The following is a 51,171-nucleotide window of genomic DNA, read 5'->3' as shown; positions in this document are numbered from 1 at the left end:
TATAAAATAATAAAGTAACATAAAAATAATAAAATAATATATATATTTTTAATGTAAATATATAAAATAAAACAAAATTAATAAAATATAAATATATAATTAATTGATTTGATATTTATGACAAAAAGTGATTGGCACAAATTCCAAGCAATCAACACCCCCTACTAAGGGGGTGTCATTAGCACTCCCCGAAATAAAATAGAAACGTTTTTACTTGGCATTTCCATTCTCTTTAACAATCCACCGTCTATCAACTTGAGTTCTTGAATTCCTTCCTCTGTACCTGCTCCTTGGCCCTGACCTTCTATGGTTACTGCTATTCGACGAAACACCAGCGTTTGTTTTAGATTCGCTTGCCTGTTCTCCGGTGGCGGATTCTTTGTCTGAGCTAGTGGCATTGGCGGCAATGGTGGTGGTGGGACGGGGAAGAAACATACCGGGCATTAAAACTTCGGTCTTTTTTGGTTCAATCAAGCCATTGTTCTCCTGCTGTAGCTTCAGGATGGCCTCGAACTTCTGCCGCCTTGTGTTTTCTGAATCCAAGCGAAGAAGCATTTCGTTTTCTATACCTTCGGTGTTGTCAAGATTCTGAAAAAGTCAAATGTATGATACAAACGCTTATATTCATAATTCTCCAGCTTTCTTCTATCAAAACATAGGGAAAAAGGATAAGTTGGAACTATTTAGGTATACAGGCTAAAAACCAAACAAGCTCAGTATTTCTCAGGGGTTGTTCGGTTGGTTTTTCATTAAGTCGATGTGTATGTATAAAGCTGACTGTACGGATTAATGTCTATATAGATTGGGAGGGTTTTCTCATAGATGGAAGGAGCATGTTTTTTAATTGGAAGGGACATGATTAGAAAAAACTTGGCTTTCTGCATAAATCCCCCTAGAAGCTATAACCAAATAAGCCACTTTATGTATCATTAAGCCAATGCCAAACAGTCTATATAGCTGACCAAATAACTCGTGACTTGTGAGTCTCATTAAGCTGGTAACAAATGGGGTGGGAATGTGGGATGTATAAAGACATGTCCACTACCTTGGATGGTAGAGCGGTTGTTTACACATGAAGACCCCACCCAAGCTTGCAAAAAGTGTGCAAAAAAGAAAGTTTGCCCAACAAGCGTCTAGGTCTAACTCTAAGCCAATTGTTATGTTATCCCAAGATCATAAATGCACATGTGAATAAGCAATGAATAAGCATGATCCGATACTATATTAGGTCTCTTTTTCAACTCAACCAATTGGCAAGAGACGGAGTAAGACAAGATCATATATACCCATCAAATAAGGTTGTCTTTGGACGGGTTTTCACGGATACTATGTTATGTTTGACTTTCTTCACCATCATGCTTGGTTTTTTCATTGCAAACAAATCTCGTTCTAGTTAAAATATAAAAAGAGCACTAAACCTTTCAAGAATGAGCGTTTTTGAACAAAGAAGTACCAAGATGGTCTTTTTACATTTAAACCGGCAAAGGCTAGGCCTTGAGGATCCTCCCCATAAGTCAACAGTTTGAGCGTCCTCGGGGCCAATCGGGATTTTCCTCGCTGATATCCTCAGGCCCCATGCATTAGTAGAGGTGAGTGCAAGATGAGCTGAACACCCCCCCCCCCCCCCCGGGGGGGAAAGAAATAACTTGTCCAAAACCGCTCAATGTGAAAAACTATTGTGTTATTTATCATTTGGCAATTGTTAGCTAACAACAAGAAAACGAGTATGCTGGTTTGAAAAGTCAATCACTCAGTTTGCTTATCAACCTAACAAAAGTACAAGTATATGCTTAGAAGTGCAAAAGAAAACGAGATGATATCCACATCATAGACGGTATAATTATGCTAGGTAAACACCAAAGTAATGAAATTTTGACAAAATTCAAGATTATAATAGCAGTGATTCTGCTAATAATAAATAAATTATAATTAAAAAAAGTAAATTCTGACGTACCAACTGAGAATATGCCCCCACCAAGTCGAGCACATGTTCGATGTCCTTGGCATGGAACACCTTACGGCATACTGGGCAAAATCCGATGCCATCTTCCATGTTTTTATGCATGCCTGTTCAATGAACGTGCAAGCTATTAACAAGAACTAGTTTTGTACCCATGCAATGCAGTGGGATTTAAAGTTCTATTGTAAACCGAGAATGAAAAACTAATGCAATTCCTCATTAAAAAAAAATCCGAAATTAATGGAGTATTCTGCCTCATGAATAGTATTCAAGCTTGACCCGTATTTGAATGTGTTATGTGTTCATTAGTTAATTTGGAGGTTTAAGAAGTTGTACATATGCACTGATAAATTGTGAACTTGAATTTCAAGAGATTATGCATTAATAAGTAGTACGTAATGCTTAATGAGTTGTTTTAAGAGTTTTTACTAAATGCATTATAGTATAGTATAGTATAGATAGCGCTAAGTTCCGATACTACAAACATTAGCTTCCTTTTAAACCTTAACCTTGTATGTCAATGGATACACAACCACGCAAGCGATTTTGGATGACAAGTTTTTGCTTTTATCATATTTGTCAAATGGTATAAAGAATGGTTTAAATGCCCGAGGAAAAGAAGCATCAAGAAACCCAAGAGAATGACTAAACTTAAAGAGTACAAGAGTCACGGTTTAGGGTTTAGGGTTCATGTTTTAAGGTTTACGGAATAACAACTCAACTCAACGAAATCTTTCTCCAGCAACAAGGATTGGCTACACCAAATCTTTAATCAAATGGTCATGTATGACTTTATATCAAACTACATGCAATTATCTTTCTTAACTACAGTCAGCCACGTCGGATGGCACTGACCCTGTGCCTCTAGCTTTGACTTTCACTTCTTCCATCCAAAAATAAATATAATGTTCGACTTGCCACATTGTTCAATGAAAATGTTTAATCATTAGTTAAATATTTATATACTTCCGTTAATGACAAGATAGAGAATTCTTGTGGAGCAAAATAAATCAATTTATCTTTGTTATTACACATGGGTAAAGTTTTGCTATGGTCTAGAAAACAATATTCTCACGGCCCTTGTACAGTTAAATACAATACTTCTAGACAATTTACTACTAGATTCAGTTATTTGGTATCCACTCTCTCCGATAGTAGCCAGATTTGCTTATATCATACCCCCACCTTTGGGTGGGATATACTAGGCTCGTTTGTTTTGGTTTGGTTTGGTTTGGTTTGGTTTGGTTTGGCTTTATTCACTTATTTGGTGTTCGTATTTGTACCTCATGTTCTAATCACCTTTTCCACACTTGTTCATGACCCATTTGTCCTTAATGAGCATTAACAGAACTGTTAGTTGCACATTCTTTCTTAATGAGTATTATCATGCATTATTTTAACAGGTTAAGCCACTCCTATATATTGGTTGGGAAGTAGGATCATTAGGCAAAACATGATCCGAACATGAGCTACTGGCCAAATAAATAATTCCATAGTACAGTTTCAACTTCTGTATGTGTTTGGTACGCGACGGGACTGAACATGACTAGACGGACGAGAGTGAGGTAGGTGGGCAATGTTTTAGGGTTTTACTTTGCCATGGGTAGTTTAGTAATTTACCAATCTTGTCCCATCTCCCTGGATTTTTGTTCCACCTAATTCTTTGTTTCACTCGGGGGCTATTTGGTTGGTTTTTCATCAAGTCCTGAATAAATAAAGTTGGTCTGTTTAGATTAGTCTGTCTGTATAGATTGGAAGGTTTTTGTTTGCAAGGGTTTTTTCATAGATGGAGGGGCATGTTTTTTAATTAGGAGGGGCAGGTTTGGAAAAAACGTGGCTTTCTGCATAAAGCTCCCCCTAGGAACTTACTGAATAAGCTACTAGTTATATCATTAAGCCACTACAATGTCTAGTTGACCGAATAAGCTGTAGGTCCTATTAAGCTCATTAAGTTGCTAACAAACAGGGCCTCAGTCATGTCCTGTCTCGGTCTAAATGTCGCACGAAACATGGGACAACAAATTTTTGTTTTGTCTTGTTTTGTCTTGTTTCGTCATGTCCTAAATACCAAATGCACCCTACATGTTGCTTCTAAAATTAAGTGGAGATCTTCCACATGTGCAAAGAGATAAAGACTTCTTGAATAGTTGAATTGATGATATCACCTGGCTGAGTTTTAATCTGTTGTGGATGTGCAGTTGGACCAGATGAACTAGCATGATCGACTTCTTTATGGGTCTGGAGCCAATTCCACCACCTTATAATGCATGCACTGCATTGGTGTCAACGATGAATTAAAAAAAAAGATATAATTCACAACCAACACATAAGAACGGACACAAATTCTTTCACAAGACTTGAAGCAAGAGATTTACCAATGGAAACAATGGAAACACGACATTAATTTCATAAATGGTGAAGCATTATCGGACGCACCCTCTTCAACCAAAGGAGATAAACACAACGGACAATCTCCATCAGGGTGATTCATGCTAGTGAGCTTCTCCATTGCTTCCTAGTAAAATTTTGAGTAGATCAATATTTCGAGAAGTGCTGTAACGTCGCAGAAGATGACCGGATATGCTTCAGTAAGTTCACAAAGACAAATTACAACTATTTTGGTTGTTTGGGTGCGTTTGATACACAGGACAAGACGAAACAGAACAAGAACTTGCTGTCCCAATTTTAGTGTGACACTAGACTGGAACAATACATGACCGAGTGGGACAGAAGTTCATTTTTTTCGTCCCGCCAAAATAGGTTGAACAAAAATAAGGGAGATGGGACAAGATTGGTAAACTACTAAACTACCCATGTTATACAGTTTCACCAGCCTACCTCACTCTTGCCCATCCCATTCAGTCCTGTTCAGTCTTGTAAACATATTAAACGCACCCCAAGAGTTATCAAAATACCTCGCAAAGAGCAATAAGCATTGAGTTTGAAGAGAGTTCACAAGCCTTGTTATGGACACTGGTTATAAGATGTTTTTGTCTTTGGTCATCAAGACCCTTGGAATCTATAATCACAATGGCTGGTGGTTCATCCGGATACTGCAGTAAAAACAGATACCGGTTATTGTAACAACTCTTGTACAATTTTACAAATTTAGACCAATCCAAACGTTATAATCTAAAACTGATAGTGTCTACATGTAATTCAAACAAAAGAAAGATACATTGTAATACATACAATAATTCATGTAAAAGGCAAGAAGTATATGCTCAACTACATGCAATAGTAGAATCCAACATACATCACATTTTTGCTTAAAGAATCGGTATTAACCAGACATTTTTCCTTGCAGCTCAACATATACAAAATCCAGTTTCTACTTCTTTTAAGCGGTGTTTGGTTTGACAGAATGTTCTTTTTGAGGGATTTGGATTGCGTTGAAGGATTTGGAATCGGAAGGATTTCGAATTGGAAGGATTTGAAATCTTTGGTATGTTTGGTTTGTAGGAATTGAAATGGAATTGAATTCCATTCTTTATAAATAATTAATAAAAATTATAAATTACCTTTTTGTTAATTGATTATTCCAAAAAGAGTGTTTTTAACATATTTTAAACCATTACTACAAACAAATCCTATGGAATCTCACAAAATACCAACTACCCCTTGAGAGTTCCAAATCCCATGTTTGAGGGATCTCAATGAATCCCAGGATTTCAAATCCAAGCACTCCTTCGAACCAAACATAGGATTGGAATGGAATTCAATTCCAAATCCTGTCAAATTCCGGAAACCAAACAGGACCTTAGTATTCCAGAGCCTTAACTTCTGAAAATGATGCATGTTGACCAGTTTAACCTAAAGGACACAACTACTGAGGCTTGTTAGAAGCAAACATGTCAGCAATGTTAGTTTTGGGGGAGAATAAGGACTATTGATCAAAACAAGAGGTAAAACAACCAAATAAGCAAGTTTAGTACTAAAGTCAGCAAAAAAATATGACTCGATGGTTCAAGGGCCAAATGAATATTGTGCGGAAAGTAGGACTATATATTGGACACAGAGTGGTATGCTTCAGAAGGCCTAGTTCAATCTGAGAGGTTTCCCATGCTCTCGCTCCTTAGACAGATTAGGTGATAGGATAAGCTGAGGAGGCTGAACCAAGCTCTTCTACCACCGCTCTCTTGTTCTCTTTTCGACAAGGATAGGCGCACATGGAAAGATTGGCAAGAGGTATAGCAACCAGATAAATAAGTTTAGTACCAAAATAACCAAAAATCATTTTATTCGATATTACATGACTGATTGGCCAAACAAGTATTTTTCCCAATTTACTGAATTAGGAATTAAGAGTTCATTGTCACATGTTCCACTTGCAGGAGATATGGTAAAGTAAAGGAAAAAAGCGATTACATGCATAAAACGTACAACACGTGTGATTTAAGTTATAACTTATAAGGTATCACGTTTCAAACATCTTATGATCATCTAATTTGGTGTTCATAAGACAAACAATTAAGCACTATCTTGACATTTTCATCTCATAGTTGCAAATAGCATCACCATGTATAGATGCCTTAAATACCTTGGAATTTGCTTGTATCCCTATAACTGCTTCCACAAACTGCAAACATAAAAAAACATGAATACTTGAGATTTTATCACTGTCGAGACAGATTGATTAATACATTCATGTATAAGATGTCACATAATCTTAACTGAATGTTAAAAGATAACAACCAAAGAAAACCCATCTATCCGAACATGCAATTCATTGGAAGGTGGTAAGAAACACTCTTCAGAGAAGACAAACAACTTCTGAGAACCCAAGCAACATGAAAAATGTAATTTTAAGGTTTTTGCTATGTTTAATTGAAGCTTGTTACGATTTGTTAATTATGGGTCATGGTTGTCTATTTGTCTTTAATTTGGATAGCATTGAAGTTCCATTTGGATAAACCTCATGTAACTCAAGAAAATGAAGAAAAAAAATGTACATCTTTGGAATCAAGACATATCCAATGATGCAATTACCAACTATCTGCTATCAACCAACATACATCAGCAATCTAATCACAAATTCACCATCAAAGGCCAGCATTGTCGTAATTAAGAAAGAAACAGTTGGACACAACTCACAAGCAAAGGTTGTTACAGGAGTTAGTCGAAAGCAGTTGAAGTTGGTTAAATTGAAATCTCACGTAGTTGTTGAGCAGTTGTTGATGTTCTTTTCCGTCATTGTAAGAGGTATAAATAGCTATTTGAAACTTTTGTGTTCTTTGCTCCAAGGATTTGATGTGCTCTTCCATGACTACTCCTGCAGGTGCCGATTCTGGAAATCAATCGACATTGCTCAAGAAGGAGCTCTAATACCAATGCAACAATAAGCTAATTGGCTTAGAGAAATAATTCAGAAGATGATGCCGATAGAAGAATAAGGGAGAGGAGGAGAACATAGGTTAGGGATAGAGAGGGAATGAGATTTGGGTTTTCTTGTTTCTTGAATGAATACAACATTACAAAAGAGTTATTTATACCTCTTACAATGACCAAACAGAACTATCAATAGCCCTTCAACTATTGCAAGTCTCTAACCAACTCCGTGGGACTTCAACTAACCAACTTCAGGTACTCTCAACTATAACTCCTGTAACATTCCTCTCTCCACCAAAGGTGATTGGCCCAACGGTACCTGGGTTGTGGTCATGGTTTTAATAATCGTTTGAGGCATACCGCCTTAAGGCGCGCCTCAAGGCGAGGAGGCCCGAAACCGCACCTGAGGCGGAACCTCTTGAACCCTGGACGAGGCTTACGCCTTGGTTCAGTGAGGCGGTTCAATGAGGCAAGAGACGTGAGGCAGTGTCAAGGCGTACGCCTCAGATGATCTGCTTTAGTAATGTTTTTTTAGGTTTTTGTATAAGCTTTATAGCAGTTGTAGTACTTTTATAGTATAAGTGTCTTTTTTTTAATTTTAAAAAACTAAAAGTTAAAGCCCGAAGTCCCCAATGTGTACTTTTAATATTTTAAAACCCAAAAAGCTAGTACTTTCTTCTCTCAATCAAAAAGTGTGGTTTGACCTTCTTCTTCCTCCAAGCAACCAATTTTTCCACACCCTCTCAGCCTATCTCGGGTTTTCACTCTTTACTCTGTCAAAAGCACTGAACCAGCACCCTTAGTAATTTTATATTATAGATATAGATATAGATATTGAATATAAATGTATATATATTTGTGTGTAATGTATATTTCCGCCTCAGGGCTTACGCCTCGGAGAGGCTTACATCTTGCTTCGTTGAGGGAAAACGCCTCGAGGCCCGATTCCGCGTTTTAAAACCTTGGTTATGGTCGAGCCCAACTTCCCACGAAGTCAAGAGTTCAAAACCTCACCAAAGGTGAAGAGTGTGCATGAGTATCTTCCGTATATAAATATTTACTCCATTGCAAAACTTCAAGTAAAGGGTACTTGACGAGTTGCCTCTAGCCAACCACTCAATTAAACTTGTATAACTTTCAAGCTTACTCGAAACAACAGAGGCGCGTCAAATCAGCACTGAAGTATCTAATAATCAAAATTCGAACAAGCTAAATAGCTAATGAAACCCAATTCCATATATCTCACCCAACTCAAACAGCTGCCAACCTATACTCATCCACAGTTCGTTATTGTCATTCACACCCTCTTCATGTGCCTCATTCATTTACTAACCCTAAGGGCTTTGAGCAATATTCATTCAGCAGAGATTTTTCCTAATACAACAAAATACAGATCATAACTCCTGGTCTTCAATCTAAGTTACACAAAATCATCACACAAATCAATAAGCAATAATATATGCAACCATTATTACAACAGTTTAAACAAAATTAACACCACCCACTATGTAAATAAATATCAATTCTTCCGAAAGAAAAACAAAAGGCAAATTCAGCAGGTAATTACGACCTTGTGCAATAGCTTTTCCCATATGAGAACAAAAATTACAGCTTCTTTGAATGATGAATCGACTATATAAACAAGTAGATGGAAGGAAGTTCGGAGATCTTAAAAGGAAACCTGTTGAGAGGAAACTTCAGCAGTTCGAGGCTTGATTAGAAGATGGAGATGAGGAGGGTATTTTTCAAGAACGATGCAATCGTCACCATAAACGGATTCAGCAGCTTCGACTTCGATCAATACCTCCTCTTCTGCCATTATCGACTGATTTTGTTGGGATTTTCACCCCCAAAAAAACATTCAGGCCTCCCCCCTGCCACTTGGGTCGGTGTCTATATATACTTCTTTCTGCTCTGCTCGTGGCCGGTCATCAAGAACAAAGGAGTTCCATAAATGGTCCCTCAACTTTCTCATATTCAATTTTTCCCACTTCTACTTTTAAACTTTTGTCAATTTTTTCAAAATAAATTATTTGACTATTTTGTCCCTTGAATATGAATCTCCTTGTGGCCATGGAGGTTCAAATGCAGTGACTTCGAGTTACCTGTAAAACAGGTGGTCGTCTTGGGATTAGTCAGCTTGCATAGCGGGTTGGACATCCAGGTTAATAAAAAAACGTGAACGTGTCATGTATAGAGATGACATCTGTAATTGGTTGGCACTTGTCGATTCGCACTTAGTTATATAATTCTCCAAAAGGATTGCTTACCGGTTAAAGTAATATTACTTAAAAAAGATTAAGAAGGGTAGCATTTTTGGAATTGCATATGCATATGATACAATCTTAATACCTGAAAGTTATCTGAATATTTAAACTGTTGTGCATATTCAAATATCTGATAACTCTTTTCGTTTGTTTTTACATGAAGATGTTCTCGACTTATTGAATAAATATTGAATATTAGATGCTATAAGCTTGTTCGATTCCATACAGTCTACGTATCATGCCAATCAATTCGTTTAAACTTGACAACCAACGATTGAAATTGTTAATTGTTGATAATATTGTTGTAAAAAATAGTTAGTATTAAAATATGTTTAATGGGTTGGTTAAGAGCATTACAGAGGGGTCTGTTGAGGCTTTTGGAGAATATGACTCGGACCGATCAGAGAACCATCCAATCAACCGGTTTCCCAATCTATAGGCTTGTATGATATAAGGTGGTGGTGCATGTTAGATAAGTATTTGATGTAGTCTTAAATGGTCCAGCCGTCCAGTTGTAACAGAAAAAAAAAAGTTTCATCCTTAAGTCCTATAACCGATCCTTGCTCCAAAATTTAGCATGGTCTTGGTAGGCTAAATAAGTCAAGCATGGGTTTTTTATATTATTCTGGCATCAGTTTGGTATATATATATATATATATATATATAGAGAGAGAGAGAGAGAGAGAGAGAGCGCGCTTGCAAATCAAATGAAAATCGTAAATATATGTTCAAATTTGGCCTCTGGTGTGTAGCTCGGTTGGCAAAAGGGGTGGGGGCAACTTTGCCCAAATACATAACAAGTCCTGGGTTCGATCCCAGGCCCTCCGCCCCTCTGCCCTCCCACTAACTTTAGCCGCTGACTGAGCCAAAAGAATTCCCCCTTGTATTGGTGTCCTTGGAGGCGGGTTCCGTGTAAGGCCAGTTGGGTGGTGGTAATCAAATTTTTGGCCATATATGTTCAGATCTATGAACAAATTTTTATATCTTGTTTCATATATGAAACATACAAAACCACTTTACGTCCGGAAAAGAAACAAGAAAACACGTTTCATATGTGAAATACATACACAATAACAGAACATGTGAAATAATATGAACCATAACTTAAAAATTAAATTCATTGAATGATTTGGATTGATTTTCACTAATATGTGACATATTTGCGTTTTTTGTTTAACTTTCACTCTATACGTACGTTAACTATAAATTTATTAGTATCGTAATAGTAAATAAATGTTTTAGAGTAAATATGAAACGATACCTCTAACAACTTAATGATTTGATTTGATCGTTATAAATAGCGTAAATACTTTTGCTACAAACAACTTGTAATCAATATAATGTGTTACACAATTACCCTTGAAACGAAAAATAAATTGTAAATAATACAAATACTGTAATTATAATTCTAAAAAGTTAAATCAGATATTTTGAAGTTCGGTTAATAATGGTTAATGTCATTGAATACTTACCGACTCTGGTTTGTTCATTCCTGAACATATTTTGATTGTTTGGGTATATCCACTGCTCTAAAAAGCTTGCCACGGCTGTCGTTGTGACTCAAAACTCGTATCTAACGCCACGTTAAATCTATGACATGTCATAATCCAATGTGTGGGTTCTTTAACGCAAAAATATATTTTTCTTACCTTTTAGCAGGGTCATGCCGAAGGTTATACCAATGTACGATTTCGAACAGGACCCCTATAATTTTTGGGGTCCCATTATATATGTTTTGATTTTTAGTGTGATCTTTTTCGGCCTTCTCCCTCTTAGTTTAGCCATGTGGGCAATTATAATGTTTTAACAATTTTGCCCAATACCCACAGGTTCTTCTATGTTCTACCAGATTTTGCAAAGTGTCAATTCTCTAATACGACTGCAAATTAGCAATCCATATCCTTAGGTCTCTAATTAGACAACTGAACTCTCCAAATCGACTAATTCCATTCATCTTAATTTTCGTAATAGCTAAAACCAAGCACGACAACCATAAGGGTGGTGTCTGATTGGTTTGAGCTTGGCTCCAAAGGTCAAAAGTACCAGGAGGTTCTAGGTTCAAATCCAAGGAGGAATAAAAATCCTCTTGTGGCCACGAAGGTTCAAAAGCGGTGACTCCGGGCTATTTACAAAGCAGGTAGTCACCCTGGGATTAGTCGACTCACATAGCGGGTTGGATATCCAGGTTAATTAAAAAAAAAAACCAAGCACGACCCTGCTTAATTGATGGACAACCTCACTTGTAATTTGTCTAAAATTTTGTTCATTCTGTTATTGATCGTTTTGTCCATAGCACTAAAGTCATTTGAAAAAACACACAAAAAAGTTGATAGTTGAGGAGAATTCGACCCTAAAATCGATCTAAGGTTTCTTGAGAACTTTAGGTAAATAACAATTGGTAAACTTACGTATGTTGATATTTCAATTTGATGGCTTATTGGAGAAAGTTGAATACGATGAACCGATTAAAAAGTTAGGTTTGAATAACATCAGAAAATTGATTTTACTTAATTGAATCTATTTATTACTTCGGCATTTTAGACTGTTAGGATCCAAGCGCCTACTACTATGCCAAAAGAAATTGCTAGTGGAGAAGGCATAACTGTGTAACAGTCAGCATCACGTTTCGATTTAGGAAGATGTTGGTTAATGACCCAACAATCCCCCACCCCCAAGCATCTGTCAACGCTAACAAGATATTCGCTATAAGACAATGGCTACACAACATGTCTTTGGCATTATTATGCATCTCATGGGATTCGAACCCGTAACATGCTTTGATATCACATGTTAGGATCCAAACGCTTACAACTACGCCAAAAGCAATTGTTGGTGGAGAAGACGCAACTTATTTTCTTATAGCGCAGTAGTCAGCACCACTTTTCGATTTAGGAAGATCCTGGTCAATGATATAACGTAGGCATTTTTTATTTTAGTTTATAGTGTTTTTAATATAATAAATAATGTGAACTTTATATCTTGTTTTCATTCGTTACTCACCCAAATACATTTACTATTGTCACATTTTAGTTTTTAATATATACTCTAATTTAAATTGTTTAATATCATTGACTCATTGATTCATAGTAGAAAACATATGTTTATATATATATATATATATATATATATATATGTGTGTGTGTGAACTAATATTAGCTTTTAATTTTTACAATCTATGGATAAAATTAATCATGGTATTTTTGTAATAAATTAAAAAAATATGCTAAATAACCTAAAAACAAAACTGTTAATGATGAATTTTTAACTTTTTATAACAAAAAATTATCAATATATGCAAGTTAACCGCTAAGGAAATATATTTCATCTTAATTTGGTCAATGATTTCTATATATATATATATATATATATATATATATATATATATATATATATATATATTTGATTTGTGATTTTAAAATCTTGAATTGTAGTTTTCTTTTGTGTGATAACCAGTCTAATTGTTAGAAAGTTCAAAGGGTTGTTTTAAGACTTTTTAAAAGTTAAAGAATGTGTTCTGAAAATTCCTTTAAAATATCTGAGTTTGCAACCGCCTTTATCTATACTATATTATAAAGCATTTGACAAAAACTCTTAAAGATAATATTTTATGCATGAAGTACTGTATATTGATGCATATTACTTAAAATTCAAGATTACAAGTAAATTATACATAAATACAATTTATTAAAGCTCCATGTTTGAATTCATGTAACTAATTGCGGATAAACATAATCAAATAGAGGATAAACATATCATTTTTAAATATAAAAAATCTAAAATATAATTAGGATAATTATCGAGTTCTAACAAAATAATTAATTATTATCTTTATAAAAAATTATGTTATTAAACCAAATATAAATTATTTCGTTATTAAACCTAAATTAAAATTATAAAAAAATTGAATTAAAAAATTACACAAAAAATAGGAATTTTAAATAGTTAATTTGATACTAATACCGATATATTTTTGTCAAAATTTTATGACTCTTCAAATTTATATTTTATTCCAAAATAAAAATATCATCGTTTTTTTCAAAATCAAATAAGATCATATTATAACATCGACTAAGATAAATAATAAAAGGAAATAAAATCAAGATGTATCTCGCTGCATTGCGCGAGTACCATTCTAGTATCTAAAAATATGCATAGGTATTATTCATTTTTCCTACTTAACTTTTTACTTGAGTTAAGTTATAAAATTGGAAAGAAAAGTTGGTGTGTTAATTTTGGCTTCTGAGTTTGAACAAAACAAAAGAGAGGAAGAAGTTTGATAAGTGATTTTATCTGAAATTCGTTGTTGTTCATACTTGTAATAAGGGTGACATAATCAGGAGCTGAGTATACTGGGATAAAGGTGACATAATCAATTTATGGAAATGATGATCTTTTGATCATGAGATATAATTATCGCATATTTCTAATGCGATGTGATTGATTTTTATCGCATATGTGTGATGTGATGGAATTGGGATTAGAATTGAAGTCTTATTTTATTGCATCCTTGTGATGCGACATGATGAGTCTATTGCACCAGTGTGGTGTGAGAAGTTGTATTTATCGCATCCAATATGATGCGACAAATGGTGGTTGTCGCATCCTTATGATGCAACGAGATTGGGTTATCGCATCAATGAGATGCGAGGAAAATGATTATCACATCATTGAGAATGCGACAAGGGGGTTATCACATGTGTATGTTGCGATAAAATTGTATTTCATGTTATATGAAATATGTGAATTTTATGCAAATATGGATTTGGGGTGTTACATTTTGGTCATCCAACATTGGAGAACATATTTGATTATATAAAAAGGATGATAACGTCTTTGAAATTTATAAATGTGAATTGGCTAAAAGAATTTAAAAAATGAGGTGGTTTTATATAAAGTGAAATAGCAGTTCTTATTAGATTAATATCTAATACGTAAATGTTTTTCAGAAAAATACTATATCTAATACATAGAAGATTAGACCAATTAACTTGCTTCAAAAATAATTCGAAAAAAGTTTATCCCTACCATGCAACGCACGTAGGGGTGGAAATGAGTCAGGTTGAGTTGAGTTCGGGTTCAACTCATTTATTAAACATGTTGAAATTTTCAACCCAACCCAACCCAACCTGTTACCTAAATGGGTTGACATGTTTACGATTTTCTTAACCCAGTTTGTTAAATAAATGGGTTGAACCTGAGTTGACCTATTTAATTTTAAAATTTTCAATAAAAAACGAATAGACTATCTAATTTTTTCGAATAAAACACAACATAACTACAAATAGAAATAAATTGTTTAAAGTTTGAATAAAACACAACCACAACAAATATATTGTTCAAAATAAATTGGAAAATTTTAAATTCTAAGTAACTCGACTTCCACTTTCACCAACTCTAAGTTCACTCATTTTCCTCTTGATCCTCTATCTTCGTTTGAAGAGTTGGATTACTTTGAAGCGATAATAGAGTAATGGATTAAAGGGTTTTCTTAGGGTTTCATGACGATTAGGAGTAATGGAGGCGATTGGAATTTGGACTTTCATCTCGCGACGGTAGGATTTTTTATTAACAATAAAACAAAATAAAAAATTAGAATACTAGATATAATATTAAGAATAAAATAAAATTATATAATATTTTAAATAAGTTGAAAACGGGTCGAAAAATTCAACTCAACCCATTTATTTAAATGAGTTAGGCTGGTTGACCCATTTATGTAAATGGATTGAAAATCTTAACCCAACCTGCTAATTTTGGGTTGGGTTGGGGTTGAGTCATTTCTTGCTACCCCTAAACGCACGGTGCACAACACTAGTTATACATATTTACAGATAATACCATGTAACAATCATAATTACGTTTCAATACATATTTTCATAATTATCCTCCAAGAATAATTATATTCACAATCAACTTGATTTAATCTAGGTTTTTACAAATGAAAGCAAACGTATTATTTGTGTACGACCCTATAAGTTTACATATTCTCCAACAATATCCATGTGTGACACGTATCGTGAGCATATGATAACTTACAAAAATAAATTATAAATTATTGTTAATTATTGTAACTTCTTATTATTCATATTAATTGTTTTTAGAGTAAATTACATTCTCGGTCCCCATGGTATATATGTTTTAACACTTTGTGTTCCTATTTTAAATATATATATATATATATATATATATATATATATATAGAGAGAGAGAGAGAGAGAGAGAGAGCTTGGTTCAAATGTTAACCAAGATTATTGTGTTAACTTTGTTAACCAAGCTCAATAAATGGAAATCAATATTTTCTTTAGGTTCACATACATCTCATAGGTAATGACAAGGGTAATTAAGTAATTTTACCATTTTGTGTAACTCCCATATCATTAATTGGGAGTTACAAAATTTAAAAATCTCATAATTGATGATGATTTTAATATTGATCTTGTTTTTCAATTTGTGATTGTTTTTGAAATTTGATTTATCTATCTATAGTGTTGTTGAATTTGTAATTGTTAAAGGATTTTCGATAGTAAAGTTTTCGATATCGTCCAAGCTAATATGGATAAACCCATTGGAAAAAAGATCGACAACAATGGGAATGAGAAGGTTAAAATGGTTTACGAAGACAATCGGACTTCGAGTTCCGGAAGTGAAGACAATGATCAAAGCGTTTGTATTGGTAATGGATTAATATGATATTTCATTCGTTTTAATCGACAGTTCTCACATTTGACAATTCTCACTTATATTGCAAAAAAGGTGACTGCAGCTGACCTGTTGAACAACTTCTGTATATTCAGGAGCTAGCTCTGTTGAGAGATTCAATCAGTTTACAGGTGAAGACATATGAAGTTAACACACAGTGCGTTAGATGTTCATATGAAGACATAGGGACACACATAGACATATGAAGACATATGAACACATCATAAATCACACAACCTTAGATGCCGTGATTCATAATTGTTCATGTCTATTCAAGTCACTAAATGTTCATATGAATCCATATAGACACACGCATAACATGTGAAGACATGTGAGCACGTATGAAAACACACAACCATAGATGCCTTGGTTCATACGTGTTCATGTACATACAACAGAGTTGGCTCCTGAATATACAGAAGATGTTCATACGGTTCACATGTTGTTCATATGTCTATATATATATATATGTGTGTGTGTGTGTGTGTGTTCATATGGTTCTTACATTAACAAAAAGAATGAGATTTTTTTATTTTGTAACTCCCAATTAATGATACGGGAGTTACATAAAAAAGAAAATTACGTAAATACCCTTTTCCTCTTTGTTCACATATGTTTTTTGAAATTGTAAATTTAAAAAATTAATTTTTTATCATGATTAATCACAACCGTTTATTGTAAAAATCAATGGCCAAGATTGGTTAACAAAGTTAACACAATAATCTTGGTTAACATTTGAACCAACCCCTATATATATATATATATATATATATATGTGTGTGTGTGTGTGTGTGTGTGGATTACATCCTTGTGGTTTGCATTTTATAACACGATGGGTCTCTAAATCTAACTCTATTATATTTTTTTGTGTTAAATAGGTTAACTAAGAGAGCATTTGGGTCATTATAAGTATAGAGACCAAACATGTAAATAAAAACCACATGGACCAAACATTTAATTTACTCTCTATACACACTCTCTCTCTCTCTCTCTCTCTATATATATATATATATATATATATATTATACTAGAATGATACTCGTGCAATGCATCGAGACACATTTCCTTTTCAATGTTTCGTTTTATTTTTTTATCCATGTCGATATAATATGATTTTATATGGTTTTGAAAAAGAGATAATGTTTATATTTTTGAATAAAATATAAATTTGAAAATATTATATAAAATTTGCAAAAAAATATCAATATTAGTATCAAATTAACTATTTAAAAGTTCTTGTTTCTGTATTTTTTTAATTCAAATTTTTTATTATAATTTAATTTAATGTAACGAAATAACTTACTTTAGGTTTAATAATATATTTTTTATAAAGATAATAATTAAGTATTMTRTTAGAACTCAATRATTATCCTAAGTATATTTTAAAATAAGATGTTTATCCTTTATTTGATTATGTTTACCAACAATTAGTTACACGAATTCAAACATGAAGCTTTAATAAGTTGTATTTATGCACAATTTACTTGTAATCTTGAATTTTAAGTAATTTGCATCAATAAACAGTATTTTATGCATAAAAAATTATTTTTAAGAGTTTTTGTCAAATGTTTGATAATATAGTATAGATTTGTCTATGTCGATGTTATAATACGATTTTATGTGTTTTTAAGAAAACAATAATGGTTTTATTTTTGAATAAAATATAAACTTGAAAAAAAAATATATCAATGTTAATATGAAATAAACTATTTAAAAATTCTATTTTTTTTATGTAATTTCTTTAATTTATTTTAATTTAATTTAAGTTTAATAACGAAATAATTTATTTTTGTTTTAAATAATATAACATTTTATAAAGATAATAATTAAGTATTCTATTAGAACTCAATGATTATCCTAATTATATTTTATATTTTTTATATATAAAATGAGATGTTTATCCTGTATTTGATTATGTTTATCTGCAGTTAGTTACACGAATTCAGATATGGAGTTTTAATAAGTTGTATTTACGCACAATCTACTTGCAATATTGAGTTTTAAGTAATATGCATTAATAAACAATACTTTATGCATAAAAAGTGGTTTTTAAGAGTTTTTGTCAAATGATTTATAATATAGTATAGATTATATTTATCAACTTACTTTTATAAATTTTCTTATCATGACATTGTATTTTCATTTTTTTATTACAACAATATACTTTCAAGTTGTTTTTATTATGATATTATACTTAAATTTTTCTTTATTATAGCAATATATACTATCAATTTGTTTTTTTTATTTAGGCATTATACTTTCAATTTTTCTTATTATAACAATATACTTTTAAAATGTTTTTATTAAGACATTGTTCTTTAAAAATTTATCCATTATAACAATTGACAACCTTTTTACTTAGCCATTGACTTAAGTTTATTTGATGATTTAGAATGTCTAGATACGAGTTAAACAACAATCCTATATATTTGCCCAATAACTATTGTAAGCCTATGAAAAGTTATAATGTGGATAAGTGACAATTAAATTTGGAGACAGAAAGTTTCAAAGACTCAGAAAGGAGTACACATGTTAAAGATTATGAGTATTACAATTTTTTAATGAGAAATATGTTTTAACCCTATCACTCGTGATTGGTACTTGGTATAAATTATTTAGAACACATTATGTGATACTAGCATTAAATGATTTTGTTATATGCAAAATTGGAGATAAAGTTACATGTATTATGTGTATGTATGACTCGTCTATCTTTATAGTGGAATGGTTAGTGATTGGACAAGTCCCAACAATCGAGCAAGGAAGGAAAAGACGTGAAGTTTACTTTCTATGCATAGCGAAATTTTAAAATAAGAATAAAATAGTGTGCATAGGTATACTAAAGGTCGAAATGTTCACTATTATAGAATGTCGAAGAGAGTGACAAGGTCAATGAATGCTAATGGTCGTGAAGATAAACGAGTCGAGGGAGTGACCTCAACCCCAACCCGAAGCTGGAGTGGTCCTAGTAGACCATCGATTCAGCCTGCACATCCGGAAGTAAACATTGCCGAAAAGACGACACGTTGTATGTGCATCGCTTTACCTGGAATACTTGAGCACATCTAAACTGCAACACTTAATATGGTAGAAGCTCGTTTGAAGCATAATAGACCTTCGGGAAATGGAACTTATGAAATTAAGGAGTCGACTAATAATGAATCTCACAATCATGAGGAGTCGAACGGGAAGGCACATTCCGAAAGTAAGAAAGTTAAGAAACCCGATAACAAAGGATGTAGATTCTTCAGTATCACTTGTCCTTTTACTTCCGAGGGCAAAAATGGACCTCTAGTAGATATGAATTGGTTGCACGAGACGGAAAGTTGCTTCTTGACTTGTCATTGTGCACCAAGTGATATGATACAATTAGCATCAACTATGTTTAAGTCAAAAACTTTTAATAGAACTCCGAATTTACACCCCATAAGTTGATAAACATTTTTAAGAATAAACATAAGTTGTTTTAAATAAACAATCCCAAACACCCCCAAATGGATGCCATCATAACAGAACATGCATGTTAACATGTTCATATGTTTTTTTAGTTCATCGGTTAGTTTTTACCAAATATGATTAGTTTATCAGTCAACTTATCAACTAATAACTAATTTATCAACCAACAGTTAGCTTACCAAGTAGTTGCCAAAATTAAGGGTGAAATCGCATGGATTCGGGTTGGAAAACCAAAAAAATGTGATCGAATTTCAGATATGAAAACCAAGTCCCGAATTTTGGGATTCTAATTTCAGATTGTTTAGGTTCGGTTAATCAGATTTTGGGTTGGGGTCGGTCGGGTCCGGGTGTAGTTATATACAATATATAACTAGTTTATAAACATCTAATAATTATTTTTTATGATTTTTTGTAAAATATATCTCATCCATTTATATTATATCTAACAATTATATATATATATATATATATATATAGGTTTTCGGACGGCTGGGTGGCCAAAAACCAAATTGATTCCGAACCCAAATATCCCAAAAAACCAGGTTTCGAATTTCGGAGCATTTGAGCTTTACTCAAACACCTTATTTTTTATTCGGGTTTCAGAAGCTTCAGGTTTTGCACACTACTGGCCAAATGTAGATGCACGACCCTTTACCAAACGCTTAAGCGAGTAAATGTTTACCAAGTTACATTACCTTACCGGTTGCATCTTACCCGACAAGTAAATAACAATGTTAAATTCTGTCGGTAAACAATTATATGGTAATTACCAAAGAAAAACATAGTGTGAAAGTATAGGGATCAAAGTACAAAATAGAAAATAAAATTTCTGACTTTAAAGATTAGGTTCAATTATTCCTCCATCCCCTACCCTCTCTATCTCTCCACACTGCATTGCGGCTAGGGTTTCACCAAACCCTTCTCTCTTTCACTTATCTTCCAAGAAATTTGTGGGCTTAATCGATCTCGAATTACATATCACGATGAGGAATCGGAATTAGGGTTTTTATCTGTTGCAAAGACTGAAACTTTTATCAAAGGAGTGTAAGAAAGAAGAGGAAGAAATGGCGACCGCGAACCCTTTTGATTTGCTTGGAGATGATGACAACGATGACCCATCACAGCTTGTGCAGAAGATCGTTGCTGCGCCGATCAAGAAAGTTCAAGCCGCTGCTCCTGCCGGTAAAACGGCCGCTCAGCCGGCTAAGCCTTCGGCTAAGCTTCCCTCTAAGCCTCTTCCTCCAGCTCAGGCCGGTAAGTTATTGAGTCATTGTTCCTTCATTTACATGCCTTTATATATATACATATATATAGTGGTTGAATGATTTGAAAAGCTCAATACTTTATCTGGTCTTATCATCTGTTTTGTAACTCAATTGAATTTCAATAATATATACATATATATACATATATATATATATATATATATATATATATATATAGTGGATGCAAGATGAAAAGATAGAGAAGATGAAGATTAATTGCAGTGTTTAAGATAATTTCTTGTAGTGAAAAGTTATTGGACTTCAATAATTCAGGGAAATGTTATTGGATAATCTTATAATTCCATTTAAGTTTAAGAGGTTGTTGTGTTGTGCACTTGAAAAATTAGTCTGAAAGATTGATGCTTTATGCTTGATGCTTGAGTTTAATTATCTTTATATTAGAAAACACACCCTATGTAGTGTTTGTAGATAGCTTCTTTTATAGTTTGTTCAAGCTATATATGTTATGGCGTAAATTGGAATGTTTACTTTGTTAAATTGGTTATGTAGCGTGATTCTTTTTTGTTTTTGACTTGAGCAGTGAAAGAAGCTCGAAATGAAGGTGGGCGTGGAGGACGTGGTGGTGGTCGTGGGTATGGGCGTGGCCGTGGTGGAGGAGGATTTAATAGAGATTCTACCAACAATGAGGGTTCATTTGGTAACCGTGGATTCTCTGGTGGTCAAGGTGGTATTGAAGAGTCTGATGCTGCTAAATTGTCGGAGAGACGTGGTGGTTATGGTGGTTCTCGTGGGGGGTTCCGTGGTGGGCGCCATGTTTCTTTCGGTAATGGAGATGCTGAGGATGGAGAACATCCTCGTCGGCCTTATGAACGCCGTAGTGGGACGGGGCGTGGGTAAAACTTTTGTTACTACATTGTTAATGCTTGAAGTGCTTTTTGGTCTTGGTCAAAATTTCCTTTTGCTTCCTTGGTCCCAAAGTAAATGTCTACAATGAAAAGACACAGATTCAGAAATGTGTAGCCATATTAGTGTACTAAATGACAATTTTACCCTTAACAACAGAGGGAGTAATGAATTTCTCGATCTCAAGGGTAGAATCGGAAAGTAGGCACTTAATTTTTTGACAGACGAAAATAGAAATGAGGACACTTATTTTTGGACGGATGGGGTATTGTTCATCTGGATATAGTTTTGCATCGGCTATTTTGCTTATATGCTTCATAAAATTCTTCAATCACTCGATATTTCATGTTCAGGAATGAGTTCAAACGTGAGGGAGCCGGTCGTGGGAACTGGGGAACTCAGGCTGATGACATCAAACAGTATTCTTTTTCTCTTGCCATATTATCCTTCCCTCCATCCCACAATAAATGAACACAAATAACACTTTTTAATCAACTAAATGACAATATTATCCTTAATAGTGCAGGGACAATTATTTTGGGACAAACTAAAATAGAAACGTGGACACTTATTTTGGAACAGAAGGATTTGCCTTGGTAAGTAATTTGTATGTATTCTTTTGTTCACAGGGAGATTGATGAAGGGGTGACCGAAGGAGAAAAAACTGTGGCTACTGATAAGCCCAGTGCTGAGGAGGAGGCAACAGATGGGAAAAAGGAGAATTCTGCAAATGAACGCGTGGAGGAGCCTGAGAATAAGGTGAATAGACTTCATCCTGTTTGAAATTTTGGTTGAAACATGTATAATCGGGCTCTAGAAGTAGAAACAATTAAACTAACCGAGTTTTTTTCGGATATCATACATTTGTCTTTTGTTGGGCAAAGCGGTTTATATCGTTCCCCTTATCGAATTCATGGTTTATGTTGGAATTCGATGTTATTCTCCTTTTTTTATTGATGATGAACTACTCTCTTAGATTCTTTATTCTCTCAAAATGCCCATTTTAGTCCTAGTATTTCTATTTTTGGGTAAAGATTTTTAGTTTTTACTGTATTGCTATTTGGCTTTTGTTGTTGGGTTTTTACGGTCTCTCTGCCATAGATCACAGTGCATGAAATGTAAACATTTAAGGCGATTATGAATAATCTTGAATAAATCATGGGTTGTTGGTTCTCAAAATGTTCATTTAAACATCTCTCTCTCTATATATATATACATGTTATATCTTCGATATTTGTGGATGATCTGGTTTTTGGGTGTTACTAATGCAGGAGATGACACTTGAAGAGTATCAAAAAGTTCTGGAGGAGAAGAGGAAAGCTCTGGCGGCACTCAAGACTGAGGAAAGAAAGGTGGAAGTCGACAAAGAGCTCGCATCCATGCAGCAGCTCTCCAACAAGAAAAGCAGCGATGACATCTTCGTCAAATTGGTGACGGTTTCTGATCCCTGTTTTTATTATATACCTTCTGGAAGCTCTTTACATCGTACCATCTAACTAATTTCGATTTATTTTGTAGGGTTCTGATAAAGATAAGCGCAAAGAGATTGCTGAGCGAGAAGAGAGAGCTAAAAAGGTAATCTTTTATTATTTTATGTAATTATATATTTATATCATAGACGAAGGATTGTGTGAGAATAAGAGTTAAGGTGAGAAGCGTAAGAAGGGATCAGGACCCTTGTTCACTTTTAATCTCAAAGTCAAAGCACAAGTATAATAGTGATATGTTTTTTGGTGGCAGCATGAATTGTTGTGATAAAGATATTATAATAGTTGTATGTTGTTTTTTAAACCAAACGCGGGATTGGAATGGAATCAAATGAGATCTCCATCGGACTCTTTATTTCCTGTTGTCCCAAAATAAGTGCAACGTTTTCTATTACTAGTTTGCTCTTTGTTATTAACGTTAAAAGATTGTTTATGACATAGATTTTGGTGAATAAGATTCCGCTATTTCGTATTTATTGAGGGGCAGTTTAGATATGACTTGTGGCCAAATATTGCGATTATTTTTAGATGGGTGTAGTATGTTATGCTCAAAACTCTTATTATGCTTACTTGATTAGAAGACTCGTTTATCGCAGAAACAACACACACACACACATATATATATATAGAGAGAGAGACTTGGGTTCACGTSAGAAAAATGTAATGGCTAGAAGTGGTGAAGGTGAATGTTATGGGACCTGAATACGTATCTTACACTGGTTTTTGTGAAAGCGGTCATTTCCACATGCTCTCTCACAATATAAGGGCACACTCGCATACATTATGTGAAGGTTAATATTTCTCACACCTCACGGAAAATGACATTTTTCACAGGGACCCAACACACACACACATGCACACATACATATATATAGAGAGAGAGAAGGGGGGAGGGGAGTGAGAGACTTGTGTGAGGCCCGTGAGACCACTTCTGAGCTCTTGGAAGAGCTCTTTTTTGATATTTCGTCAAACCTTCACATGAAAAATATATTGAATATTCACAGGAAAATGACACCAAATTCTCACGCGAAGCACACACAAAACCCTCAACAGTTGTTTCCAAACCTTGGTTTCCTTCCTGTATCACATATTATCGTGTTTTTATAAAAGGTTGATGTTCTCGTTTGAACCTACACACACACATATGTATACACACACATATGTATACACACACATATGTATACATATATATATGTATACAACAGTTGTTTCCAAACCTTGGTTTCCTTCCTGTATCACATATTATCGTGTTTTTATAAAAGGTTGATGTTCTCGTTTGAACCTACACACACATATGTATACATATATATATGTATAGTATACATATATATATATGTATATATATATATATATTTGTGTGTGTTTGGGGAACTACAATTTGATTCACTAAAACACAATCACGAATAATTCTTTTAGCTTAATCTTTATGTTGATTGGGTTTTTGTGGTGGTTACAGTCACTGAGCATCAATGAGTTCTTGAAACCTGCTGAGGGAGAACGATATTACACCCCAGGTGGTCGTGGCCGTGGCCGTGGCCCTAGAGGAGGTGGAGGTGGAGGTGGAGGTGGCGGCCGTTTTAACCAAGGCGGTGGTGGTTCATCAAGCTATGCACCGGAAGCTCCCAAAATCGAAGATCCCAGCCACTTCCCTACTTTAGGTGGTAAGTGAGATTTCACCCCTTTCTGCCATATGATCAATTTTTAGTTCTAAAAAATTTACAAAAAATGGCGGGAATACAAGAAGCAAGAATAATGGAAGTTTCATACTTTCATGTGTCGGAAAAAAGGGATGGTAAAACTTGCCACGGTCTTAAAATGTAAATTTATTGTGTTTTTCGTATGCTCCTTCCTTGTACCTTTGTTTTTGGTTTTTTTCTTACTAGAATGTGTTGCTGCGTTCGTTGTGTTGTTTTTGTTGTCGGGTTTTGTTATGAATTTAGAGATTTTGGGGGCATATGGAGACCGATTAATTTGTGGTTTGAGACGCTTGTTTCTCAGTTTTGTTTTGGAATAGATTGATGACGATTTTTAGTCCTTTTTACGTGCATTCGATTCATGCTTTTATCGTATCACACTTCTTTTTTCCTGGTTCTTTTTATCATATATGCATAATGATCCCATGGCATTCGTCGGCTTAGTGGATAAGAACTTAGCATTTTAATGAGCTTAACGAGACTACAAATTATTGGGTCTGTTGTACACGACTAGTGATAGTGGTTTAATGATATAGAAAATGGTTTATTCAGTAAGCTTTTAGAAAGAATATTCTTAAACCTGTCAGAAGGTCATGTATTTCAAAAAATGGTCATAAGGTTATTCTCTTATGACGGGTTATTTATAAGTTTTATGTGTATGCCGACCTTTCATAATGCTCATCTATTCTTAACTTATTATACGATGTCTTTTAATTATTGACATCGTCTAGGTTATTAATTTGTCTACACAAACCATCGTACAATCGTAAACCTCGTACTCAGAAGTTTGAATTTACTCATGCTTAATCACATCCGCATCCCACCTATTCACCGTTAACTCTCGGCCTTTTCCATACGGCTATACCCCTCCTTTCGACCATTGTATCCGCCAAATGCTCGAGATTTTTTTTGTTTTCCCTTGTACAACCAGAGTAATATTTTGATTTTGATTTTTGATCGAGAGATTGATGTCAACTAGCCCGTGTTTCCCGGTTCCCATGCCATAACGTAGTTCGCTTGAACAAATATGTATTAGGAGCGTGCAAGAAGTCATCCAGTCCAATTTAAATCGACCAATCCAATTAGAACCAACTGATCATAGTCGGATATACATTTGTAGTTGGATCGGGTCGGATAAAAAATTTCAACATTCAAATTGTATTGGTCGGTTTTTGGATGACAATCCAAAATCTAATAAAACCCAACCTGTCCAAGCCAGTTATCATCAAACTACTATCCAATTAATAATAATTATACACAATTATTAACATTTTACGATGTTGATTTTAGTTGATAATTTATATGTAGTTTTTTAATAAGCTAAGAAAATATTTAAATAATTGGTTGAAAATTGGATTAGAATATTGGATGAGATTCAATCTGATCCAATAGATAATCAATGGTAATATCATATGGATAGAACCAATAAGATCAAATCATCAATTGGATTGGATGTTCAATATTAATTAGATCGGATCGGATCAGATGACAAAATTCAACATCTAATGGATGATTGGGTTGAATTGAATGACAAAATTCAACAGATGATTGGATCGGACTGGATCCACCTAAATCCATTGGACTCAACCGATGAACAATATATGGTGTACTGAAGGATGAGTGAGTCAAGCTTTTGTCGTATTCGAGTTGAAACATGTGACCAAAGCCCCAAATCATATAATGAGTTGAGACGTTTATTAAACGTCACTTATTTTTTCAGTTAATATAGTACGGATCGAGAATCTTACTCGATAGATGACCGATCCATTTTAATAGTTGAATATGTAACTCGATAAGGTATGTGAAAATGATGACTTTTACTGATAAATACTTAATAAGCATTTGATAAACGATACACACCCAATTCTTTAATTATTGTAGCTTTGTGGGGAGTAAAAAGAAGTCATTTCTTACAACTCATTCCCCACTTTAATTTACAATATTCACTCCATATATTATTTTCTTTTTATTATTTTTTGTTTTATTAATAATTGAAAAAATAAAAAATATATATTCTTAAAATAAAATATAACTCTTGAAGTAGGAGCATGAAGCGTCCGACTTGTAAAGTTTTGTAGGACGGGTGTATCTTTAAGGTGGATAAAAGAACCCATAAAATCACGGTTTGATTCTATGGAAAAGTAAATGTGGTTTGACCCGAGAAAAAGTCAATTGTGTTATTTGAGAACTAAATTACATTTTTTTTTTCAAATGGAATAGACTTGGTAAGCAAAAAGCAAGACTAAAGAGCTATTTATCAAACATTTATCCGGTAAAATTCAATACTATCACTTACTTACCGGGTAAAATTTTAGTCCACCAAAACGGCATTGTATGCAACAATTTACCGGTAAGCGTTGATCGTGGTAAGAGTCATCATTATCACTTACCGGGTAAGACTCTCGGTCCTTGGCCTCGTTCTTACCATATTCATCCAATAAGGTAATGTGACTTTTTTTTTATTAACCTGGATATCCAACCCGCTATGCGAGTCGACTAATCCCAGGGCGACCACCTGCTTTGCAGATAGCCCGGAGTCACCGCATTTGAACCTCCGTGGCCACAAGAGGATTTTTATTCCTCCTTGGATTTGAACCTGTGACCTCCTGGTACTTTTGACCTTTGGAGCCAAACTCAAACCAATCAGGCACCACCCTTGTGGTTTAAGATAATGTGACTTGGTAAACACTTACCCGATAAACGACCCCTAAGTCTTAGGCACAAGTCCAATGCACTTTTAGCCGAATTCCACAATTTTAGAGATTTTTTTCTTTAGTTTTTTGGTTGATTTCAAGAGACTTTATTCGGTTTTTTGGTTAATATCCCTTGTATTTATTAATATTCTGAAACATCTTCAAAGTTTAACATGCACACCTTTAATCCCCCAAAATGAATTTTATTTGAAAAAAAAATGGTTAAATGGGTGCAAACACCCAGGATAGGTCCAACCTTGAGAACACGATGACAATAACAATCTTAAAAACCATTTTTTATGCTAATATACAGACAAATAATTCTTTACATTAATTTAAATGTAAGAAGCAGTAACTTAAATGAAAAAAAGCATGACTGAAGATGTTCTAAGAACTCAACTCGAATTCCTATCAAACTTATTTTATAAAATGTAGTCGAAATTATAAAAGTAGGTAAAATTCTTGGTCCTTTCCATACTCACCTAGCAAGCGCTTAGCGTTTGATAAACAACCCCTTACTTTCACTTACTTTACAAGGTAAAATTCTCGATTTTCAAAATGACTTAGTAAGATAGTCGGCTAACGTCCCTTCCCCAATAAGCACCAACTTAGAAAGAGTCACTTAAGATTCTCAATCCTTGTACTAAACGCTAGTTTAACCCCTTTCCCAATAAGCACTAACTAAGAAAAAGTCGCTTAAGATTCTCGGTCCTTGTACTAAACGCTACTTTAGCCCCTTTCCCAATAAGCACTAACTAAGAAACAGTCCCTTAAGATTCTCAGTATGTTGGGTCATTGACCAGCATCTTCCTAAATCGAAACGTTGCGCTGGCTGCTACGCTATAAGGAAATAAACTGCGCCTTCTCCACCAGCAATTGCTTTTGACGTAGTGGTAAGCGCTTGGATCCTAACACGGTCCTTGTACTAAACGCTACTTTAACCCCTTCCCCAATAAGCACTAAAAAAGTCACTTGAGATTCTTAGAAAAAAGTCACTTGAGATTCTTAGTCCTTGTATTAAACGCTACCCGGTCAGCGTTTGGTAAAACAAGATTTGAAGATTTCGACTTTCACAAATAAAAAACCTTAAATCATGAATCTTTGATCAAACACATTAACCGGTGAGAACGAATTCATTCGTGTTTTAGTTGACAGAACAAAGTAGGTACTAGAAACCATTGACAACTAAAGAATTTTTTAGACTTTTTATACAATCCCAACAAAGTAAAGTAAAAAAGAATTCAACCCTAACACAAGAATACTTGTACATTGCCCACTTAGACCCCGTCCCGTCAAATACCACTTACTAAGAGCAGCATCCGCTATTCTGTGACACGGGCTGTCCACGGATGTTGACCGTCGGCGGCTTTGAGGCGTTCAAGGACGGTTGACTTGCCATCCTGCATTTATACGTCCAGTAGTAGTTTGAGTATATCAGTACCAGTATTCCTCAGTTATAGTCAATAGTTGTAAAACCAAATGAACCCGGTGAACCCCGACTCGGGGGCTTCCATGAAGACCCCCAACTTAAAACCAGACCAAACCAAACGGAACAGAGAATCCAGTATATCCCACCTGAGATGGGTCTGGGGAGGGTAAGATGTGTGCAGACCTGACCTCTACCCCAAAGAGTAAAGTGGCAATTGCCTTCATTGTTTGGTATGCAAGACAGGACTAAACAATCAAACTACTTGTCCCATGTTTGGTGCGACAATTAGAGTGGTAGGCTATAGCACCGAGTGGGAGAAAAATGCAGTTTTTTTTCTGCCAAAATGGGTGGAACAAAAATCGTGATGGGACAAGATGGGTAAATTACTAAACTACCCATGTCAAATTCAGTGTACCAAAAGTACCCTCACAGACTACTTGAAATGATGATAACAGTCAAATAAGCATTCCGAGATTGAAAACTTGCCAAGAACATAAATGTTTGCAGGCATGGATGTTGGAAGTATGAAGGTGGGAAGGTTTCCAAGTTTTAACAAAGAACCATATGAAAATAAGAAAATTCAAGTTGGCGGTGCCAGATTGTAAGGACGACAATGGCAGACTGACAGTAAGTTAGCAGTGTCATATGGGTTTTTATGTCACATTGCTTGTAACTAAGATTTCTATGTTTTTGAGGATCGAAAGATTATTGCTTGGTCAATTCATTAAGATATACAGAAAATTATCATAGCAGCACCAACCTGTCTTTGATGGAAGCAGTCATGGCCATGAAAGCCTGTTCCACATTGGTGGCATCTTTTGCACTTGTTTCCAAGAAAGGGATTCCAATTTCATCAGCAAATGCCTGTTAAATATTAACACATTAAGATAAGTCCTTTTACTTGAATTAACTGTATTTATCAATCATCATATTATTTATAATTCCACTTGAGATAGCTAATTTTCGTGGGCTAATTTTTACCTTGCCTGTCTCAGTTGAAACAACTTTGTTTGCAACGAGATCACATTTGTTTCCAACAAGTATCTTGTTGACATTTTCACTGGCATAGCGATCGATTTCACTCAGCCACTGTTTAACGTTATTAAAGCTCTCTTGGTCCGTCACATCATAAACCACCTGAGCACATACAAACATTAGAGGAATTAGTTGCAGCAACCCAGAAAGAACATATTACTACCTGTTGCAATGTTTGACTTTGCATATAATTGAAGTAAAATGTTTAGAGTCTTTGTAGAATATCTAATATACCCTTCAATAAAGACTATTAAATACAGAAATCTTGGGAACCAAATCAATACCAAAACTCTACTTGTAAGGATGATGATGAGCAAACAGGTAATCTTAACTTGGATCTTTCTAAGAAAGAAAATGCAAAAATACTCTCAGGACATCCCAAAAAGTAAAGGGTTTCAATTTCATGGAATGGAGGATGTTATAAATATCCAATATGAAGAACAACAGTAACTGGCAAGGCGGTCACTCACTATAATGCCATGTGCCCCTCGGTAGTAGCTGCTTGTGATTGTCCTAAAACGTTCTTGCCCCGCGGTGTCCCACTGTACGTTAACAGAAAAGAAACAAAAAGAATCACAAATCAAAGAAAGACTTGTTAATGCAACATTTCACTCAGTTTTGGATCTTCTTGGATAAGAATGAAGATTCTATATATACAAATCCAACATGAAGCAACCAGATCATGATGGATAAAATCATAGAGTGCAATGTCAGACTTACTATTTGAAGCTTAATAGTCTTGCCATCTTGCTCCACAGTACGGATTTTCTACAGGAGATGTAAAAATGGTTACATTAATTTCATGGATGTGCATTAAAGTTGGCAATTAACAACTTGAAATAATTACTTACAAAATCAACTCCGATGGTGCTAATGTAACTGTCCAAGTAGGAATCGTCCTATAACAAGTCAAAATAGAAGCAAAGAAATCCATTAATAGCATGCAGCGAAAATATATGCATAGAGACTTCATGTTGTCTTTCAAAGCGGTGATGGTTTGGTCACTTGTGCATCAAGAAGTTTTCAACTCATGAATTACCAAAATTTTAATTCTTACATCAATTACAGATAATAAAAGGTGAGCTGAAGAATAAAGCTTGGCAAGGAACACAATACAAGTTCTCATGACTTTTTGAAGAATAAAAGGATACAATATATCAGAAAAAATTAAATGATGTTTGAACTATGTTTGCAATTCTAAGTCCTTAGTTGTGTACAAAGGATATAATCAACATACAGTTATATACTTAAATCTGAATAAGATATCTCCATCATAGATATTTGTTTCAAGGTGTGTATCGGGACACACAAAATTTACTTATGTAAAAAATGTTGCATAAAAGCAGACATGTTTGAAATATGCAAAATATAGATGGTATATAGGCATTAAATGTTTAAGTATTAAAGTCTCAGTTGTTGGTACCATATTGTGAGAAAAAAACAAAGATATGATACTAACGACCATAACACGTCTTGATGGCCAGAAAACAATCTTTGAAGACGTACTGTATTTTAAGTTCAGGGATTAGACAATCAAAATCTTTGTCATTAGCCAAGCAGGTTGCAGCATATGGTTTAAAGATCAAGAAATGACTATTCAACATAGAGATGGTCGAAAAAGAAGCTGGAAAAAGAGAACAAAATAAATATTGGCCCTCCCTTTCACTTGGATAAATAGTTATCTGCACACCTTTGACCTTTTTTGACTTCCATAACTACTAGCACTGCCCTATTGGACTTTTAATGAAAATGACTAGAAGTGCTTCATGTAGTGTTACTCTTATCTTATAAACACATAAAAGTATTTGATGGAAAGCAAAGGGAAAGGGCATACAAATAACCAAATATATCAAAACAATATCTAAATCTACACAAAGCGTATTCTGTATGGGATCCAAGGCACTTACAGCAAACCTCAGGAGCAAACATGATTTTCCTACTCCAGAATCTCCAATAAGCAAAAGCTTGAATAGGTAGTCACTGCCAAAGACGACGATGCCGATAAATACATACTAATATGAAGTTAAAGAGGTAGGAAAACACTGAACAGTATAACCATCATTACAGATAATTGTCCAACACCAAATCAAACAAGCAAAGCTTGCATATCTAATAGAAGCATTGCAATATGGTGAATAACAGAATAGAACTTCTGCCCTAGATAATCCACCTTGGTCACTTGACAAAAACAACAAAAAAGGAAAGACTTAAACATTCTTCAATTTCTTAGACTCATGGCATCTTCTCAAGAGAAGCCATGGTCGTAACTCGTAAGTGGTTTTAGGTCTTGTTTTGTTTCAATTTATGCTGAGACCTTAATATATATGTAATCATTTAATCGCTTTGTAAAATAACATGTTTGTGTAACTATACATACACATGAAAGGCTTGAGTTCCATGCTATACTTATTCTCCTCAAAATCTGCCCTATGAATCAGCAAGGTACTGGATGTAATTTGATACTTTTTGCATATCACTTACATACCACCTTTGTTTTGTTCAACAATCCGACATATCTAATGTCAGACTAATTACTTTGCAGAAAAGGTGACTGTGTTTTATTTGCAACTGTTAGCGCACACCCAAATCTTAAAATTACAAAGCTCTTACAGATCTCCCTTGCAAATGGTTCTGTTAAAGAAATAACCCAACCAGCAAAAGAAGTTGCACACTGTCTTTACAAAAATTAATATTTGATTTAACACATATTCTATTCTTTTATGAATTAAATCAACAAATATTTATAATATTCTTTAATAAATACAAAATTAGGGACGACAGCAGGATTGGGATGGTTAATTCTCGTTCCTGTTTTTAACAAAATCTGACCAATTTTAAGATTTGAAAGTGAGAAAGTGTAGGAGAATATAAATCATCAAGTACATCAAAGAAAGTGGGAAAGAGACAGAGCTTAACACATGCAAAATCCCTTTTTTGAAGCCATGGCCCGTGGGTGAAGTAATTCAAAACAAATGCAAACATCCATTTTATGTGCGCCATGTATGGACGCTACAAGCTAATAGCAAATGCAAAGACATCATTTCAAACACATCCTCATTCTAGACTTCTAATGATATGATTCAGATAAAATATGAGAGAACCAGAACAAGAAAACTTCGTTCTGGTTGAGAATTTACATCCAATTGCAACACATAGTAAGAAATCTTTTAGGACATTCTAAATGAACCTCTTCTAAATGCTTTTTCACGAATGTTGAACCCTGCATTTCTGTATCTCAAAATAAGTTACTTCACATATGGCATCAACCAATACCTTCCTTGAAACATGACACCCAAACCATTGCTAGACTAGAACATAGAAGTACAGAACATAATGATTGCTGCTAGAACACATCCTAATTGATGGATAAACAGTACACAAATAAAAGAAAGAATCTAAAAGATTAAATTTGTGATGCATTAAACCTGTTTGTTGGTCCCAGTGGCAAATCTATTATATAGACAGGGTGGCCTTGGCCGACTCACTGTGGACGATATTCAAAAGTGACTTAACACCCCTAAAGTTTCTATGTTCTAAGTTTGTCCCATCATAAGCTTGTAACCATCTTAAAATATATTAAAAAACATTTTGAACTTAACTATCATTCTTAAAAATTCTGGTTCCAATAGGGCCTTAATAAGAAAAGGTTATATTTAGATTTGTGTCATCGAAGTTCAAAAGATAAAGATAAACTTATTTTGAAAGCATAAATTTTTCACCCAATTATCAACTTCTCCCTTGACTAAATATTTCCCAGAAAAATCGCTTTATTCCCCTCACAAATTGGCAACAATTGATTTAAATAATCAATGCTATATCATGTTTATAGTAAGCAAATGCTCGTTGTCTAATTTTTGATACTCCAAAGTTTGCTCAAGTATCAAAGTTTGTCTCTTATTGGTTGCTTTGCAAGTTGCTTGATCAGCCTATCTCTTGAACAGTAAGAGGTGTAGCCATTAACTAATTGGCACACCCACTAAGCATATGTAATAAGATTCTCATTAGTAACAAAAGCCCATAACGAACTTATCAAACCTTAACCTTGTCCAACCTAAACCAAGTTGTTTATTCTCTTTAATTTATAATATATTAGTAGAAAGACACATTTTAGATGTTTTTGAACTAAATAGATTGTTTCAGGACTTAGCAACCATTTACATTCAACCTCATTCATAAGTGCTCAGCATCATATACTTGATGCATTAAAAATACACAAGACCATCTTGAATCTCGTTGCAACGATAGAAAAGACAACAGCCTATAGTATAGATTTTTGCAGCAAATTTCAATTAGCAACTGCTGCTAGTATATTTAATAGGAAAAAGATAGGATTGGAAGTATAACTTCAACGCACTAAGACATCACCCGATCTGATATTCCTTCTTTGAGTAGCAGCTGACGAGACCTCATACATGATACAACAGTTGTGTAATGCCCTTACCTCTATACGCTCTTCACCAACTCAATTCCACATTTATGAAAGAAAAAGCTTAAAATAATGATGCAAAAGGATTCAAAAAAGTAAGTAGATACTAAAAAAAATACCTCTACGAACTTAAAAATAATCACCACCGGGGATAACCGATAGAGTACGTATTTATCTACAAGTAGATGACCTAACTTGTTCGTCAATATTGTGCGATCTACCCTCTCCGGATCCCAATATAAAGATCAAACCCGATCCAATAATAATCAAGCGTCAAAAGATCCAAAACCCTAACTTATCCATCCAACAAAAACCACAAATTCAAGCCTCCATGACAAATCAATAAATCAAGATCCAATTACATGAATCGAACACAGTTATGATTAACACATCGATTATGAAAACAATAAGGTAGCGGTGACCATAAAAGATGATTCAAACGAAAAAAGATTCAAATTTGATAAGAAGAAAAACTTACTACTCGGGAGTCATGGCTGTGGATTACGATTGGAGAAAATATATGAGAAGAAGACGAGGTTTGTGAAGGAAAAAACACCACCGAATCTTGTGGATCACCGCCGGGGTCAAGCTGCGATGCGATGAGAGAGAGAATTTGGGGGCACGTAAACGAAAATGAAAGAAGCAAAAGACATTTGGTAAAAGAAATCAAAATATAGGTATCTGCACGTGAGTGGAGAATGGAGATGCAATCTCATTAATGTTTCATAAGGATTAGGTTCAGTGGTTCACGTAAGACTGGCCTGTTTTTGTGAGACCTATGAAACCAATTTTTTATACTTAAACAACTTTTACAGCAAAAATACTATGAAGTTTACTTTCACAATATTTTGCTGTGAAGTCTCAAGTGTAAAAAAATGGTCTCACGGTCTTACGAAAACATGTCGGTCTCATGTGTTCTCAAGTGTCTCTCTCTATATATTATAATTCAAGAAATTAAGGGGTTGTTTGTCAGATCTTGAATGGTTTGATGTATAATGATTAAATGGTCAGAATGATTAAGACGCTCTCATGATACAGTGTAAAATGAAATATAATTGTTTACAATTGAATTAGAGTGTTGAATGGTTAAAGAAGGTTCATGATACAAAATCATTCAGAGGGTTTTAGAACCATTAAGAGACATAATTTTTTCTTGCCAAACACGATTCACCTCTTAAAGATTTATAGGTTGTCTCTTAATAGAACATTAAGAGGTAAACAAACATCCCCTGAATCTCTAAATGTGATTCCAGGGACCACCTCATGTCGTTTGGTGTGAAGTTTATTCCTTGACGTTCAATGTGAAGCTTTTCCCTTGTCGTTTGATGCCATCGTCTTCCTCATTCAAATGCAACCGACACAAACTGCAAGAAGGTGATTCCATACGATAATATTTTCTTGACCAATCATCGATTTTAAAGGGGGCTAAAACTTGCGGGTCCAGGGCTGCATGCCAACTCTTTCGATAATTTGTGTTAATGAAATCATTGTATACAGCTCCTGGATCATACTCAAACTTTTGAGAAACCACTTCAGATTTGGGGTTTGATATATGGTTTTGTATAAAAAAAAATATTGAAATCAATTTGTACAGTATTAGTTGTTGATGGTCTCTATATGAGAAATGATTGATTTGTGTTGGTTAATTTGTGTTTTGTTTTGAATCGATCTGTCTGGGGTTAATTTGAAAAAAAAAGGGTCATGATTATGTTTCAATTTTGTAGGTAAATGGGGTTAAATGTTTATAGGTTAATGATTATATTATGGGTTGAAATTATGATGTTCGTAAATGATTAATGTTTTACTAGTTGTGTACCCGCGCAATGCGGCGGGAGCCATGAATTTTAACGATTTTGAAGTTCCACTGATTTATAAGATAAGATTTAACGATGATATAGGTTACACTTGGTCTTTACATATTAATACAATTTGAATAAATAAGAGTTATGGTTCTAATTACAGACTATCGATGAAAAAAATTGTATRACARTTTAAAATCCAATATATTTAAAATCCAACATATTTAAACAACTCCACAAATGTGTTCGATTTACACCAAGAGCAAAGAACCAAGAAACTTGAGTTTTAAGATAAACACGCAAAACCAATAAAGAAAACTACAAATTTGACAGATCATAAGCCATGAAAAGACAAAAAAAGATGGATTTTAGAATGAAATTTCAACTGCTTACCCTCTTTCTTGTTCAGAAACTCAGATTAAGGTTGAATTAATACATGTATGTATATATATATATATATATATATATATATATATATCAAAAAAACCCAATAACATATTAATTCAGAACATATTATACAGTGCAAATTGGACAGTCTAACCCCAAAATATATAGTATATATAAAAACAAATAACTATAAAAGTATAAATCGTAAATATTAAAAATATTTTTTTCACATTATATATATAACATATAATAATATAATTAAGTCAAAAACTATTCAATATTGGACTCATTTCGAAGGTATTAACGAGACGATTATAATAGTGTAACATGTTAAAATATAAATGTATTTTTTAAACATGTTTTAATTGATATACGATTATGTATGTTAATTTGATAAATGTTTAAAATGAAACATTTAAAAGTAAAGAACGTAAAGTAAATTAATTAATTAATTATGGGGGTATAAAGTGTAAATTTAAAATTATAATTTAAAAAAAATCGTTATGAGGAGAGGAATGGATGAAAAAGTGATATAAGAGTAGTATAAAGGGTATTTTGGTTCTTTAATATTTTAAGACTTTAAGACTTTTATTAAATTTGCTTAATAAGATAGTATAGATACTGTTCTCTGTGTTATTGTTTAGAGCATCTCTAATAGGTTATCTATGATTTATCTAAAATAAAGAATCAGGTCAAAATCTCTAATAAAATTACAATCAGCTCCAACAAATTCTCTATTTCAGACATTTCAACATTATCATATTATTAAAATTAATTTCATTTTGATGCAATTTTTTCTTAGAAACCGCTGAAAGTTAGCAATATTCTTTCTTTTAAGTATATAATATTTATAAACTCAAATGAACCCGTGCATTCTTTTTCACATTTGGTGGAATTTGAACGTTTGACCTTTGAGAAGTTGGACTCTACTAGTAACTGGAATAATAGTATGCCAAAAGCCCTTTGGTAATATTCTTTTATGTACGAAGAATGTCCCAAACATGGGATCAGTCAAATTAATTAGCACAAACCGTATCTAAACTCTAAAAGTCATGTACTTTTATTCGATTGTAATATTAGGGTATAGACTTAAAAGAACATGTTTAAAGATTCTATAGCTTAGAAATTCTATTTAAAAACCCACAATTTGAAAATAAAAAAAAATTCAAACTGTTGGGTTGTGATAAATTTCGATAACCAAAAACACATTAACAGCGGAAGCAAACAAAACGAAAATCACAACCTTCCAGAGATTTGGTTACAATCCGATACAAGTAACAAAACAAACATAGAGGGTGATTAGAAAAACCTTTTAGATGGAAGTGAAGAACCCAATAATAGGATCCTCTCTATCGTGTTCACACCCCAAAGCTTCAATCACTTGTAAACAACAAGAAACCACCCTCTAAGTCTCTTATATCGAACTGAGCTACACGCCAGAGGCCATAAGTCTCTTATATCGAACTCTTAATTTTGTCCCAATGGCAAAAACAAGCAACTTAACATTCCCTTTTGTTGCATAATATAAATTATTCACAATAAGCTCGTATGACCCCATTTAACAATATCAACGTAGACATTCATTGCTTTAAAATTGAGCTTATGACATGAACGAACTCGAACCATATCCAACTCGGCTCATCACTTCGAAAACCGGCACAAGGCTCATCACTTCGAAAACCGTTTTTCCATTTTCTTCCATTTTGTTAGGAGTTACGTCTAACCATAGACCATCGGTCTATGCTAGCATATAGGTCTATGTTCAAATCATGAGATTATTAAATTGTTTAGGTTCTTAATTGTTAAATATTTAGGTTTAGGATTAGATTTTAATTGTCCGTGCTTAATCGTTATCTGTGCTTAACATATATTTAGTTTCATTATGTAATTTTGAAGTGTAATTATAAAAAGCTTTTGGTGTAACAGGGCCTCCGAAAATATTGAAACGTCTCTGTTACGAACCTAAAATAGTTTCCCCAAATTACACATAAATTCAAGTCTTTATCGATAATCAACATCTTCTACCTCTAGATGCGCTAGCTAACAGTCACTACAACAAAATCGGGTTTATAGGACACTCTCAATTTCTAAACGTCCTAATAGACCTCTTTATAAGACTTAGTTTATAGGACCAAAAAAATAAAGCGTTCTATCTAAATGCGTTGTAATAAGTTTATATGACGTTTGTTTTGATGTCGTAATAAATTTTTTAGGACAGTTTTAATATAAAACGTCCCATTAGCAAATTTATAGGACACTATTTGAAAATTTGTCCTATTAAAACAAATGTCCTATAAAAAGTTGAGTTTATAGGACACTTTCTCAAAATTGTCCTATAAAGTTGCTAATGCAACACTTTATACTAAAAATGTGTTAAAAAACTTGTTAAGACGCCCAAAAGCGTCATATAAACTTATTACAACACATTTAGATATGACACTTTTACATTTTGATCATATAAATTAAGTCATATAAAACGGTCTATTGGGACGCTTAGAGATTGGGTGTCCTATAGACCCAATTTTGTTGTAGTGAGTATAATGTCAATCATCAAGCAAACAGATGGGGTTGGCTGATACTGCCGACTACCACCGAATGGAACCACCACCGACCACCACCACTGATCTGAACCACTATCGATCACCGCCGATCTGAACCACCACCGAAGTGTTTTGGACCCTTCCTCATAGTCCAAAAAAATTGGAGGGAAAGTTCATCAATTATTTGGAAATGCCATTAACTTTAGTTTTATCTACTTAAATGCCCTACCATTGAAATTATTTTTATTCATATAACAATCACATAACTTAAACGCAACGTATTTAGGACATCTGAAACGGGTAAAATTAAGGGGCCGTATACCAAACGCTTACTCGGGTAAGTGAACACCAAGTCACATTATCTTACCGGATGAATATGGTAAGGACCAAGAATCTTACCCGGTAAGAGCGAGACAAGGATCAAAAGTCTTACCTAGTGAGTGAGGGCAATGACTCTTACCACGGTAAGCGCTTACCGGGTAAATTGTTACATACGATACCGTCTTGATGGACTAAAATCTTACCAGGTAAGTCAATGATAGTGTTAAATTTTGTCGGTAAACATCTACCGGGTAAGTGTTTGGTAAACGGCCCTCAATCTTACATCAAATTCATAAAAATTGCAGTAAAATTTGATGCAAACAATAAATCTAGTTCAGGGATCGAATTTTGTGCACCTCAATTTTGCACCTTGTATAAACTGTAATACGAGCTCATCCCCGACCCAGACCACCTCCATCCCCGACGGTTATAGAAGATGCATCCTTATCCCTCATCCGGAAATTCCGTCCATAACGGAGTCGCTAGAATAGGATATCCACCTGAGACTGAGACTGATTAAACTACAATTCGTACTATGTTAGAAATATGATCATTTTAATCGAGCATTATCAGTATTACCAAATATTATACGAACAACTGGTGTATAACTTCGTTAGGTTCAGTTATTTCCTAACGAAAGTCCATACAAAAGCAGACTCAATGACAAAATGAGGACTAGAGGGAACACATTTTTTGCTGGTTGGGTTATTTCTGTGAAAAAAGTAAAAATGAAGGGTAATTTTATACCAATTGAAAGTTTCCCGCCTCTTAAACGAATTCTTAACCACCAAAAAATAGACTCTATATAAACCATCAACGGCTCGCTTCTTCTTCTTCTTCAACCGCCATTACTGAATCAATAAAACCTCCATTACCGAATCAAGAACACTCTCGCACACCTCCGCCATGGATAGAATCAAGAATTACTTCATCAGACCCTGGGATTCCGACGCCATGCTTAGTGTTACTCCTATTTCAAGTGTCGTCAGACAACACCTTCTCATGGTATATCCAATTCTCCTAATTCTATTCATATCTTTTCATTTCAATTCAAAGAAACTAAACTTAGATTCAATTCGTTTTGATTTTAMCTATGGTTGCAGTAATTCTTCTGATCATTACGAATGTGAGATGAAATCAATGGAGTTCTTAGCTCATAGTTTATACAAAAAAAATCTCTCACTCTCTCTCGWGAAAACCCTAKAGAGTGAAGGAGATGTTYTTGATYTACTCTTGATTTTGACTTTTCAGTAGCTTATAATCTTTTATGTTGACCAGAAATGCACAAATTCAACGTAGWTWTGATCTTGATCWTTATATATTTGTGTTATAGTTATCACRGTTAACGTAATTCTTTCTTCAATTTTTGGATGTTGAACTCAGGTTTACTGCACATTGTTCTACAGTTTTGTGTTCATTCTATCTGGAGCCGTTTCCCATCTACTTTTCAACCATGGAGGATGGGTTTCAGCTTTTGGATTCATGGGAAGCGTGTGGTGGATATACAGAATCAAGCCTTGGAGGGAGGTACGAATTTCATTAATTATCCATCGAATTAATTAGACGATCTATGATTCTGAATCAATTTAGTCGTTTGATTTCCAGATTCGCAGGGTCTTGCTTCTGATGACAGCTTCATATTTCTCCGGGGCTACTCTCGGTCCTCTGATTAACTTGATCATAGAGATGGATCAAAGGTAAAAACAGCATTCAACTCAACTTCTGGGCATTAATCCTACTTTCTTTATGATTGGGTTTAAGTTTTTAATCCTCTTTTTATCCCCTTAATCACAGAAATATCATCAAGATCATCATGGGAGGCATTCTGTTCTTCAGTTGTTACTTAGGCGCGATCATCCATAGTCTTGAACGGGCTGTTATCTACCAACTCGGTGAATATTCCGCTCCCATTCTCATTGCCGCTTGGATGGTCATATCCGACGCCTATCCTGGCCTTTTCACGGTATGTATTAGAGTACAAGGGTGTTATAGTAATTTCACTTCTTGGTTAGGTTGTATATTACCCGAATCAAGTAAGATTTACTGGGTTTGTTTGGTTTAGTTAGGTTTTATACTGATCTAACACTCACTTAACCAAGAAGTAAAAAAGACTACAATATCCTTTTAGTCTAATAGTATGATCGAAAACCTTATACGTAAATCCATTCAAATTTCCCCCATTTTGATCTTCAGATTATGTAACAAACGTTCGTTTATCTGTTTTCTCAAAGCACACCCTCTGCCTTCTATCCTTACCGCTCCAATGGTATCTAGTGGTTCACGTGGGAGCGTTTATCGGACGCAGGCTTCGAATGTTGTTCAATATGCCCGTACATCTCTTGTGGATCTCATTTCTGTGCTACTGTTTCGACCACTCTATTCATGATGTCATGGTAAGGCGTTAGAATTAGAATAATTCATAGATACCGTGAGAATATATGGAACCCCATCATATTACTTTTCAAAATAGCTGATACAAGACTCCAACAGATACATCATATATCAAAATACATCGTGATTTTTTTAAAACGTTAGTAATTCTTGTTGTTTCTCGTTACAGTACATGTACTTAATCCTTACGTGGCTTATCATTCACATGAATTTGTACAACCAACTCACCATTTTCCGAGCAACACATCATCCCGAAGAAAATTACTATGTCAGCACCGCCATCACTTTCTTCACCGAATTCGCTAAACATATCATCGATCTTTTAAGACACACTATCGATGGTACAGTTACTTTTTCGTATTAGAAGAAGAAGATTTATTTCGATCCTTTTCAGATAAATGTGATTATATTTTCTGTGTTTGATCCAAGTTTATGCAGTTGGTATCATGGTCCGAAGAATAAGGATGCATTCTGCGGCTGCGAGACATTGAGTAACGCGTACTCCTGTAGTGAGGACATAATAGTGTTAGGCGTGAAGTGTACAACGGTCCCGAATTTCTTGACTAACTTCGACCCAGTATTTGATTCGTTAACATTGTTCGTTTTCGTGGACTAAACTGCTAGTAACAAGTAGTAAATTCAGTTCGCTATGTCGTGTTTATAGTGTATTAGAACATCTCCAACAGATTCTCCGTAACTGCGACAATGGAGATTTTGGGCAAAATTTTGCTCCAACGGATTCTCCAAAATGGAGAAAGCATCATAGAGAAATTCTCCAAACTTGAAGAACTCCTTAAAATTGATTACCATAAGAGAGAAATAATATTTTTTTATGTTTCCACCAATAATCTTGATGCTAAATGTTAATGAGAAATAAATAATATTTTATTAAATGTATAAATAAATTTTAGTAATATAATTAAAGATGCATCTCCAAGATAGAAAATATTTTGGATACAAATGTAATTTTGCTTTTTGGAGAATCTGTTGGAGATATTCACTTCAGACAAGTTTATGGTGCATTATAGTGTGTGGGCAGAACGTCCGACGTCGTTTGATTGAAACAGTTGATCGGTTACAAATAACATATATCACAATGGAAAGTAGTATTTAAGGTAATTTGTTGTTTAATGACTATGATAGGACAAACTGAGACAAAAATGCATTTTTTTTGTCCTACCAAAATGACCCGTCCAGTTATATATTGTTTTATCTCTTCCGCTTATAGGCGCTAGTCGCCACCCTTACTTACCTTACCCAACAACATTCTAGGAAATAAAAATGGATTGTTGGTAACATTATCTTATCCGACAAGTGTTAACCGGATAAAAGTCTTGTCTCTCATTTATCGGGTAGGATTATCGGCCCCTCCTACGCTTTTTACCGGCTAAAATTCCCAAAACTTGTCATGTTGATCCCAATAATGTAAGTAACATCAACTTAAACTAGACTTATCAGGCACCAAAGTGTTTTGGACCCTTCCTCATAGTCCAAAGAAGTTGGAGGGAAAGTTGATTCAGTTATTTGGAAATGCCATTGACTTTAGCTTTATTCACTTCGGGGTCGTTTACCAAACACTTACCTGGTAGGTGCTTATCGGTAAAATCTAACAAAACTATTTACTAACCGTGTAAGATTTTAGTCAACTATCATATACAACAATTTACCCGGTAAGCGCTTACCATGGTAAGAGTCGTTGCCTTCACTTACCGGGTAAGACTCATGGTCCTTGTCTCACTCTTACCGGGTAAGATTCTTGATCCTTACCATATTCATCCGGTGAGGTAATGTCACTTGATAAATGCTTACCCGGGTAAGCGTTTGGTAAACGGCCCCTTAAATGACCTACCATTGTAATTATTTTTATTCATATAACAATCACAACTTAAACGCAACGTATTTAGTACATCTGAACTGGGTAAAACTAAATCTTACATTAAGTTCATAAAATTTGATGCAAACAGTAAATCTAGTTCAAGGAGTAACATTAAAATGTGATATTATATTGGTGTAAAATTTGGTATAAACGAAGAATGTTGTACCAAATTTGGTGTCTTACTATTCATTACACTAAACTTAGTATGAGGTTCGATGTCTTCATTTGATGTTCCCATTCGAGATGATCATAGTCATCTACTAGAAACTTTCGAATTTCATTACGAGACATTAAATAAATCGTTTAAATGGTATTGGAAAGAAACGACGAGTCTAAAGATAAAATATTCATTTACAAAATAAACGAACAAAAAAATATAAACGAGTCAAACGAGTTGGTCAACATTCTAGCCATAGATCGTAATGCACAACAAACAAACGCCACCTAATGAACTGATTTTACTACTTATTACTAGCTGTGTAGTCCACGAAAACGAACACTGCTAAAGAATCAAATAATGGGTCGAAGGTTGTCTACAAGTTAGGGATCGATCTATGCTTTACGCCTACTCACGATCATGAGAATTACTGTATGTGTCGACGCCGCAGATTGTCCTTTATTTTTCTGATCATGATACCAACTGCATAAACTCGGATAACAAGAAAGAGGGTCATCGGTAAATAGATAGATATCGGCTTCTCCAAATCAAACTTTTCACTTTGTATAAGTTGAGGGCTTCATGGAACAACTGCCTCTACTTTATAGGATAAAGTCAGGTCTGTGTACCTCCTACCCTCCCAACCCCACCTTCAGGTGGGATATATTGGGTTTGTTCGATTTGGATTTAACTAATCAGATTGATCTACCAAACCAAATCTAAGTATTGCAGTTTAGTAGACCTGAACTCTACCCTAGAGAGAAGCGGCTGCTTCTGTGAAGAAAACTAATCAGATTGATCTCAAGAGGTCAAAATGTATCTTTTTGTGAAACGATCAATTAGTTTGTACCATAGTGCGTGAAGAAACCGATAGTACGAGCCGGGAAGTCAGTAAAGAAGGCGATGGTTGTGCTGACATAGTAACTTTCTTCGTTATGACGAGCTGCTAGGAAAATGGCATGTTGACTATGCATCTTCATATGAATGATAAGCGACAAAACTAATAGGTACACGAACTGTAATAGGAAATGGAACACGAGTAAAAACGTTGAAAAAAGGCTATAAAAATGTATCTATCAATCATTCGATTTTAAGATCATACCACGAGATCAGAAAGAGGGTAGTCGAAAAAGTAGCACAGAAGGGAGATCCAGACGAGATGAAAGGGCACAGTAAACCACATCTGAAGCCGATTTCTGAAAAAATGTAGCAAGAAAACTGCTAGATACCATTGAAGGGGTAGAACTAGAAGGAAGACTGCATGCTGATAAGAAACAAGTTTGTTAGTTATTAGATAACATAAAGCAAAAATGCACAAGGCCCGTGCCTTCCAATCCCGTTTTCAATGCGCAAAAAGAAGGTCCCAGTTGAGCTTTTTCGGGCTTAACCAGGCTTTTCCATGCTCTTTCCAAGTCGGGATTTTTCGAGCCAGGCCTGCCCCCAAAATTTTGGCCAGATCGGACTTTGAGGCCTGGGCTTCAGGCTCACTAGTCCTGGGCTTTTTCAGGCCAGTTTTGGGATTTGGGCATTTTTGTGCATCTCTAATCTAAAGAAGGAAAAACTGGGGTTTTGATCTAAGGCAAAATAGGAGCATACTGTGAGTAAACTAGAATAGGTTTCTGAAATGATCATCCAGATGGTGATGACAATGGGAGAACAGAACACCAATCTGGTAGATGATCTCCCTATCGAAACTATGGATGGCTGCGCCAAAGTGACAACTGAAGAACACAATGCCCCCCATGATAATCTTGATGACATCACTGTGATTTGGAGATAAAAATGAAAAACTTGATATCAAGAAAGTGAAATTTATGCACAGAAATTGTAAAAATAAGAACCAGGTTTCTTGTATGGTGCTTTTAGATCCTTTTGGCATTTTGGACGGTATTCGGTGATACTGGCCTGAATGCCAAAGGGAATCTAGGAAACAAGGAAGAATCACAATGTTTTTACCTCTGATCCATCTCAATGAACAAGTTAATCAGAGGACCAAGAGTAACCCCGGAAAAATACGCAGCTACCATTAACAAAATGACCCTAGGAATCTGGAATTTGAGCAATTAGATTGATTCAGAACTAGAGAAGAGAAAGTAAATAAAGGGTTCACGAAATTTAACCTCCCTCCAAGGCTTGATTTTGGATATCCACAATGAGGTTCCGATGAATCCAACGGCTGTAATCCATCCACCATTGTTGAAAAATACATGGGAAAAACCTCCAAATAAAGCGAACACAAACGCGTAGCATAATGTGCTGTACATCTGAGTTTAGCAGCCCATTAAATGTTAGAATAAAAAATCTAATATCAGATGTTCCATTAATTTCTGTTAAGTCTGATTACTGTTGTTACTGTTAAGGGCAGTTAGGGTTAGTAATTTTCACCTCATCAATCCAATAGAAATAACTAAATTCATACAACAACGGATAATCTTCATAAGAATTTAGGGCCAGCGTTTAGTTTCTTGAAATCGATTGAACATAGATGAATCAAGGGTAGGGTTTTAGTTTCTTTGAAATCGAATTAAACCTAGGTGAAGAACAGATTACCATGAGAAGGTGTTCCCAAGCGAAACGTGGAACGGGATCATTGCTAAGCATGGCAGCGGAATTCCAGGGCCTAACGAAGTACTTCTTGATTCTATCCATGGCGGATTTCAGCGAGAATGTTGAGCGGGTTCTTGGATTCAGTAATGGAAGTGTTGAAGGATGCGTAATGGAAGTCATGAAGAAGTGAAGTGAGCAGTGGATGATTTTCATATAGAACCTGTTATGGAGTTCGTTAAGAAGAGGAGGGAAACTCCATATCCTTTTCGTTTTATTTACAAAAATGCAACAACTTTTGAAAAATCTTTAGTTACCTTATTTCGTATAAAAAAAACTCCGCTAAATAAGCGATATTTTAGTCATTTTCATCTTTCTATAATATCTTTTTTAGAGTAAGAGGCCGTATACCAAATGTTTACCCAGGTAAGCGCTTACCAAAATCACATTACTTTACCGGATGAATATGGTAAGGGTCAAGAGTCTTACCCGGTAAGTGAGAGCGACGACTCTTACCACGGTAAGTGCTTACCGAGTAAATTGTTGCGTACGATGCCTTTTTTGTGGATTAAAATCTTACCCTAAGTAAATGATAGTGTTAAATTTTACCAGTAAACGCTTACCGGATAAGTGTTTGGTAAACTTTGTCTCCAAACACATTCTCCAAAATGGAGAATTAAAACTTACAATCTTCAAAAGGCAAAATTACATTCGTATTCAAAAGATTCTCTATCTTGGAGATGCATCATTAATTATTTTATTAAAATTTATGTATACGTATAATGAAATTTTATCTCTCTCGTAAACATTTAGCATCAATATTTCTTGTTGACGGAAACATAATAAAAATTTATTTATTATTGGAGGTTTTTCCCATGTACTTTTCAACAATGGTATTGGATATCATTACAATTAGTTTTGTCGCTCATCCTTCATAAGAAGATGCATAGTCAACAGGCTATTTTTCTAGTAGCTCGTCATAATGAAGAAAGTTACTATGTCCGCACAACAATCGCCTTCTTTACTGACTTCCCGGCTCGTACCATCGGTTCTTTCACGCACTATGGTACAAACTAATTCACCGTTTCACAAAAAGATACATTTTGACCTCTTGAGATCAATCTGCTTAGTTTTCTTCACAGAAACAGCCGCTTCTCTTCGTTTATACCAATACAATATCACATTTCAATGTTACTCAGATGTCCTAAATACGTTGTGATTGTTATATGAATAAAAATAATTACAATGGTAGGGCATTTAAGTAAATAAAGCTAAATTCAATGGCATTTCCAAATAATTGAATCAACTTTCCCTCCAACCTCTTTGGACTATGAGGAAGGGTCCAAAATACTTTGGTGCCTGATCATTATAGTTTAAGTCGATTTTATTGGGTGTCATTTATATTATTGGATGAACATGGCAAGTTTCGAGAATCTTATCCAGTAAAAGGCATAGGAGGGGTCGGTAATCATACTAGACAAGTGAGAGAGAAGACTTTTATCTGGTTAGCATTTGCCGGATAAGATAATGTTACCAACAATCCATATTTATTTCCGAGAATGCTACCCGGTAAGGTAAGTAAGGGTAGCGACTAGCGCCTGTAAGCAAAAGAGATAAAACAATACATAATTGGACGGGTCATTTTGGTAGGACAAAAAATATGTATTTTTGTCTCAATTTGTCCTGTCATAGTCATTAAACAACAAATTTTATACTGTCATGTCTATGCCTTTTTTAGTCTTGGTTCTTCTTTTCACTCGTCCTCCACTAAAACCTTTTTTGCAAACTTTTTTCACAAGTCTTTCACGAAAACCATCATTTTACTCTTTTAAGTAGATGTCAGATATGCATACATCTTACCTTAAATCCTACTTTCTATTGTGATATATTATATGTCATTCTTAACTGATCGACTGTTTCAGTCGAACGACATTCTAGCGCCACACTATAATGCACTATCTCCAACAAATTCTATCTTCGAGATGCATCATTAACTATATTACTAAAATTTATGTATACATAAAATAAAATATTATTTCTCTCTTGTAAACATTTAGCATCAAGATTTCTTATCAGTGGAAACATAATAAAAAATTATTTATCTCTCATGGTAATCATTTTTAAGGACTTTTCCAAGTTTGGAGAATTTCTCTCTGATGCTTTCTTCATTTTGGAAAATCTGTTGGAGCAAAATTTTGCTTAAAATCTCTATTTTCGCAGTTACGGAGAATTTGTTGGAGATGTTCTAATACGCTAAAAACACGACATAGCAAACTGAATTTGCCTACTTGTTACTAGCGGTTTAGTCCACGAAAACGAACAATGTTAACGAATCAAAGAGGGGGACGAAGTTCGTCTACAAATTCGGGACCGTTGTACAGTTCACGCCTAACACTATTATGTCCTCACTACAGGAGTACGCGTTACTCAATGTCTCGCAGCCACAGAACGCGTCCTTATTCTGCGGACCATGATACCAACTGCATAAACTTGGATCAAACACAGAAAATATAATCACATTCATCTGAAAAGGATCGAAATAAATCTTCTTCTTCGAATACGAAAAAGTAACTGTACCATCGATAGTGTGTCTTAAAAGATCGATGATATGAACCGCGAATTCGGTGAAGAAAGTGATGGCGGTGCTGACATAGTAATTTTCTTCGGGATGATGTGTTGCTCGGAAAATGGTGAGTTGGTTATACAAATTCATGTGAACAATAAGCCACGTAAGGATTAAGTACACGTACTGTAACGGGATACAACAAGAATTACTAACGTTTTAAAAAAATCACGATGTATTTTGATATATGATGTATCTGTTGGAGTCTCGTATCAGCTATTTTGAAAAGTAATATGATGGGGTTCCATATATTCTCACGGTATCTATGAATTATTCGAATTATAACGCCTTACCATGACATCATGAATAGAGTGGTCGAAACAGTAGCACAAAAATGAGATCCACAAGAGATGTACAGGCATATTGAACCACATCCGAAGCCTGCGTCCGATAAACGCTCCCACGTGAACCACTAGATACCATTGGAACGGTAAGGATAGAAAGCAGAGGGTGTGCTTTGAGAAAACAGATAAACGAACGTTCGTTACATAATCTGAAGATCAGAATGGGGGAAATTTAAACGGATTTACTTACAAGGTTTTCGATCATACTATTAGAGTAAAAGGGTATTGTAGTATTTTCTACTTTTTGGGACGTGAGTGTTAGATCAGTAAAAAACCTAACTAAACTAAATAAGCCCAGTAAATCTTACTTGATTCGGGTAATATACAACCTAACCAAGAAGTGAAATTACTATAACACCCTTGTACTCTAATACATATCGTGAAAAGGCCAGGATAGGTGTCGGATATGACCATCCAAGCGGCGATGAGAATGGGAGCGGAATATTCACCGAGTTGGTAGATAACAGTCCATTCAAGACTATGGATGATCGCGCCTAAGTAACAACTGAAGAACAGAATGCCTCCCATGATGATCTTGATGATATTTCTGTGATTAAGGGGATAAAAAGAGGATTAAAAACTTAAACCCAATCATAAAGAAAGTAGGATTTATGCACAGAAATTGAGTTGAATGTTGTTTTTGCCTTTGATCCATCTCCATGATCAAGTTAATCAGAGGACCGAGAGTAGCCCCAGAGAAATATGAAGCAGTCATCAGAAGCAAGACCCTGCGAATCTGGAAATCAAACGACTAAAATTGATTCAGATTCATAGATCGTGTGATTAATTCGATGGATAATTAACGAAAGTTGTACCTCCCTCCAAGGCTTGATTCTGTATATCCACCACACGCTTCCTATGAATCCAAAAGCTGAAACCCATCCTCCATTGTTGAAAAGTAGATGGGAAATGGCTCCAGATAAAATGAACACAAAACTGTAGAACAATGTGCAGTAAACCTGAGTTCAACATCCAAAAATTGAAGAAAGAATTACGTTAACTGTGATAACTATAACACAAATATATAATGATCAAGATCATATCTACGTTGAATTTGTGCATTTCTGGTCAACATAAAAGATTATAAGCTACTGAAAAGTCAAAATCAAGAGTAAATCAAAAACATCTCCTTCACTCTCTAGGGTTTTCTCGAGAGAGAGTGAGAGATTTTTTTTGTATAAACTATGAGCTAAGAACTCCATTGATTTCATCTCACATTCGTAATGATCAGAAGAATTACTGCAACCATAGKTAAAATCAAAACGAATTGAATCTAAGTTTAGTTTCTTTGAATTGAATTGAAAAGATATGAATAGAATTAGGAGAATTGGATATACCATGAGAAGGTGTTCTCTGATGACACTTGAAATAGGAGTAACACTAAGCATGGCGTCGGAATCCCAGGGTCTGATGAAGTAATTGTAAGATTCTATATATGAACCATCAAACATGAATCATTAAGTAAATGAACGAAATCTAACCTGGTACAGTAGGGCTTGATGCTGTTTCGTGTACTTGTTGCTCCATCGTCTTCTTCCAGTTTCACACCATATTCTGCCCTTTGTGATGGATAAGGATATGCAGAG

At 34.6% G+C, this 51,171-nt stretch overlaps 5 protein-coding genes across 8 annotated transcripts in view; 2 read left to right on the top strand and 3 right to left on the bottom strand.

Moving 5' to 3' along the window:
- LOC112529236 (E3 ubiquitin-protein ligase RNF25) overlaps positions 1–9,162 on the bottom strand; it is a 10,981-nt gene extending 1,819 nt beyond the window's left edge. The window contains exons 1-7 of one of the 3 annotated variants that reach the window (XM_025140407.1): positions 8,970–9,162; positions 6,501–6,539; positions 4,876–5,013; positions 4,336–4,475; positions 4,126–4,232; positions 1,955–2,067; positions 195–588 (exon numbers count right to left, since the gene is read on the bottom strand). In XM_025140407.1, coding sequence (XP_024996175.1) covers positions 211–588; positions 1,955–2,067; positions 4,126–4,232; positions 4,336–4,475; positions 4,876–5,013; positions 6,501–6,539; positions 8,970–9,107 — 1,053 coding nt within the window. In that variant the 5' untranslated portion in view covers positions 9,108–9,162 and the 3' untranslated portion in view covers positions 195–210. Of the gene's footprint in view, positions 1–182; positions 589–1,954; positions 2,068–4,125; positions 4,233–4,335; positions 4,476–4,875; positions 5,014–6,500; positions 6,540–8,969 lie in introns of those variants that run through there. The other 2 variants (XM_025140406.1, XM_025140409.1) reach the window with 2 other exon arrangements.
- An 11,419-nt stretch (positions 9,163–20,581) lies between these two features.
- On the top strand, positions 20,582–25,362 carry LOC112529800 (RGG repeats nuclear RNA binding protein A-like). 2 transcript variants are annotated; one of them, XM_025141206.1, is made up of 7 exons: positions 20,582–20,964; positions 21,517–21,829; positions 22,193–22,258; positions 22,469–22,598; positions 23,111–23,269; positions 23,358–23,414; positions 24,783–25,362. In XM_025141206.1, the coding sequence occupies exons 1-7, from the start codon at positions 20,775–20,777 to the stop codon at positions 24,993–24,995; spliced, it is 1,128 nt and encodes a 375-aa protein (XP_024996974.1). In that variant the 5' UTR covers positions 20,582–20,774; the 3' UTR covers positions 24,996–25,362. The 2 variants fall into 2 exon arrangements, with proteins under 2 accessions (XP_024996974.1, XP_024996975.1); XM_025141207.1 differs by lacking the exon at positions 22,193–22,258.
- Positions 25,363–28,781: 3,419 nt separating this feature from the next.
- LOC112529140 (ras-related protein RABD2c-like) lies at positions 28,782–35,292 on the bottom strand. Its single transcript, XM_025140217.1, has 8 exons — positions 35,082–35,292; positions 32,085–32,157; positions 31,029–31,076; positions 30,898–30,945; positions 30,648–30,719; positions 30,124–30,279; positions 29,903–30,006; positions 28,782–29,113 (listed from the first exon to the last, which is right to left on the bottom strand). Exons 1-8 carry the CDS (start codon positions 35,093–35,095, stop codon positions 29,020–29,022), a joined length of 609 nt encoding a protein of 202 aa, XP_024995985.1. The 5' UTR covers positions 35,096–35,292; the 3' UTR covers positions 28,782–29,019.
- Positions 35,293–40,556: 5,264 nt separating this feature from the next.
- On the top strand, positions 40,557–42,657 carry LOC112529071 (bax inhibitor 1-like). The gene is made up of 6 exons (XM_025140144.1): positions 40,557–40,655; positions 41,034–41,177; positions 41,256–41,347; positions 41,445–41,613; positions 42,211–42,398; positions 42,480–42,657. The coding sequence occupies exons 1-6, from the start codon at positions 40,557–40,559 to the stop codon at positions 42,655–42,657; spliced, it is 870 nt and encodes a 289-aa protein (XP_024995912.1).
- Positions 42,658–44,913: 2,256 nt separating this feature from the next.
- LOC112529070 (bax inhibitor 1-like) lies at positions 44,914–46,723 on the bottom strand. Its single transcript, XM_025140143.1, has 5 exons — positions 46,625–46,723; positions 46,195–46,338; positions 46,031–46,122; positions 45,177–45,270; positions 44,914–45,090 (listed from the first exon to the last, which is right to left on the bottom strand). The coding sequence occupies exons 1-5, from the start codon at positions 46,721–46,723 to the stop codon at positions 44,914–44,916; spliced, it is 606 nt and encodes a 201-aa protein (XP_024995911.1).
- Positions 46,724–51,171: the final 4,448 nt, after the last annotated feature.

The sequence above is a fragment of the Cynara cardunculus genome (genome assembly GCF_001531365.2).
Source record: "Cynara cardunculus var. scolymus isolate 2C chromosome LG 16, CcrdV1, whole genome shotgun sequence".
NCBI lineage: Eukaryota > Viridiplantae > Streptophyta > Magnoliopsida > Asterales > Asteraceae > Cynara > Cynara cardunculus.
This window is presented reverse-complemented; position numbering and strand designations above follow the sequence as displayed.

Excerpts from the sequence above, each read along its gene's own strand:
- LOC112529800 (XM_025141206.1), top strand. The coding sequence starts at position 20,775 with ATGGCGACCGCGAACCCTTTTGATTTGCTTGGAGATGATGACAACGAT. Across the intron at positions 22,599-23,110 it reads TGGAGGAGCCTGAGAATAAG|GAGATGACACTTGAAGAGTA; the intron begins GTGAATAGACTT and ends TTACTAATGCAG. Across the intron at positions 23,270-23,357 it reads ATGACATCTTCGTCAAATTG|GGTTCTGATAAAGATAAGCG; the intron begins GTGACGGTTTCT and ends TTTATTTTGTAG.
- LOC112529140 (XM_025140217.1), bottom strand. Across the intron at positions 30,280-30,647 it reads GAGGGGCACATGGCATTATA|GTGGTTTATGATGTGACGGA; the intron begins GTGAGTGACCGC and ends GTATGTGCTCAG. Across the intron at positions 30,007-30,123 it reads TTTCAACTGAGACAGGCAAG|GCATTTGCTGATGAAATTGG; the intron begins GTAAAAATTAGC and ends AATATTTAACAG.
- LOC112529071 (XM_025140144.1), top strand. The coding sequence starts at position 40,557 with ATGGATAGAATCAAGAATTACTTCATCAGACCCTGGGATTCCGACGCC. Across the intron at positions 41,178-41,255 it reads GAATCAAGCCTTGGAGGGAG|ATTCGCAGGGTCTTGCTTCT; the intron begins GTACGAATTTCA and ends TTTGATTTCCAG. Across the intron at positions 41,348-41,444 it reads ATCATAGAGATGGATCAAAG|AAATATCATCAAGATCATCA; the intron begins GTAAAAACAGCA and ends CCTTAATCACAG.
- LOC112529070 (XM_025140143.1), bottom strand. The coding sequence starts at position 46,723 with ATGGATAGAATCAAGAAGTACTTCGTTAGGCCCTGGAATTCCGCTGCC. Across the intron at positions 46,123-46,194 it reads AAATCAAGCCTTGGAGGGAG|ATTCCTAGGGTCATTTTGTT; the intron begins GTTAAATTTCGT and ends CTCAAATTCCAG. Across the intron at positions 45,271-46,030 it reads TTCATTGAGATGGATCAGAG|AAATCGGCTTCAGATGTGGT; the intron begins GTAAAAACATTG and ends ACATTTTTTCAG.